At 36.8% G+C, this 72,089-nt stretch overlaps 1 long non-coding RNA gene across 2 annotated transcripts; it reads right to left on the bottom strand.

Moving 5' to 3' along the window:
* Positions 1-33,842: 33,842 nt before the first annotated feature.
* Positions 33,843-68,444, bottom strand: LOC308198159. 2 transcript variants are annotated; one of them, XR_013953667.1, is made up of 4 exons: positions 67,605-68,444; positions 61,166-61,225; positions 60,375-60,415; positions 33,843-34,595 (listed from the first exon to the last, which is right to left on the bottom strand). It is a non-coding gene; the product is annotated as an uncharacterized lncRNA (long non-coding RNA). The 2 variants fall into 2 exon arrangements; XR_013953668.1 differs by having other exon boundaries at positions 33,843-34,514.
* Positions 68,445-72,089: the final 3,645 nt, after the last annotated feature.

The raw sequence follows: 72,089 nt of genomic DNA, 5'->3' as shown, positions 1-72,089 counted from the left end.
ATAACATGCAGCACTCCAAGCTATAAAGAGCAGGTCCCATCTCTGCTCAGGTTTCCCTTTACCACAAAGTCAAAATCTTGTCAGGAAAGTAGCTGGAGTGCCAGGCATTCTTGTTACCCTTTCCTCCCTCATGGACTTTTGGGGGAAAACAGCCAGCTGAGCAAGCCAGAGCAAGCCACCAACTGTCCTAATTGTTCCCAGCAGGACTACCAATTCAGTCTTATCTGAGTGTTTTCCCTCATTTCGCTCTCTGCTTGCAGCAAGCAGTCCTAAGAGTGCAGAACATTATTTATTAGGAGCTGTTCCTTCACTCAGCTATAGTCACAGTCAAGTCCTTCCTTCCTTTATCTAACGTGCTGAAATTTGAGAGCCAGCAGAAAAAAATCACTCCATAAAATAACCAGACTTGCTCTTTTCTTTTTCCCATGCAAGGCCTCGGGCAGCCTTCTGGGTGCCTGACGAAGAGGCACATCAGCTCTAGGACAACAAAGGCGCAGCCCAGCAGGCACACAAAGCCCTGGAGGCTAAAGAGTGAGGAGCGGGAAGCAGAGGAGGACTGTTCCTGCTCCAGAAGGGCTCCTTCACATTGCTTGGTTAAAAAGTAACATGGCAGAGCTCACAGGCCACGTTAAAACACACATTCGACTTCCTCAAAAACAAGCTTATATATATATATATATATATATATTTTTCTAGTTAGAGAGCTTCATAGCATATGAACTCATCCAACAAAAATACTTGCAAACTCACAGACAATTACTAGGAAAATTTTTTCAATTTGTATGTATTTTTGAAGGCAGAGAACTGTACAGAAAATTGATACTTCAGGGAAAAGAATTTATGATTACAACTGACACTGTGTTCGTATTCCAGCTCCATTCATAGCCTGTATCTTGTTCCTTCTCTGTGTGTGGGAAAATGTCCCACCACTAACATGTGTGCAAGGCTGACAAATATATGAAATCAGTACAGAAATCAAATTTACCTCCAATAGAGGAGAATCTTCTGTCAGGAGAGAGAAAATATCGCTGTTAAGTAAAGATTTTTTTTTGTTGTTTTTTCCCTGAAAGCTGGACTGTAGCAGAGACTGTTGAGAGGATGGTGGAAGTAGCACCCAGGGTTAATTACCAGTGTCACCCTAGAGAAGACAGATCATTAGCAGCACACAGAATGGATAACTACTTCCTTAGGTAACAGCTGCAGTGCTAATACTCTAAAAAAGATTTGGCAAATGAGCCTCTATCAAATATTTATGCGAAATGCTCAGCTATGTGTATGACAGGTGTAACTAACCTGTCCAGTTTTTAATCCCTTGCATATTTGTATTTATGTTTTTTGTGTAGTCTTGATACACTCACCCATGAATTACACCTGTGCCAAAAAGCTAGGAGCTGGACTCGTTCGTTCGCATTCTAATAACTAATTATTATTTGGCTGTTAAGAAATGGTGATATTCTAGGAGACGTATTTGCTTGGTTTTATTCTTGAGGCTTTTCTTAAAAAAATATATACACATACACACACGTGCATATAGGACACATTAACACCATTTTTCTTCTGAAGCATTGGTGAAAGGAAATGCAAGCAAGCAACTGAATTGCATAAAGGGCTGCTTTCTTGGAAGGTTTCCCAAGTGATTAGTTGAAGAATTTGAGTTGTCAGAGAAACCTCAGCTGCAGAGCCTGCTCATGAATATGGACAGGCTACCAAACCCACCATGTTTCCGTCCCCAGATGAAATGTGCAGCATTTCTGCCACTGTCCTTCTGAAATCACTTACAAACTGAGAAACAACTCAAGGCTAAAACACCAAGTAAATCTCATCCCCAGTGCCTTTGGGGCAACACATCACTCTGACTCCCTTCCGAACGAGTTCAGCTCCTGTGGAAGCACCTCCCTGCCCCAGCAGCGCTCAGGCAGAGTGGGGTGAGGCACTGGAGCTCACTGTTGACAAAACTCATGGAAGTCTGTAAAAGTAACGCACTGTGCAGATATAAACGCTGAACAGCACCCGTTCTCAGAGTGGATACATAAACCTCCTTTAACACCCACTTTTGGGAAATGATTAAGAGACAAATATACCACAAAATATGAAGCCTAACAGCTTTTATATTGGTTTTAACTGAGAGAAATAAAAGTTGTAGCCAATTTTAGTTATAAAAACTGGCATCCCAGGCTTTTTTTTCCCTTTATATTTAAGCATCAAGTCTTCACCAGAATCTCTCTCCCCTCTGCTCTGTGTGCCTCCCTCTCCCTTCCCAGAATGGAATTGTTTGTATTAAAGAGATATTTCTGTCTTTCCATACATTTCTTCCTGTTTTCTTGGCAAAATGTAATAGTTTATAAAACAATTATTATTTCTTTTTTCCTGCTTATTCATTTCCTTGTAGGAAGGATTGCTTAACAATGCATACAAGCAAAGTGAGTAAGAAGTTCTGTGGTCAAACTCCATTCATAGTAAGACAACTCAGGCAGAAGACTGTTGATATAATAGACATGTACGTATTATGGATATGATTCTATGATATGGATATACACACATGCAAACAGAAAATCTCAACTGCAGCCTCCATTCCAAACAGAATACCCAAAGAAAGTGCAATTTAAATGTGCTAATGTTTCATTACTGCTAATGATAATGAAACAAGGCTGATTTACATTGCACTCTGACAGATGACATTTTTGTTCAGCTTTTCCTCTGGAAAAATTGCTAACCTGGGTGTGTTCCTCACTTGGGAAGAGACTGTGGAAAGAGGTGAAGTGTGTACAATTATGCTTTCTTCCTATTGTTTGTGATGCTCAAGCTGAACTGTACCTCTGTTAACTAAGGAGCTTAGCAAGGTCACAGTCTTTAAGGGATTATGCTCTACTAAATACTGAATAGTAGGTGTAAAATATTTCTCACCTGTACTAATGCCTCAGAAAACAATCCTTGAAGAATTTCAAAAATGATTTTGAATAAGTTTTGGGTGGGGGGCTTCCGCCCCCCCCACCTCGTTTCCCTTTGAGATTTTCTTAGTGCAAGAAAAAGAGGACTGTATTTAATGTATTTATTTATTACTATTGTTCTGAAAGAGAGATTATCAAAAAACTGAAGAGATTAGAGAATATTTGCAACTAGTTAAGCTTACCTTTTGAGAAAAAAATACCATTAATTTGCATGCTTCAAAAGATTAAATAGGAAAACACTTCAGAGGTTTACTTCAGATACTTTTTTTTTTTTTTTTTTTTTTTTAAGAAAATACGGGGAAAAGGAGAATGACAAAAGCAATCAGAAGAGAAGAAGAGAAACCTCATTCTTGTCCTCTGATCAAAGGGAAAACAAGACAGAATATATTTTTTTAATTGGTTGCATTATCTGGAGAAAATAATGGTATCAAATCTGGCATACTAAGGTACTCAAGATGCTATAGTCAAAAATCACTAACATTACTGAATTAAATGCATGATGACCATTTAATTAAGTTTGCATTTTCAGTCTTTAACATGTTTGTATTTCTTTTAAACCTAAACTCCTTGGATTTACAGTAACTGGTCTAGAGATCATTACATGGCCTGTTAATTGTATTTCATCCTAAACTGTTACCAATACAAACTTTCTATCAGTCAAATTCTGCTTGGGAACAAACACAAATTACTTCCAAAATTCTCTCCAGTACCAGAAATACAACTGTTTATTGATTCATGTATATTGTCAGGAATCAGATATGATCTCAGCAGAATTTTGCCAGTAGTTCTGCTCTTCCTTTGGGACACAAATGAAAATACTTTGACACTTTAATTATCAGTAGTGCTCTCAGAACAGAAATTACATTTTAACACTGAACTGCCCAGTTTTTCTCCTCCCTTCTTGATCTTAGATAAAGCCTTCCAACTTACTCATCTGTAGTGAATAGGTAAAGAAATTAGAGGCCTAACTAGATTATTTAAGTCATAATTTAAATCTCTGAAATTTCCAGTTTATCAAGGTCTGAAGGTCCGTAAGGAAATAATGAATAAATCTACCTTAATCAGAAAGAAGTCCACTCTTTCTCAGCTTGACATTTTCTACTTTGTGCCATGTAATTTTTGTAAAGAATAATTATACTTTCTATTATCTGAAAACTGATAATATTTAAAACGTAGACATAGGCACTGAAATCTGCAGCCCGTATCAAAAATTCCATAGACATGAAGCCTTGCAGCTGCTCAAACTCTCCACGCATTCCACATCGCTTTTAGAAATACAAGGTTTTAATTAAAATCAACTTATTCTTGCTGGTTTGGATTGTTCTGCAACAATCTCACTTATTAATCTTTGACCCTATACACCCAAAATGTCACTTGCTAAATTAGCTGTCTGCAGTACTGTTCTAATCAGATTATTTTAATACATATGCTTTCCATTGGCTCCTTTGCAGTCTCAAATAGATGCTTCACAGCCACTCTGATTTTTTTTTGAACAAAGTAATTCTGAACTATTCATTACATTTGCTGATTGTGTCAAATTATGAATGATAAAATTATTTGCTATGTCAGAGTAAATGTAATATTTTATGTACCTTGCTAATAGGTTCATATGCATGCAAAACTCTTTGGTAGTCTAGAAGTAGCATGTTAAATTCACTTAAAATACCATTTTTTCCCCACAATATATCTTAGTTTTATATATACTGTTTCAACACACTAAGATACAAGTAAAAATTCAAATATAATAGCTGAACCCATCATCATTACCTTTCACATATCCACAGTTTATGGATGAGAATTGTCAATTATCTCCTACCTTAAAATATTAAATGAAGATACATGTTCTTCACTTAAATATGTTGTTTTGTTTTGTTTTTTTTTTTTCCTTTTTTTCTTTTTCTCCAGTACATCAGTATACACTGGCTCTATTTAAAAACCAAGTATTTACAGACCAAGGAAGAAACTACATCTATTTCATACCCTAAAGTACCAGAATAAAGAGTAATCCTGCTATTAGGAAACTGGTAAGAAACAGACACTGGACTAGGATGGTCATTGTACACAGCAAATTAAGATGCTTATTTTGAGCAGACTCATTTTAAAGACAGACCTTATTTGAATACAAGAAATAGGTACCTCAAGATATGCAACTCATCAGTGGACCTACCCTGGGACAAAGAAGATTTTGATAGATCTGAGCTGTATTACCTCCAGGCAGAGAATGACAACTTCCTTTCATCGGGGAAACAGGGAGCTGAAAATGGAGAGGAGCAGTGTTCTTCACTACCACCTTTTGCACACATTACCACCAATGGAAATGTTATTTAGTCACTGGGGAAAAAGGTTTCTACTGAGCACAAAAATTCTAACGAAGTTGACTTTTCATAAATTGTTCATTTGCTAAGTCTGTCAGTTGTTACTAAAATCCACTTTCCCTGAGACTGTAAGGTCCTATAAAAGAAACAGCTTCCCAGTCTAGTAAGTGAATGCATTGTGGAAAAAAAGATATAATTTGGTAATTAGAGTTCATCAAAAATTTTATCCTCCCCCCTTATTTCTTTTCAGAATTAGTGTTTTTTTTCTCAAGTTTCATAAAAATAGGTAATGAAATTATATTTTTTTAAAGAGGAAAATTAATGTCTTGTATTAACATTTTTTTTTCTGCAAACAATACCAAAAATTAATAGTAGGTATGAGAATACATTACTTATTTCATTTTCTTCCAGTGGGGAGGACAGGATACTATAGGATGAACATTTGAAAATCTAGTTAATATCCAAATCCAAAACTCTAATCCATTTTCCTTATGCACTCTAATTAAACTGTCCCTCATGAACTCTTCTGTAAGAAAGGAGGAGTTATTTTGCTTCCAAAGCACTGATTTTAAGAAAAGAATGTATTGATTGTATTTGTGCTTCTCAGGTGAAAACAACCATTGAATTGTACTGATAGCTGTTTGTAAACTGATTTTGTTTAAAAAATAAAAATAAAATAAACCAAAAACCAGGCTAGCGCTGCAAGTATTTTAACCACAGACTGTAAGAGCAGAGAGGAAAAGTAAGCTTTATGGTGAACAAAGCAGTCTGTCACACTCTTGTGCCCTGAGGGTGAATATAATGCTAGATGTTTTATCAAAGAAAATAAAAACAGCTTGTACCTTTCTTACATTAATTGGTTCATGACTGAACTTTAATAAACCCACAAACTTTCCTCAAAAGTTTCCTTCCCATTTTTTAAGCTTTATCTTTTTATTTAAAATTTCCTTGTTTAATGGAATTTCTCAAGTTCAGTGCAGTGACAGGGTTTTACTGCCATTGAGTGCTTTATTCTTTCAAAGCATTTCAAGCCAGCATATGCATTCTTGCTCAAAATATTTTCTTCTAATTTTCATCATATTTCTCTATAATCTTTTCAACTGGCTTATCTATATATGTTTTTATATATGTTTTATACATGTTTTTCTACCTTTACAGCTGACTTATCCAGAGTTGTATTATTTAAATGTTATCCTCTAAGACAATAGTAACTATTTTGAAAACAGGAAAGGAAAGTTCCTTATTCATTTTCCCTTTTAGAAAGGGAAAATGAATAAGGAAACAACGGCAAAGCAAGCATTTAAAGTAATCCACATCCTTAAATTGCTTGTTTCTTTCCGCCAACTAGTATATTTAGACAGCCAAAGATATCTAGTATGTAAACTCCTGTAAGCTAGGTTATGTGAATATGCTAGTTTCTGTGTATTTAACTTCAGATTCACCTGTTCTGAGGGTTATTTTTTTTCCCATCTGTCTCAGTGTAGTGCAACGTCTAGAATTAAACAGGTGGGAAACAAAAGTGTTGGCAGTCAAAACAGAGCATGTAATGGAAATCAGCTTCTACCTTAACTCCAGAAAAGCAATCAGCTTATTCAGCCTGGTCATGATTAGTGAAATGACTGATGAAGGGAAGGGGCTTTGCAAAAACTTGCATCCCTCTGAAAGATGAAGCTGTAGCATCCATTGACAATAAAATAAGTATGATGAAAGTTCTATTTCAATCTCTGCAGATATATTGCACTAATGCTGCTTTTTCAGTTCTGTAGCTTTTAAATTCAATCATATCACTGTTGATGAAACCAGCCAGCACAAAGTCTTTAAATTAAACCATTAAAAATAGCTATTCAGTGTAAGACCAGGTTAAGACTGGATCTCCTGTTTAGAATAAAACTGTATTCTAAACTACTCAAGTTACATGTCTACCATTACGACATTTATCATTCTAACAATTTCAGGAGAATCTTGGGGAGTGAGGGAAGAGTATGGAAGTCTGGAAACTACTCCCATCAGCTCTGACTTAAAAGATTCAGCATCCTACTCTTTCTTGTCAGATGAAAGTTATCCAGTCTTCCATGCAACTTCACTGCTATACAGTTTATGAGGCACTTTACAGTTGTGCAAATTAACCTTTTATTTCCATAACTGTGGTGTGTTTAGCAGAATGAGGCATCATTAGATTTATGAGGCCATGATATAATTACTCTGAAGATTTTAACCGTTACTATTGTTTTAAATAGACAAAGAAAACAAGTTTGCTTGGAGGCCCAGGGTTTTGACTTTGATCACTTAAAAATTTTTTTATGTTGAAGTCTACTAAACGACCATCCATCAAAAGTAGATGTGCTGGTCAATTTTAAATCCAAAGTCATGAATTCTCAAGTCTCTCTGAAGTGAAAGCTAGCTTGGGATGCACAGATACTGTAAAATTAGGTCAAGCACCTTTATACAACCTTGAATTATTTTATGACAGAGATAATGAAACAAAGTTACCTTCTAAAAAAAAATCCAAAAAGTCTAAGGTTAGTTGTCTTGTTTGTTCAATAAGCCTTGAAAATTAGATAAGATTGGCACCATTTGATTATGAATTACTGGGAAATGTTCCTACCCACCTGAGTGCTGATTTTTGAGCTCAGAGTATGAAGCTGTTATTTTCCTATGTTTTTATGGTGGGAGAAAAAATATGCACTTTTCCTTCTTGATCTGTGTAATTATTATTTTTAAGCATCATGCTTGTACTTTGGAGAAAAAAACTCATTTTCTGAAGGTAATATTTAATGTCAGTAATCAGCAACAACTGCTTTATCAAAGACTAACAATTCGACCTATGCTGAAATAAACAAAACAGCTCTAATAAAAAAAAAAAGAAAACTTAAAATAGCTTTTCCTCTAATTTTAAACCAATGCAAGCCTTACATTGGTATGAGTTTGTAATCATTACATCAGTGAACATATTCACTTTATCTGCACTCTACAATTATGCACCATACAGCTAAGGCAAATACATAAGTCAAGTAAACTGACAAAAAACTAATCACAAAAATAAAACAAGTTCTTTTCAAATACCACAGCATCTGTAAAAAAAAAAAATCCTACACATATAATCTTTCTCTTTTAAAAATACATGCAATGATAACACCCCGTTCTAAATCTATTGTAGCCAACATAGGAGCCATTAGTGTATCACAGTTACACTGCGATACAGTTGTTGACCACTTCCAGCGTTATAGAAGCAAGTTTATAAAAAACTCATACTTGAGTCCAAAATAAAGTAATTTTGAAATAATGGTCAGAAGAGCTCTGACCATATATTCAGATGTGCTTATACTCCTTGACTTTGTATTTGTTTCCTCAACTTTATTTGATTTCCCTATTATTAAAATTAAGTCACTAAAAATTGCTATTTTAATCCCCCAACTCAGTAATGGCTGGAGGATCTGGCATGCTGACCATTTGAAGAACCACTTTATGAGGCAATATATTTGCGAATTTCTACAGTTTTGGCTTCTGGTTATAACTGCTAGATGGGGAATTTTATATGCAGAAAAACATTTCTGTGCTAGTTCTTTCTCTTTCTAATGAAGTTCATGTCATCTTGTAAGATAATTTAGAGCAAAGAGTTTACTGGTATTCATGGGATTCTTTTTTTCCACCACTAGAATCACTTGCAAACTTCATTAGGGTGATAGTTGTGCATATCAACTGCAGATTATTTTCATAATCTCACTATAATTTTGCATTGACTATTTAATTCCTTCAATTCCTCAGTACTAAAGGAAAAAAAAAAGATTTGGTACTTCCATCAATCTGTCCATCTCCAAGTAGTTAGCGCTCAAATACTGACAGTGCAGGAACTGATTTACTGACTTCAGCTAAACTAGAGACTATTAAACCCCCAAGGATTAAACCTTTGGATTCAACAAGAGCTTTAGAATAAAACAAAAACTCTGGTTCAAAAGCTAGCTCACAGATTCCAAGTATAACAGAGTATACTGAAAACCACTGAAGAAAATAATAAAAAAAAGAATAGCAATTCAACACTGAAGCTTTATTTGCTGGTACCACTGCACATGTTAGAAGCACAGACTGATTTAGGTTAGTAGAGATGTCCAGGGGCTTTCTGTAGTAAGATCCAACTACAGCAGGTTGCTGAGAATTACCTAGTTTCTCCATCTTTGAGAATGGAGATTCCACAACTTCTCTTAGCGGCCTGCTCCAGGGCTGTCTACCCCCTGAGGCTGAGAAGAATTTTCAGCATATTCAGTTGGTATTTCCCATTTTCCAACTTTTTGCCTGTTGCCTGTGAACCTCTATGAAGAGCATAGCTCCATGTTCTCTACATCCCTCCTATTAGGTGAAGGAAATCAGCAATGACATCTCCCCGTTAAGGCTTCTTTCTGCCTCTCCTTGACCATCACACGCAGTGTCCTTATCATGCTGTCTCCCAGCTTCTCCTTTTATGCTACTGGCACGACTTCCTTTATTCTGGCATCTAACTAAAGGCTTTAGTTTCCCTAGAGTAATATTGAAAGCCTTCATAACAAGTCTCTCTCTCTCTCCCAGAAGTATTAGGCTTCAGGATTAATTAATTGTATGAGGTACTTCATGCATAAGGAAACGGGTAGCTGAAGAAGCCCACGCAGAATTTTTGATGTTGTCATTTTTAACAGTAAAAGCCTCCTCAATGCTAATATTGGACAATATTTCCACACACACAATCCACAATATTCCTAACTGTCCTATTCTTTTTTCAGGCTGAAGCAGCAGAGAATCCATGGTCACATATCAATGCAAAAATTTTGCAGAACTAATTCATTGGTCAAGGAAGAATATGACAGTATGTTTTAATTATTCAAGAAATAATTATCAAATAAAATTAAATTAAAGGATCATTAATACGCAAAGCCATGAATATGTGAAAGTATATCCCTGAGACACCAACCTCAAAAGTGAGATGCAAGTCAACACTTGACTTGGAGTGATTTACAGAAATACATATGCACACAGAGATATGACAATACTAAGAATCTGGGAAAGTGAAGAATATTTTTGACAAACAACTAGGTTCACAACTGCTGATGCATCTATAACTGATGGAAAACAAATTCACCAGCATTAAAATCAGCGGAGCTATGCTGATATACTCCCTTAAAATGTCAGATTCCCACTGTTGTCCCCTCCAGCTCCTCAAGATGCTTCTCTTTTGCCATCATGCTGGAAATTATTCAGTTCTCTAAGTTACTTTCAGCCTAATTTCTTTCTTACCCTTTGTTCTAGCTGAACGTAACAAGAATCATTTCAGGAGTTGTTAAACAACTGAACCCATAGTTTCCAATATTTATTAACAGAAACAGAGCGGAGTCTTATTTTGTCTGATCAATAACAGTTTGAAACAATTAGGACTCAATGAACCACAGCACCACATACCTTGCTCACTACTCTACCATTGCCTGGCAAATCTTTAAGATCATGCTTAATGCATTTTAAATGTATACTTAACATAGATGTTCAGCTAGCCTTGAGGTCGCTGGTGCTATATAGTACAAAAAAATGTAATGCCTCACAGCAAAGCATTCAGGTATATGTAGAAGTCTAACACATCATTCAAACTAAAAGGTATGCTTCACCTCAACTACTTTGCTGAACAGTGGCCTTCAAAAAAGGAAGCTTGTTGGATGAAAGCATATAATATGGTACTTATTACCACTATCTCCTACATCAGAGGAATTCATCCCACAGATCAAAATCATTTTGCTAAACACCACTGTTCAACTTAGAAATACTATGAAGGGAAAGCAGTAGGAACACTATTCTGCATTAAGCAAAAAAAATATCTTTTTTCCCTGAAGCACCTTGTTGGCTGTGAAACTTAGCTGCATGACAAATTCAACTTCAGAACAGAAAGTGTGTTGCTTCTTGTAATGATAGTCAATTGCCAGCTAAACTTCAGAAATCAGCAGTATTTTGTTCCCTGAAATAATCTATCAGTAACTGTTATTTAAAAATGCAATATATTATCAGCTTCTGTTGCTGAGTTCCCCCCCCACCCAAAGTTAACTCCAACTCCAAGCTGTTTTGAAGCTATGGGAATGGGAGCAGAAGTGAAGAGCTGTTACCAGAATATTTTGCTAAGTTACATATCTGCTACTTACTAGAGTATCTTGCAACTTTATTGTGCAACCACAGCTTTAATGAGATGTGACCAATGTTTGAGAGCATTTGGTTATGAGTAAGTATTAGTAGTTTGAAAACAGAACAATTCTTACATCTTATTTTATTCTCTCAGCAATTCTTGATAGTAAAAATTAAGTAAAGGTGAATCATCTTAGCATTGCTGACTAACTTAAAATATAAGACATGAAGCAAAAATTGTGAAATTCAATACAAAAAGGACAAAACAGAAAATGACTAGAATTGAACACAACAGGAATATGGCAAGTTGGAATCCTGAGTTCTCAAACTCAGTGGCTCAGCAGTATAAGGAATGAATTGTACAGCTGAGCTGAGCATACAACACATTTGATACACATTAATGGTCTAGAAGAGTTTTTTTTTCTTTCTTGCTATAGAGCTATGATTCTGCAGACTTCTGCAGGAAGAGGTTTGTATGCATGGAAGAAATATCACTTAAATATTTGTCTCTCACAGAAGTACTTAGGGATCTAATTATAAAAAGTAATGGAAGGAAGGAACAAAGGTACAGTTTTGGGTCTGCTCGTTTTATGACTTCCCCGTGAAAACTAGTTAAAATCTGAGCATTATGTACCACTATACTTCAATAGCAGAATGAAAAGGTGAGAAAAGCAGTATGTTGGTCACTCTGAAGACACACAGGGTAGAAGTCTCATAATGCACAGAATCTGAGAGAGAAAGAGAGAAAATCTATCCAGGAAAAAGCTGCAAAGTACGTGAACTTGAGCTGTAAAGTATGCAAACTGGGTCCTGGTTTTGATTTCAGACACTTAACACACTTGAAAACAAAAGGTGGGATAGGCTGGTAGCAGAGTTTATATTGTATCTGAGTTTCAGAAATTATATAATAGACACACACTGTATAATTATATAATATACATACACACATTGATACAGGAAGCACTTACATTTATATATGATGGAAATTTTTACTTCAATTTTACAAGCTAATGTGTTTCCCAAGCATAAGAACAGAGATTACTCTCTAATACTCATTTTACTGCCTCTTTCCACTGATGTCCCCACCTTCAGCAGTAGAACAAGTCACTTGGTGCTTAGCAGGACCTTGTGTTTTCAACATTATAAATTTAATATAGCAGTATGCATCTAGAACTGGAGTAGCTGTATACAGTGTTACTAAAAAAGGTTTGGGGAAAATAAACAAACAAACAAACATTGAGCTAAGTTGAATGGGAGCTTATAAAAATGCATCATAATGCTTAATAAGTCTAAACACAGAATTGCAGCTACTGTCCAACTGTATAACATTTAAATTGTTTTTTTGTTATGGTCCAAATTCACAAACTGAAATAACAATCAAAGTTTATCAGTTAAATAAAAATAATAAAAATCAAGCCATTAGAAACATGATTTTTAAACATTCTTTATCCAGCTCCTTCACAACTTCTTGACAGACTGTTCGGACATCAGCTTCTGTTCTTTCATGTCTAGGTCAAATACTTCCTCCTTTCCTTTCCCTTTCCTTTCCCTTTCCTTCTCAAAGTCCCAAGTTTGTTTCAAAGATGGTTTTATTGTTTGAAAATTAATATACTGATTATGAAAAAGACAGCTGACAACATTGGAAACCAAATCCTCAAGTCATAGGATGGAGAGATGGGGCAATGGTTGTACTACTGTCTGTGCCAATGATCTGTCCAGGCCTGTTCAGGGTATATCATGCTTTCTATCTATTAGCTGAGCTGTTCTGGGATTCTGCAAGAGCAGCCTATTAACTTCAAAAATAAGTCAAAAGAGCAATCCTACAGAAACTAGTGAAAATACTTGTGCATATAAAATAAATCACAATTAAATCCTTCATTTTTATCTTCTAGAATTTTTAGTAAGACAAAGTACAGACAATTTTTTTTCTTACATCAGCATTTCTCACAAATTGGGATACCAATTCCATTTCCACAGAATATTAAACACTGACCCATTAGCATCTCTTTTCTCTAGTGTTTATGTATCTAAAATGCTACTCAGGAACATTCTTAGGAGCAACAGATTCTAGGCTGGAGTTCTCTGTTACTCAGCTATTGTTTCCCATTGTAGCACTACTCCTAGGGTATATCAACCCTTGCAAATTATTTTTACGCAGGTGAGCTGTCATATCATCCTTCCATTTAGTCACTGGTTCTCTATCATTATCCAGTGAGGAGCTGGGAGAGTCAATCAACAATTCCTGAAACAAAGGGATTAATATGTGGTCTCCCTACTCTTTCACTCCAGGATTTTTTCCCTCAAAAAAGCTATCAAGCTTGGAGAACTAACAATAAGTATCTACTAGCACTCACCACATTGTTTGAGTCAAGACTGCCGCCTCTATCTGTGTCCTTGAGTAATACAACCAGATAGAAAGCCATTACACATCCTGTCTACAAGAGGAAAAGGTTTTACAGAAGTTTACATACAATTTCAGAGCAGCGAATGGCGTAAGTACAAACATTTGCAGCTAGCTTCTCATTTTATAAGCATAAACTCAATACTACCAAACACCTGCTTCATGATGTTTTGGGGGCTTTTCACTGAGTACACTCCCTATAATTTTTGCCTTCTACAGGCTCTCTCCTATGGTTTCTCTCATGTCCATTTCTCATACATCTTCCATAAGAAGTCACAGACATCACTTTTGAAGACACATTACATTCTTTCAATTTACAGTTACAAACAAAAATAAGGCTTGAACCAGGCTGCCCTTACGACAAGCCACAACAGCCTTCTTACCTTTATTATTTGTGACTATCGTATTGTAGCTATGCACACTGAACTGTGTTGTCTCCAGAAGACTGGCATAAAAATAAATGATTGCTCCTTCTTAGCAAAGCTACTTAAAGTATCCAGGGGCTTGCAACAAGCACTAGGATTTCTCTTCTTCTGCATCTACTTCTATTACTGCTAGTAGTCTAGTTTATGATAATACATGGTGTTAAAGAATAAAACCAAGTGGACAAAAGGCAATCCATTGATGGCTTCAGTAATAACAAATCTGCTATGAATCAAGTTTGAATTAAGGAACTTGATAACTGGCACTGCAGATACAAGTACTCAGGCTGCATCCAGACAGCTACTTATTTTCCAGGATGCATTGAGTAAAAAATAATAATAATAAAAAAATATACATACATATATTACAGCTACAGAGCTGTTTGAAACCTATTGTTTCCTAAAGCAAAGTACTGCATTGTAAGGAAAATGGGTTTATAAAGGAATTAGGAACCTTCCGAGACAATTAATGGGTGAGTAACCTGGCTATATTTGACAGTAAAAGACTGCTTTCACAGATGGAAATAACATACTGAAGGATGTAGTCTTAATGGAGCTGAACTGAAAGCAAACAATCACTTAAAATTAAAATTGAACAGAATACTCAGGGCATCAAAGAACAAAGTATTCACTGGACCTTGATGGGCAGATGTTAATTAGACTAGTGACCAGTGAGTGCTATCACACATGGAAACATAACACACTGTAAGATATTAGAAATGGAGTAAGATGTAGCAAAGCCACACATACTGCTGTGGCTCAGAAACTGTAGACATCATGCAAAAATAGCGTTTCATACTTGAAATGGAAAGAAGCTTTTACCACAATACCCAACCAGTGAATAAAAATTATTACAAGAAGTTGTACAATTCTGAAACCTTTCACAATAAAAGGAGCATCTTAATCTTGAAGTCAGGTGATCTAGTGTGCAGTAGAAAAATCAAGTCAGGCTGTGGATATTTTTTTTAATGGCACTGCCAAAATCAGAATTACTCCTATCAACACAGTTGTGCATGATGATGATCAAAGCACAGACTGTGATGCATAAAAACAAGACAGCTATATCTACAATCTGAAGGACTCCTTCAAGATGCTCCTCACGTGCAAGAAATCTACAAGTCTGCCCTAACCAGAACAAGCACAGCTACCAAGTGAAATGACCGTAGCTGTGATCACAGCAGCTATATTCGCTAAAGCCAGGGGAAAAACAAAGTCAAAAGGAGTGGGGTGGGGGTATAATGGTATTATAACAACGCAATGTATTATAACACCGTTATTGAGCAACAGCCTTACTAATGCCAATTCCAAAGGTTTTTTGTTTGTTTTGTTTTCATTCGCAATTAATAGAGTAATACTTCGATGATGCACTACAGGGGATGAATGTATTCTGCAGGACACTGCTCTTTGATCACTTTTTAGGGGTGTGCTGATCTGTGGCACTGATAGCAAGATAGGACTTTGAAAAGCCTTTTTAATAATTATAATGACAATGAAAAGCAGCTTCATTTCCTTTATCCCACATGAATCTCCATTACTGTGAACAACCTAAGCCATGACAATACTAGTGTTGAGTAGCCAAGCAAAAGCATTGAGTCATATCCTAACAAACCTATTAAGAAAGGAAAATTAATAAGATCACATCTCAGTACCATGATACTCATTCTTTTCATGCAGCTATGCAATATATACGTATCAGCTTCTGCACTCCTACATTAATAAAGAATCTGCAGGCTTAACCTGGATACCCTCATCTCTGTTCACATCTGCAGCAATGTTCTTCTTTCCTGCTGTTTTCTCTTAAAGGACGCCAAGAAAGCAACATTTAAGTCTTTTGTCTTCTCTTTTGCAAATCCTGCACTGTTATCAATTCCTGAGCAGAGAGAATTTCCTGCCAGGCACCATGCCCAAAGCCTTGGCAGTCAGAAAGGTTTTAACTCATTCCAGGACAGATTTGAGCATTTTGCATTGAATGGGAAGGAGATCGGTCACAAAACCAAACAACTGGAAGAGTTTAGCAGAACTTAATGAAATAAATCTCGAACTGTCATTTTGAATAGCTTCTCCTATCAGTTCTCTCTCTAAACACAAACACCCCACTTTTTCTTCATGTTGCTCTCACAGCACCATGGTCAGCATTTGACCGTCCCACTAGGGAAAATATCTCCAGGTCTCATTGCAAGGCAAGTCATCTCCTCATGCACAAACTCAAGCAGCCCAAGCAAGGCTCAGATGCCTCATCACACCAACATTTTTACAAGCTCAACTCAGCACTAATAGACCTGGGTCACCTTTTGTGCTGTTACAGTGCACAGCATTATAATTGTTAACTCACTATAGGACTAAGCCACCACTTAATGCTCCCCCCGTTCAAATGAAAACCCCAAGCTGTGCAGTGGTGTACCACCTTTGATAATTTAACCATAATTTATACCAAATCTGAATTAGCGTATACTGTGAAATATGCATTTGGCTAAGGCTTTAATGGTTTTCTGAAAAAAATAAAAAAAACATACAATGTGGATTCAGATTAAAATGGTGTAAATAGAAGTTAATGAATATTATTACTTGAGTTATTAGAACTTTCTGCTTGAAAAATTTTAATCTAATATTCCCATTTTTAGCATTGCCAACAGCACTGGGGCATGCAGTTCAATAGTTCAAAGTTACCAGCTTTATAATTGCTTTCTACAGACCTTAAAAAGGCATTTATGTTTCAGGATATAACCAAATGGAATGAATTACCCATAGTCACTTCAAATGCAAAAAAAAAAAAGTTATTACTGTGCACCAAGGCTACCCATATACCTTTTCCTTTGAGGAACATGAGGAAGAACTAAAATGCATGGTAAACAAGTCAGAGAAAAATCTCTGATGAAAAAATCAGGAAGTCTTGGGCATATCCAGTTCAACCAATACTTTTAAATAAAAAAAAAAATGATTTTTTTAATTGGTGCCATAGTTTTTTCTTTTAAATACAACATTATAAATACCAGATTGCATTTTACATACTGTTTTCTATGCTCTATGTACTCTGAGTATAACAAGTAAAATTCTGTCACCTATTACCCTTATATCACCTAAAGAAGCACACCTGAGGAGAAAGTTTTTCGCATGCTATCTTCTGGTTAGATGGTATTAAAACATAGTGACAATTTTAACTTTGTCAGTTAACACTGAATGCACAGAGCACACCATTGGAAGGAGGAATTGTTTTATTCTCATACTCTACGTTGTCTTCTTAATGGCACCATCAGATTTACTATTTGAGTGGCAGTCACAGGAATACCTGAGTGACTATCTATAGCAAGGATGCATTATTTGCTGAGCAACTACCATGACAACTTATTTTCCATTACTAGGAAGTATCGATTAAAATAGTGAGTCTAAATATTAATCTTGATAGGGAAAAAATAAGGTAGCCAGCCCAAGAATTATTGTTCTAAAAATCACATTTCTATTGACAGTGTTTTATGAAAAAACTCTATATTTTTTTTAACTTTCAAGCAAGCCTGGTCCTCAGTGGACAGAATTGTCTTCTTCCTGTTATCATTAAGGACTCAGTCCATAATGAAAATTCCTTTTCAATATTTAGAAAAAAAATGATAAAGTTTTAAACACAGATTTGTGTTGTGTTCAGCAAAGGGATGGAACATTGGTCAGCTTGGGGTCCATATTCCTCAGCCTGAGCACATTCACATGAAGCACCGGTCTCAGTTCTGCATATACAGAAGCAAGCAACCATTCTCTATAAGTCACAGCAGATAAGAAATCAATCACACAGAACATGTCCAAATAGTGAATATGAATATGAGCAACTGTGACAAAGTAAGTTGCAAGTTGAAAATTTGTATTTTGTTTTATAGTCTCAAACCCAAACCTGTTACTTTAATCAAACATACTTTTCCAGTCTGAATTGTGCATCATATCACATTTTCATAGATTAAAGAACAAGAGAAATAGTTATAACTCAAATATGCAGGAGCAGATTGATGCAAATTACTCTTGCTTAACCAGTCCAAGTGATTTCTAAGGCCTTGCTCCAAACAAAGCAATTTGGCCTCAAAATCTATAAGGTTCTCTGGGATTTATGGAATTCTTGGTGGATGGGAAAAGGCAAAAATGAAAGACCATCCTTGACCTAATACCTCTATGAACTCTATAGTTCTTCACTCTCAGCTACATCAACACTGAAAGTACCATTTATAAACGGAAAACCCCATGATTTTCACTGAGGCTATTACTGAGATAATTGCTTCATAATTCTGTGTTCAAATGCCATGATCAATAGCTCTGTGAGCTTTTAGGAGGTGAAGGAATAGTTTCAAAGAGATGGTGTGCCTTTCTTTCCTGTATTTGCCATGAATCACAGAATCATCTAGGTTGGAAGAGACCTCCAAGATCATCTAGTCCAATCTCAGACCTAACACTAACAAGTCCTCCACTAAACCTTGTCACTAAGCTCTAAATCACAGAATCACAGAATTGTAGGGGTTGGAAGGGACCTCGAAAGATCATCGGGTCCAACTGCCCTGCCAAAGCAGGTTCCTTAGAGCAGGCTGCCCAGGTAGGCGTCCAGACAGGCCTTGAATATCTCCAGAGAAAGAGACTCCACAACCTCCCTGGGCAGCCTGTTCCAGTGCTCCGTCACCCTCACCGTGAAGAAGTTCTTTCACATGTTGGTGCGGAACTTCCTGTGCTCCATAAATCTAAACGGCTTTTAAAGATCTCTAGGGATGGTGACTCAACCACTTCCCTGGGCAGCCTATTCCAATGTCTAACAACCCTTTCAGTAAAGAAGTTCTTCCTAACATCCAACCTAAACCTCCCCTGGCGCAACTTTAGCCCATTCCCCCTCATCCTGTCACCAGGCACGTGGGAGAACAGACCAACCCCCACCTTGCTACAGCCTCTTTTAAGGTACCTATAGAGAGCGATAAGTAAAAATAAGTGGAATTGAAGGACTTCCGAAATTTATAAAAGCTATCAAGGAAAAACAGGGACCACAGACAGACGTCCCCATGGAGTACCATGATTGAATGTATATGCAAGGAAAAAGCAGGATTCAGTGTGCAATCCTAGTATAGTTTGCTTTTCAGTTTTAGTGTGTGTCTGTACAATACAGCAGAACTGTCAAAACCTGCTTAAACTAAATGTTTAACTTGAAAATATTCCTCAAAAAACAGTGTAACCTGCATTGACTTCAATGGAGATTAACCCCCCCCCCCCCCAAAAAAAAAAAGTAATTTTGAAAATATCTTTGAGCAGAAGCTCAGATTTTTCAGAATTCCCTATAAATTTTGGAAGAAAACCAATATTCAAACTCCTTTTACTGGTTTGTAAGGCTTAACAGTACAGACTGGATCAGTACTTCAATATTCCTAGCTATCCCAAGAAACTGCTTGAAGGATTTTTATTTTTATTGTGAAATATCCAATTATTACTTCTTTCTTTTTACAGCACCGTGCATTATGAGAAGAGAACGTGTCCACATTTCTGTCAAGAGGCTTGGGACCGGGCTATTGTCTCAACGGTCTGTGAAAACCTTTTTCTGTTTGGATACACTTCTGACATCAGCAGGTGATAGATCGCCTGAACACACTGAAATCCAAACCTCTGATACAAGCAAGGAATTTAATTATGAGCTCAATATTCACTGAGTGCTCATTTTGAATGTCAAAGCCTTCCAGGGAGAGATTTTTCATTTCACTTACACCAGTGCAAAACTGAAGTATGTACAGTGATTTTTTCCAGTTGTTTCTAAATTGCACTGATGTAACTGGCAGAAAGTTCAGCTCCATATTTCTGAGAAAGTGCACTTGAGAACAGTATGGCCATTGCACACAGCCTCATCATATAAATAGCAACAACTTTTTTCAGGAGCATTGAATGAATATCTGTCACGCTCAAAGACTGACTTTTAATCAAACATACATTTAAAAATAATTCAGTAGTATGTGGAAAAGATAAGAAAATCCATTTATAAAAGACTGTTACCTTTTATACCTTTAACAAAAATCTCCTTTTATCTCTTCTTCAACATAAAGACACCACAGAGTAAGTCTAGATAATTTCCAGATACTTTAAATAACTATTATTTGTGTCAAGGTTTTTGCGCAAACAATGAGAATGAAAAGAAATTTATTATTTGTCCCTGCCTATGGCAGGGGTGTTGGAACTAGATGATCCCTTCCAACCCAGGCCATTCTATGATTCTATGATTTATTATGCTGAAACATTCCTCCAACAGAGAATTACAGGAAGAAAATGATGACAAAAGATGCATTGGGAACTGACAGATTGAACTATATAACCTGGAGGAAGGCTGTGGGCCACCCAGACTCTGCAGTTGGTCCGGTTTTGGAGGTTTTGTACAGACAAATGCTCATAAGTATGGAAGATTCAAGTACAAAGCAGACAAAGGCAGCCATTGAACTCCAGAACCTCCAAGGGACCAGGCACTGCTGCAAACACCAGCACAGGCTCCTCTGTCATTACAGCTGGATTAACATTAGGGGGAAAAATTCCCCTTATATCACATAGTACTGTATAAAAGCCTGAGGCTAAGCTTCCCGAGGGAGACAGCCCTGAAGTGAATAGACTAAAAAAGAGCCTAATCCCAACTAAGCTGCCTGTACCTCATGTATGGGCACAACAACAGCAGCTCTTTAAAGAACGCTGCTGAAGGTTTACTGTAGTTAATAAAGGGGTGAGGGGGCAAATATTGAGAATCCTGTACTTCTTAGATATTACCAAAACAATATGGAAAAAAAAGGGGGAGGAAGATCTAAGCAAAAGTTCAAAAGCAGGACAATAGAGAAATAACCCGGAAAAGGGAACTAGGAGAGAAAACTAAGTCTTTCTGGAGTCAAATGCCTCATCTAACAACAAAGTACTTCAGACAGACTTAAAAAAAAAAAAAAAAAAGAAAGCTGAGACAACAGGCAAAAAGTGACAAAGACCTTCAGTGGAGATGAATGTGCGGTTGTGCACTTAAGTATCATAACCTAATGCTGGACCTGACGAGGACCTGTCTTCCAGCTGAAGACAGCTCTGAGTCACCACTCACAGTTTGGCAAAATCATCCACTCGCTGAAGAGCGGCAGCTGGAAAAGTCACAAAACAAGGGCTGGACATTGCTGGAAGGCCAGCGAGAGCCTTGGAGAGCAGCAGTGTTTTGCTAGGATGTATTGCCTGGCTGCAGTGGACAGTGCTGGAGAAGGTATAGAGAAGGGCCGGCAAAACATGCCGCAGGGGAGGGAGCAGCTGCCTTACAGGGGGACTGAAAGGCTGAGGCTCCTCAGTCTGTGGGGAGAAGGCTGATGGGGAGCTCTTCAAGGTTTCTGAACTCACAAAAAAGACAGTGGAGGCAGAACTTTGTTCAGCAGATCCCACAATACTTAGAGTAGAAGACACTTATTTAAGAAAACAGGAGATTAGTTGGAGCAGGTAAAGAAGGCCTGTATTTACACAGCTGGTGGTGTCCTCACAGAATCTGAGAGACAATTTAAGAGGTAAACTCTTACCAGATTACAAAATAAATTTAAATTATTCAGTGATCACAGATCCATTAAGACATACTGAAACCCTCAATAGTGTCCTCTATCATCCCAAATATCTCTGGATGTGGAAGTTATGAGGATACATGAAACTAAAACAAGTCAGGTGATGATGCTCTCCCCAAACAGCATTTTATTACCATACAAGATGGGAGAGATGACCAACACTGACCCAACAGAGCATTTATTACATTTTCATGGCCTCAATAAGTGTTTTTTTTCCAATATGAAAAACTTACGATTTTGCATTTATCACATTGAAAAGGCTATCCACCCCTTTTTTCTTGCAAAAAGACATGAATACCACCTGATTTATCTTCTTTACACTATTCACCTTATTTCTTATAAATTTCCATGTAACATATTAAACATCTTATGAGAGATGGTTCCCATTCTTATCCTCCGGATTACCTCTAATTCTTCGATATTTGTACTTTTATATACATATATAGCAATTAGTACTGGCTATTGTTCCAGATGTTGTTACATAAGACACATTAGTAAATTAATTGTCACTATATTGTGATTTCTAGACTTGTAAATCAGAATTGTGCCCTGAGCAGTGCTTTACACTGAGCTGTCTAACAAGATGCCCGGGTAGGCTTCCTAACTATACATCATCTAAGCCATATGATGCAAGAGTTCTCCCCTCCACTGCTTGACCTCACATTTATGAATGCTGAGCAACACTTCCCACACATATCTCAAATAACTCACAGTCTTGTCTGGCAAAGAATAATCAAACATTCTTCTTCTAGACTTAATCCTAAATTCAGCTCTCATTTTTTCAAGATTGTGAAATCACATTCATATGGAAATCTAAGGTACTCCATTTGCACCTGTTCTTTTTTTTTTTTCTTCATCTTTTCCTACACAAAACTACAGTGGGTCTCTCATTCTTGTTTGTTTTTCATTCCTAAACAACACTTGAGTCACCTCTCCTTTTTGATCACTCAATCACTATCAGTTCTGGTTAAATCACCTGTGAACTCATCACCTCCCATACAATTTGCAGATAATTGTATTTCTCAGCCTTTCAGCTGAGCAGTCTGGTTGGCTGTCCACATGTTAAATTAGGCTATCACTGTGTGTGAAGCCAAATATAATCTTTCTTCCTTTGGTGAAAGATGACCTATATGCTTAGCACAAGTATGGAGTGGCATGCCAAGGAAAATATCTGGAATTTGGTCATCTTAGCTGAAATTAATTTTAATATTTAATTCAATCACAAATTGGCAAGAAATCAGATTTTTTTTTTGAGAGAAAAAATTATAGTCACAGAAGATTTACATAAGGATGGCCTACTCCCATTTCATTAAGAAATATATGTTTTTGAAACTACACCAAAAGTTGCCTCAGAAAGCTATTTTCAGTTACAGAAGTTTTAGTTATTTCATTTCTCACATAATACTAACTAAAAACTTAGAATGCTGTAACCCATTGCAATTATTTTCTTGCCCATTTAACATTAAGTCTGTCCAGGGATGGAGTATAATATGACTTTAGTGACACTGCTGGACATGTGAAATCTTTATAAAGAGGCACGATATGGAAAGTCTCAAACTGACTTTGGAGATGTTTTACAAATTAATTCAAATTCGTTGACAAAAAGTTCATTGTCAGATTTGCTGCTTCATGCCGGGTGCTACCCAAGCACAAAATATTTCAGTGCCAGTAATCACACTGGGAGAAGATTCCTCTAGTAACAAGCTGGCAGCTAGAGTACTTTGAACTCATGGACTTTGAGCTATATTCAGTTTTGAAACTATATTAGGTTTTGCTTCTCCCTAGTGAGAAAAATCAAGTTGCAACATATTAATGAGCATTTGGAAAGTCAGGTGATTCCATGGCTGCTGTTTCTGTCTCAGGTATATTGACAACTATCTTTTTTCTGTGTGTTTCAAGTAAAGAAAAATTCATATTTTTTTTTTTAAAAAAAGGAATGATAGTTATTACTGTGATACTACAATACAGCTTACAAATACTCTGTGGTTGTTGTGTAGTAATTCTTTAGAAGCAAAGAAAAACAGTCTCCCTACTGCATACTTGAAGTCCAACGAAATGAAAAATAAAATAATTGTTAGAAGAGACTGTAACAAATCAATCCTCTAATCTAAAAAAGAGATAAACAGCCCTCATATGAAGTTTAAAATAAATTCTAAAGTTCTTTTAACTTTAATGTCTACTGACAAAGCAAGTTGGATTGAATTATCCCATAAACTCTACTTGACAGTACTTTGTCTGAAGAAATCCACACCCTAAACAAAGAAACAACACGCTGCCTGAATTTCTGTGCAAGATGTACTAGGAGCCTCTGCTAAAAGGACATGGTCCCTATTGCTTGTCAAGAAATTTAATTTGTCATGCAGAACACAGCTTTTGATCTGTGCAACTTATCCCTTTTATTCTTTTCATAAACACTGAACTTTATTTTTAGTGCTTATTTATAGACTCATACAGATCCACTTCCAGGGATGAGCTTTAAGACAGGAGAAATACTTATAAAAAGAAAAGGAAACAAAACACTGAACATTTTTTCTGCAGGCACAGAACCTCACCTATGTGGAGGTGCCTCAGCATTTCTGTGGGCCTCCTAGAACAAAAGTAGTACTGAACTTTACGTAGCATCCAGTAAAGATGAGGAGGGTCTTATGTAATAGATTTTGTTTAGCACATCAAGCAGTATTAAAATATAGGAATTGCTATGCATTAACCACATGAATTCTAAGTTGCTAGTCAAAACCCAGGAATAAATCAGTCTACATCTGAAAGGAGGAAAGATGGATAAAGCAAGACTAATCTTAATATTCAAGCAATACTTAAAGGCTGCTTGTTGATGTTTAACTTTTGTCTATGAGAGATTCTTCGTCTCTGCACTATGCAGTGCAGATATGCTCCAGTGTAGGCCTTGTAGTCTTGCTACCCAAACCATTTAAAACAGGCAATAGCTTCCCTCCACTAGCACTAAATGCACATAGAAGTATAGGACCACCTATCTTGTCTATACATCCATGAGGAAGCTGCCAAGGATATCATTTGGACCTGGAAGCCAGCCAGAACACCTGGGACGTGCCTTACAGGTACAATCGGTATGTGGCCATGTACTGCAGTGCAGCAAATTTAAGTTGCCCAAGCAACTTCAATTGCATGGACTTACAACACTGGAAAGACACTGGCTGTGAACATCACAGCAATTTAACTTTTGTTCTGAAATTAAATACTTTCATTCAAAGAAAGTGAGAAATATAAACTAAAAAGGAGAAGAGACCTGCCAGAGTTCACTATAAAAAATGAAACTGTGCTGCAGGATTAGTTGCATGTCTTTAGGAGATGAAGGTTTTATTAATGTGTTAGCTATATATACACTTGTTATTTATCTATTTGATAATAAATAATACAGAAGTAGTACTAGACATCATTCAGGCTAAGAGAAGATGGCAAGGAGTACCATTTAGACTAGTCATTCTGAGAACAGCAGCTCAACCTACCCTCCGTGATAGATATTTTAATGGCCTGCAGAATATATCCAAGTACATAGAACGGAAGTCTCAGAGGAAATGAAAAACTCAGGGAAAAATGTGATCTAATTAGAGAGACTACAAACATTCCAAAAATGGGAGAGAATATTTGTCATTAACACCTGCAAAATGTTTCAATGAGATGTACATAAACCTTCAGACTTCTGGATTTTCAGTGTTAGAAAATGTTTTACAAAATATATTAACACAGCAGAAAAATCTTTGACTGAAGTAGCAGGGAGGGAAGGAGGGAATAAAATGATTAGGTTTGTTTTCCAAAGAAAAGTATTGCATTTTCTTATATTAATAGGTTCCATGTTGTAGGATTGGAATCGCTTCTTTCCATTATTAAATGGAAGTACAACACGATGGCTGGTTGTTAGAGGGCTTTGTTCACCCAGCGAAATACAGCATTATAATCCTGTGGAAATGAAGCACATGTGCCTTGTTTCCCTAGATCAGCAAGAAACTTGTGAGGAATAACAAGAATCTTGCCTTCATATCTGCACTCCTGGGCTATACACCTGATGTTTTGGGGACAGACTGTCAGGGAAAAAGGAAAGCCACAAAACTCCAGGCAGGTACGTTAAGAAGTGAAGAGAGTGATGGAATCTGAAGTGAAACTTTAAAAATTCCTGACACTTTACATTGGAAAGCAAGTAAATGGACATTTGAATGAAGTTTTAAAGCAGCGTCCCAAGCATTAAAACATGAATTAAAATGAAAGAATGCCATGTTTTACTGTTAGAAAGTTTGCCTAATATTTGAAATGTTTCTGTTCAAAGACCATGAACATCATTTCTCTGAAAAAATACAGCAAGAAATTGTTTTTACTTTACATCAGTGTTCCTGTACTCAGCCTCAACTTCCTCTGTTTTATCTCAGTGGTACTTTATATTTGTAATTGTAAAAGTATTGTAAGTTGTAAAAATTGTAAAATCTGAGTACATTCATAGCATCTTCACTTATTCAAATGAAATTTTGGCAGCTGTAGTTTGAGAAATGATCTCTTTTTTTTTTTTCAAATGAATAGTATTTTCTTTGCTTGAGACTTTCACTAATATTTAATGCGCTTTTTCCCCTAGAGGGCAGTATATTGGCTTAAAGAAAACACTGGGCTACAAGCATATTAGTAGTTCAAAACCTCTTCTTTCTTTGCTATTAATTGCTATAAGGTTGAACACCCAAGTTAATAAGAAGATGAGAACAAACATACCGCTCCATGTTATCAACATGAATAGGTTATAGATTTTATTAGTTGCTCTCGCACAAATCCACAGAGCACATTCTGAAAAAGATTAGTACTTTAGCTGCAAGGAAAATTTTGGCAGAGACCATTTTCTCAAGTACTTCATCCTGAAAACATGCAAAGTTTCGGTTCCGCCACCTCTGTTTAATTTTCCAGTGTCACAAACTAATTGAGGACACTGTTTTAGCTACACATCTCACTGGGAGAAATGGGACCTGTGTGGGGATTAGTACTGCATGCAGATGAGGTCAACTATTAGTACTGAAACAAATGTAAAATGTTCAACGAGATTAAGTAGGAGACACAGAGGCCGGAGCCACCTGCTTGAAGAAATCCATAGTCTTTTTAGGTGTCAAAGAGAAGGGTCAAAATCATGACACAGCTCTTCTGGCAACTATTTTACAATCTCTTTACCTATATATGATAGCATTTTTAGAGCAAATTGTTACACCCAGGGTGTAGTAGCTCCTACTGTTGGACTGCTAGGAACTCCTTCAGAAAAATTTACAATCAGCCCAACGTCAATTAAAAACTCACTCCATTGATAGCCTTTTAATCTTTCCATGCCAATAATTCAGGATATTTGATATTGGCTCATTCTCATGTTATGCATTCCTGTAAGTCCTTGTTTCCAAACACACTAGAGTAAGCAAAATATCTAGATATCTTATCACCAAACCCTTCTCTTTCTGTGTGAAAGTCACTAGCGTCCCTTTTTCCTGGCTATCTGATGTATTTACAAGTATGATTTCTTGAGCTACAAGCAGAGCTACACTTACTCCTAAATTACTATAAACTCCCCATCAGGCTAATGCAGAACAACTCAAACAACAGTTGAACTTCTGTTGTGTCTGAAAACAATGGTTCAAACCTAGAACAACTCAAATACCATATTAACACATGGAAGCACCCATGAGATTAGAGTTTAGACTCTCTCCAATTATCCCAATATGCAAGACAGAAAGGCATATCCATGGTGCATTTGTAATCAAAAAAGTCTCAGAAGAAAAAAGCTATGGAGAAGGAACCTGCTTCTCACAAATGGGTTCTTATCCAGTTTAGAAATGAAGACTATAAGCACTCTTGGTAAACTAAAGGCTTCTGTTTTCAGAGCTGTCAACCTGGTAAGATAAGACCATGAAATCAACTTTCATTTCACATTCAAAAGAAAAAAATCACAAAAAAGAAACATTTACATGAAGTTATTGTAAGTAAAATACAAATTCATCCCACCTCTAGCAAGGTGACCACTTGTCACATATTCCATCAAGATTTCCTACAAGCCTGAAAATAAACTTCAGCTGTACGTAAGACTGATAACTTAACGCATGCGCATCTGCTCCTGTGGTTATACCATTTAAAGCACACTTAATTCCAAGTGGTATTACAGGTATCTTATGCTACCAGTACTATCTAGGAGCTTCCTGTGCAGAAGTATTTTCAAGCTCTTGATACTTTCAATTGCATCATGAGGAATTACACTTAAAATATTGGTTCTAAGATTTTTGTAGCTTATGCAATAATGCAGAGGGTAACATGCCTTATTGTCTTACCTCATCCCCTGCAGCAATTTTATGAGCTTAAATACATTAGCTCACAGTATACAGCATGCTGTGGAACTAATGTTTTTAATTTATCTCCCAATAGTTGAAACTTTTCCCTTAATTCTTACAGACATCAAAGCAATTCAAAAAGTTAGCCAAAAGTGTCATATTGTCTGGGTGGGCTAGGGTTATAGGTTAGACTTCAACGTTTTACCCAGGCACATTAAGTAATTGCATGAAAATTAAAATTAATTTAAAAACCTGCAATGACGTAAAGCTTCCATTCTGCTTCCCTGTCTTTTTAATGGTCCAAGATTATGTTATCTTGTAGCCAGCTCAAGCACACCTCAGTACTCACAATAACGTCCTTTTTTGTATCATAGATTCAATTCCATACCCTTCTTCCTAATTTAGATTCTCATTAATATCATCCCTCCTACATATTAAAAAGACAACAGCAGTAATAACCCGGACTACTTAACTTATTCTCCCCCGGTTTTACATCAAATGGGTATGCCATGACAGAAGCCTCTGGAACACCTCCCACTTTAGTATTAGTATAATTCAAGACTGATACATTATTTTGAACAAACAGCCTTTGCTTCATTTTAAACCATTAGGTCAAAATATAGATGCTTGCAGGGGAAAAGATAAACTGACACTAGCCATTTTTGAAAAATCTTAATTGAAACAGGTCAGCCTTCACAGACTTTCATTTAATCAGATGGTTTTATAAACCAGTTGTAAGCTTCGGTTATAATTTTCCTTTCCCCAGAGTTTTGCAGAAATGTATGTATCTCTATATGTTTTCAATTTCATTCTTTGGGCTAAATATATAATTTCATATTTTTCTTCACTTGCTAATTTTACCTCAACATATCTTCACAGATGACAAGAAATTATCTCCTGTGGCACATTCCTTTGGGACCAATTGCATATCCACAAACATAGCTGTCATTGAAGTTACCTGCTTACTGACAAAATATTGTCTAGAAACAAAGTAAAAAGCTACACAGTTGTTCAAGCTCTCTAACTTGAGTTCCATGCTACTTTGAAAAAAATCTTCAAGACAGGTAAAGGGAATGCTGAGGACTGGCTAGGAGCCTGTAGAGCTAGTGACACATATAACAAAAAAGTACAGGTAGAAGGGTATAGAAAGGAAGGATAGGTATTAAAAACATGAATTATGTTTACACAGTCAAACAAAACTTATTCTATACTATTTCCCACATACAATTATATTTCCTTATCTCAGCATTATGATAGAAATATTTGGTAGAATATATCTTACTTTCACTTCACTTCTGCATTCATGCAGGCAATAACCAATATATGTCATGAACGCAAAAAGCGTTGGAAGCTGAAAATGTAGTGTAAGGACAGACATCTCCTTTCCCTGTTCATTTCTCATTGTCTACTGCAGACATAAGCATGTTAATTGGGCTATTGCTTTATATTTGCCAGCGTTTCTGATAAAACAAGAAGAAATATTTGGATCTTGGATCAGAATAAAACCACCTCAATACTGCTCTGCTCTGGATCAAGGCAGCTATTGAGATCAGGGATACGCAAAACCACATTTCGCTTGAGAGGTACGATATGTAATAAAGATTAAATGCCCTTTTCTGTTCCGAGACATTTCCTAATTACATGGTGAGCCAGCTAGCTGCCCCATCTTCCCTTACTTTTATCAAGGTGTGACCCATCAAGACGAGATATGAGAATATTCTTACAGACAGGCTAACCTGTATCTATATCAGGGCGTGTTTCTGCAGTCCCTGCTTTCTAAGTATCCAGAGGAGAGAACCTGATGCTAGCATGACCAGGCTTATTTTCACAGCAAAGTAAAGGAGTGGAGAAGCAGCACATTTTCATTCTGCTTTGAGACATGCTGGGAGAGACATACGTCATACTTCTGCAGTACAGATACAGCTGTTGCCTCTATTACTCTCCATTGACTAGTGTTTTGATGATTCTCTTTTTACCCATGGAACTTGGAAGGCTCATGAAATAGAAATGCATTTGTCCTGATATACTATATTAAAACGTTCTGTCCTGAAACATACCACTAAGCAATACAAATCTCTAAAACCCATAACCAAAGCTATCTAGCTTGCTTTCTTACTTTATCAAACATGAGATTGTCTTTTCATGTTATATCATCACAAGCTGGCAATTACTAAATGTTCATGTCTCCAGAACAGTAACTACATTGGCAATTTATTTCAAAGCTTATGATGTATAACAACAAAAAAATCTCAAAGTGATTGGGTCTTATAATCAAGAGTATTATAAGTCATTTAAATGCACGTGTAGATCCATCACAAGTGATGGTAGAAGCAGTAGATGAGGCATACTGTAGCTATAAAAAATAACTGAAAGGGCCCGGTATCATAAATTACTAGTTATGACAATGTATTTTCACCTGTGACAGTTTACACTAAAATTTAATTGTAGATATAACGAGGTGTATCATTTGAAAAGCAAGGGAGAAGTTGCAACTCATACAGGACTTCTAATCTGTTTGTATTTGATTTTATAGACATTTTTCCAGTACTCTTGTTAGAATTAGACCACTAAACTGGTTAAAAAACATTTCTTTTTATACAGATAGATTGTTACATATGTGATAACAGTAAAGCTTTTATTTTTTTCTCTACTCTTATTTATGCATTATCACATAGGAATCAAAAATTAAAAGATCAAAAATCAACACCTAACTCCCAAAATTATGCTATCCAGAACAGCTGCTTATAATAAATGCCAGTTAGTCACCTGGCACATGCAAATAGTGGCCCTTGACAGTGAGAAAAGAAAACTAGACAGTCTAAAAATGTTGGTTCAGTTTAAAAGAAAAAAATCATGCAACAGTTCATTAAAACATAGAATAGCCATGAAAATATTTCTGCTTGGGAACATGTAGTATTCCTTCTTCAACTCAGTATTCCATCAACTTGGATTTCATACAGCAAAAATCTTACACAGTTAAAAGCAACGCTTCTTTCTCAAAACAGATGGCCAAGGTAGGTCCAATTAATATTGAACAACCACCAGAAGACCTTTATTTCTCATGATTTTTTTTTTGGAAAGCATGGTAGCAAACAAGTCCTTAAAAAATGGACTCACCATTAATGAGTCTTACAAGCCAACCATCACACAGAGCTAACTGTGCATAGTCACCCAGCTTTACCTTGAAACACAAGCTCCATCATTACTTCCTTTGGACTTTAAGAGATTTGCTGCCTCTAAACAAGATCTGCACAAATAAACGATATTAATGATGCATAAGAAAAGCCTTAATCTTCATAGTGCAGACAAACTGCAGGTATAGCAGTTAGTCAACTGATATATAGCAGATACAGTCAACAGGTATAGCAAATAACAAGAACATTTTGTCATTAGAGACAGCAGATAGGACCAAGCAGATTCAGGGCACATACATGAATAAGGGATTAGAGTCAGCGGAGCTGCCTGAGCACTTCCCTCAGCATCTGTGAGCACTGAGGAATGGCAGCAAAAGCTGATGGACCTGATGCTTTGCACGAAGCCTCACAGTTAATGCTGTGTATTCACACAAAACAGTGGAGCTATACAGCCTAAGGCAGTGTGATTATTTAAATCTCACTTGACAACAAGGCTACAACCTAAAATATCACAGCCACTTTCCACTTCATCCTAACGACCATATCATTCCTCCCCGCCTGGAATAGATCTACCCACTTGGATATTTACATTGCTTTTTTCCTTCCCCAAGTTTATCTAGCATTTACTAAAACCTCATGAAGGAAACATACAATTACATGGAGCATAAATGTCTGAATAGATAAAGAAATAAATTCCCCCCTTCATTGGGGCATATAGCAGGTATTAACACTTTTTTCCCTATCTAATCCAACAGAGACTCTGGTTATCACACTTCATAAATTTTACTCTAGAAGTGAGTTAGCTCCTTTGCTCTCTGCAAAATTTATTTAAAATTACCTACTCATGCAGAGTTTCATCTCAAATGCTAACAAGATACGATGTTGCTCTTTACCCTCTAAACTTTTATGGAACTGAATCTGGGACTTTCCTATGTGAATCCTCTACACCTTCACAAGCAGCAGATGCCTTGGCTCCTCCTGAAGTACGCGTGAGTTTTCGAGGATCACAGTGCATGGAATTCAGTCAGATGAGTAGCTAACCGTTTTTATGTGCGATATCACAACAATTTCATCTAGAAAATGGATAAATCTATCTGGCCCTTCCATCACCTTACAAGTAGTTCCTAAAAGTGTCATAAAAGATGCACTTCAGTATATATTATAGGGTAGTTCGTTGTTTCAGAAACAAACTGTGTTCTATGCATTGTATATGTAACACTAATTTTATCACATGAGTGTTGTGGAAATTCCAGAAATACAACCAATCTCACTGAACTCTACAGTACCTGTGACAGCAATCATCCACAAACTGCTGATATATCTGTAAAAAAAATAAATCTAAAAGCAGCTTTCATTTCACAATTCATGAAGGAGAATGAGGAAGATAAACACAATCTGCATAGCAAGCTGACACATCATTATGATGGCATTATAGAAACAAGGAGAAAGTCACTACAAAATTAAGTAGAGGAACAGCAAACAGCAGCCCAGAGAGACTGCACAGTCACTATGCATAGAGGTTTTCAAAATCCCAACAGGATAAAGCCCTGAGGATCCGAAGCTAAGTTTATAGTTGACCTACTTTGGACAGGAAGTTGGGCTAGAGATGTCCAAGGTCCTTTCCAGCCTGAATGATTTTGTGATTCTTGCCTATATTAGTTCTTCAACATGAAGATGATAAAGCCACTTCACTGTTTACCAGTTTCTTTGGTATTCAGTAACATTCAGCTCTATCAGATGAAGAATAAAATCATTCTAGTCAATCTCTAACTTTTTATTTTGAGAGTAAAAAAAAAACAACTGTCTTACTGTAAGGAAATAGGAAATTTCTAAAGTAAACTTCAAGTTACACAAACTCAATATTTCTTACTTTCCTTGTCTTTGGCACTGAAACATATGAAATAGTCAAATATAAGAAACCACAAATTCTGAGTATTCAGTTTCCATTTTGATATTAAACCTCTTTCAAAACAAATTAGAACACACATTGGCTAATTCTCAGAAAGTTTTTTCTATCTTCTTATCAAGTATAGTTTACTACAATGTTTGACTCTTGTTAAAATATGCCTTTCTCCCAAGCCAAGCAGTAACCTGGCCATTACCAAAAAAAAGGAAAATACGTCTACGGTATTCCTCCTGCTTTGTCAGAGACTTGAGCATCATTACCCAAGAAAGTAGATTTCTGTCCTTCTACTAACTTTGATGCTTGGAAAAGGAGTGTTGTTTTCTTAAGAGAAAAAATGGATGTTATACTGAACAACACCAGGAATGCTTCATCTTTTGCTAACAGGCATATTAATAAAGAGATAATCTTCTCACGTTTATACCAAGGTTGAGACAATCCATAGTACTGAAGCAAAATCCCTCATTCATCTTCCACTTATGCCCTGTTAGTCATATAATGTTATTATAAAAAAATATAGTAAACTAATTATTGTTCAGTTACTTTTCCTCCACACTATAAACTAAATTACTTTCTCATGGACACACTCGATTCTCAATGCAGTCGGACTGTTTGTTTATTCTCTTGCCCTCCAGGCTGTTCAATGTCATTGAAATTTGGAAACACCACAGTCATAAAGATGCCTTCACACATACCTGAGGGGAAGGGGGGCAGGTGGGTTTCCTGAGGCCCCCCTGTTTCCCCAGAGAAAAAGAGGGGAACAGTGGGAGGGAGAGGAAGCAGTAGGGGGGAAAACACAGCATTAATGAATTTTCTCCTTGATTGTCAGATCCAATTTTGAATTTTATTTGAAAAGTATTCTACAAAATTTGGAAAAGCCTATTAGATGCATTACCGTATAGCCTGACATTAAATTGATACAATGCATCAGTAACAACAAATACAAAGTGAATTACATCTATTCCTTCATTTACATATGTTATCATTATATAGACAGATTATATAGGATCAGGTAATATTAAGTAGCAGTTGACAATCAAAATACAGTAGTACAATACAAAAACTGGGAAAGAAATGCATAATTGAAGATGCATTTATTAGAAATTTCTGGAATGATGCATTTTAAGAGCAAGAGATGGCAGAAACAAAAGCTGATGGAAAACTTGCTAGAAGTTCGTTCATCCTTTTAATGCAGAATTACCTTGTATATGAGGTGTTACTTTGAAGTGTTTTCCCTTGTCTGATCTTCTACTATTAAATTTTGGTCCTGTCTCACCAGGGTTAGTGACTTGAACTTCAGTAAATTGAGCACAGTTTGCCTCAGTTTCCAGTAGAATATATTCTTCACCACCTGGTCTTTATAATCTCACACTTAGAGAAATCACCCTATAGTGGACAGTAACAGTGATGCTAGTCTTCAGCCTCCCTATTTCATCACAAGTAAATTCCTTCAAGGTAAGGAGTGGCCTGCAGAAGATGACAACTAGCTTTCACAAAGAAACCCACAGAAAAACTATGGGCATGCTCGATGCACTGCTGAGCTACTGTAACTGAAGTATTATGCATCCATATTTGAAGAATATGAAGCAGAAAACACTAGTTTATGAGAACAGAGAGCAGACTTTCAGGGAAAGATTTTATTTTAAAAACAATTCTCTGTAGGATAATGAGAAAATAGAAACAACGTAAGCTTTCGAAATAGTCAACAGGGTAAAACCACACTAGCATTTTGTTTTGGAGTACTGAATGCTGAATATTGAGTTCTGAATATTAGAATAAATATTGAATGTATTTCAAAATATTGGTGTGTTGGAGGTGTATATACTCATCATGTTCAATGTTATTTATGAAAGCAAATCCAAATGTGTTCTGAAAGGGTTATATTTGAAACTGAACCCAAAGACATATTCGGTTTTATTACACATTATTATTCTTCTATTTGACAGATAAGAACAAAAGGCATTAATATATGAAACAAAATGTACTACTCATTTTTCATAGCACAATACTGAATATTGCCATCCATTTTTGAGGACAATAGAAAACTTTTATACTTGGAAGGTAAAAACCAGATTATGGAATCCATTCCAATCTTGTAAGGTCATTAAAAACATATGGTTTGAAATGGAAGCTAAATATAAATGAAAAAATCCTTCAGTACTATATCTAATGCTTTACATCTACTCTGCTGATTTATGGGTAAAAACGTAAGTACAACTATATATGTTTGCATGCACAGTTTGTATTTGAATGAAACACACTGTAGACACTTTCAGCAGAGAAACAGACATTTTACAGACAGTAACGAATTAATCTCAGATAAGTTTCATTTGCTTCAATAAAAACTGACAGTACTGGAAAATGAATAATAATATTTAGGAGAGAAAACAGTCAAAATGGATTTATGGTGGATTCATGGATTCCAAAGGTAGTAGGAGACAAAGGAGACAGGAGTCCATGGCCCACGAGTCCATGGCCTGAGTTCTTGGTGGATTTTAGCACACTTTTCTTATTTGAGACACACAAACTCAACTTCCAGAAAACAAAATCATACACTCAACCCTTAAAATCATTACATAGTACTGAGTTATGATGTGCAAATCAGAATTGCCTTTTGAATCCTATACTAATACAACTTATTCCTACACATATATTCACAACAGGTCACTCAGAGAAGCCAACCAAGACTCTTTACAAAAAGAGGCACACAAAACATTAACATCTTTGGAATTTCCAAAGAGGTATGTATGTATTTTACTTTCAAAAAATAGACACAGATTCCTTTTGTTAGGAGGGAAAAAGTTAATAAAATTAACTGTAATTATATTAATAAAGTTAGAAGACCTAGATGTTTGGAAAACTTTCACAGGTAAGCCTTATCCCAGGAATTTGGATTTTTTTTTTCCACCTAGTAGCTTTCAGCATCCAGAAGAGAAGTACCCCAGATGAATGCATGAAATGTGTTCATGGCTGAAATTCCAATTTTATTTTTATTTTTTTAATAATTCTGATTAATGGGTCACATTTAAATGAAAAAAATATAATTTAATAAATTATGTTCGATCTTAAACTGAACTTTAGAAATGTGTAATATGATGAGAAAGTGCATTGTTGTAAAAGGAAAAGGAGCAAAGCCATAAATGTACAGTAATGTTTTCAGCAATTTATCTTCAATTTTCTACACCGCTCTTTCTAATTGTGCTGGAAGAAAGTCTGTAGCTTTCAAATAGTGTGCTATTTTTAACGGTTTATTAAAAATAAAGTTGATAAAATAGCTTTCCTTTAAACTGATTTACTTCAAGGAAGGAAGTTTGCGAATCATTTACAGTAAATCTAGTCTTTAGAATTCTAGCTAAACGTACTTTTTTCTCCATGACATTTCTCAGTGACAATTTTTTTCTACCACTAGGGTAATACTCTTCCACACTGCTGTACACATTTAGACTATTGATAGATAACCACGATCAGATAAAGCAACCTATAGAAAGGTAAAAAAAAATCTAAACAAAAGTAAATACTTTTTTTTTTTTGGGGGGGGTGGGGGTGGGGGCGGGGGGGGGAGGAAGGGGGGGAATGAGTAGTAGTTCATTTAGCTCCTGTTCCTGCACCTTAAGCCCTTGACTCTCTCTCACCCTTTGGAATATGATACTCCTTCAGTAGAGTTTTATGGTTTTATGTTTACCAGAGTATTTACAATGCACTGAAATATAAATAGAAAAGATTAAATCCTGGTATAATGGAAAATAAAGTGTGTCTCCCACAATTCTCACTGAGACAAATCTCATTCTTTATATATCTACCACATGAAAAACAGGATGGAATTTCACATCTTGTTAGTCTGAAATTATTTTTTTAATATCTAAAATTGTTTACAAAACAAACACCTAAATCAGCAGTATTCAAGGGAAAAATTCTCAAAAATTGCTAGAAAACTTTTTTTTCTTTACACTAATCTGTTGCTTAATTAAAATAAAACAGCAGAAAATTCTGTATGAAAGGAAAACAAACACTGAAGAGATAAGGAAGAAGTTTATTTGTAGAAGATTTCTCATAAGTGAAAAATTATTTCATTCATATTTTTCATTGGAAGAAAAATTTGGCCTAGTTTTGAGAAACAATGTTAATCTTCTTGTTTTACTGGGTTAAACTTATCCTTAAAAGATATAAGTGACAGTGTCATACACAGAACTGCTAGTTAGTGTAAGGATGTGATATATGAACATGGGAATGATGCTCCTTCCTAGTGTGTAAGAAAAGCAATAAGAAAAATACAAAATAAAACTAAGATGTCCCTAATCATCAGAAAAGATGAGCTGACCAATATTTTGTGATATATTTTTAGAAGCAGGTGCTTAATGGAGCATTATAGAACAATTTTAGCCAGAGGAAGTACTGACCCAAAGTTTCCCAAAAACTTAGGACAGTTTTCCATTGAAAAAGTTCCACCCTACAAATAACTAGATCAACCATTTGGTATACATATTTAGGGGTAAGATCAAAGAGTGCTACATGCTTAATAATTCTGCTACTTAGTTTTTTAAGTAATGCTATAGTGTGTTTAGGGGTTATTTTGTCCAATTTTGATTTCTGTACTAAGTTCATCAACAACTTATAACAACTACAGATTATAAGTTTGAGTCAGGCTTCTCTCTCTCTTATATTTTCAAATTCATTGCCTATTCTATAGAGCACACCAGAATTTCAAACTTTCAGGATTCACAGAAAAAAAATGTTTCCTTATTCCTTATCTGTGCAAGCGGAGACCTTAGTCTTATAATAGCCACATCTTATGAATCTTCTAGCCTCATTTTTGGAAAAAAAACATTTAAAGAAAGCAACCAAAGCCTATTATTTCTCAGAATGATAGTTAGATATTGGCCTATGCAGAAGTCACTTCAAAAATCAAGCTATTTACTTAATTGGGTAATGGGATCAATTGCTTTCTGTCTTTCAACTTCTTCAGAAATACTAAGTAAATACCAAGATAATACTCTGCTACTTCTGTGACACTACATGTCACTTCACATTAGATTTAATGCCGATTAAGAAAAGATTATTGCTCAGTTCAGAAGCATTAAAAGCTTTTCTTTTTACTACCAATGGATTACTGATCCCCTAATCTTTAAGAAAAAGTGAAGTTGAACTTTGATATGTGCTTTCTCTATCCTGATATTCACCTTTTGTTTTCATCCTAGGACTTCAGAATAAATGGCCTTTTGTGAATGCCTTGTTGGAACTACGGTCTCTCAAAGTCCCTTAGTGCAAGCCAGTGTCACAGTAAGTGTTCTACTATGTTTCGGTTCTGGTAATCAAAAATGCTATTCTATCAATTATGTGCAAAAGGCAAACTTAGCTTACTTAACAGCTTTTGTCCAACGGTAATATACTAGGAAAAAAGATAACTATTTTCTTTCAAAAAATCTAAGCCAAATCCTACACACTTCATCACAATGAGCACTTCAAGACATCTCTGAAGGTCTTTTTATACTTATATAAAACACCATCCAAATCACTCAATTGAAAATAGACAATTTTCTTATCAAAATAGCCCTGAAAAATCAGATTAGGTCTCATTTCCTTCAAGATATTATGCATAAAGATAGCTAAAAAAAAAAGTACTAAAATCTCCACATTGAACTTACTCCTATACAATTCATGTCAATGAGATTCCTACAACTTTGGCCAGGTGAATACAAAGCACTTCAAAGATTTCAGGTACAATGTCTACTGTATAGCAAATAAAACTGCCGAAAATACAAAGTGAAGTAACAATCTCTTCATACTCTGCTTTTATTTTAAAACATGTTATGAGATAACTTGAATCGCAACTCTTACCATAGAAGAAGACATCATCCTGACCCTATGAGATGAATAAGGATAGCCACTGCTGTTGTACAGTACTGCAGTACTTACTAGACTCACCAGGCTAGTTGCTAGGTCTTTACTTTCAGGTTCACCTGCAAGAATATTTTATTCACTACAACTTTTCAATATCAGGATTTTTGATACTAGCATATACCTTAAAGCAGCCCACACAATGCTCTTTTCAAAAAGTCTCAAGTCAGTTTATATCTAAAGTGTTTCACTTCCCACTCTAAAGTTACCACTTCTTTTCCCTACTTTCCATCAGCAGATTTAACTGCAATTAGTATATGTATACATATTTGAAGGATACTAAACTGTACAAACCCCTAGAGCAAAGAATTAATAAAGTTATGTTAAGTTTATAAGATTTCCTTTGCAATCAACCTTAAAAGCACAAGAGACATTCTACCGTGTTACAGGTGTGTCCAGCAGGTCACGTTCCCAGTCGAAGATTAGTTTTCACCAAGTTTCTTGCTTTATTTCCACTTTACATTAGTGCTATCCCCTCACTTCGTTAAAAGCATGTTTATACTAATGAGCGATGAGTACATTTACATTAGTCATAGCATGAGTTCCATAGTATTGCCATACTTCTTGTTCAAATAAAAAGTTACTTAAAAGAATCAGTGGAGCATGGGTCTTCAATGTCAAATTCTTTCCTTCCCTTCTGTTAAATATCTAACACCCTGCATTAAAAAAAAACCACTGAAAATCTATAGTATAGATAACATATGGTATGCATGGGAAAGTATTTTTCTATTACAATTATTTTTTATGAGCTGCACTCTTCCCCCCCCCCGCCCAAAAAAAGATATCAAGCCAAAATACACCAAACTTGCATGTTAATTATTAAGAAGTAACATAAATAAAGAGCTCCTTTTCCTTCTGCTGTTTTAGCTCTATACTCTAGCCAGCCTGGGGAAATAAGCATAAAGATTTTGTTTTGTTTCATTTTAATACCAACAGAATCAGAAATGCAATATAAAGCGGATTTTTTTTTTTTAATGTAAATTTTGCAAATTAGATAATCGCTTCTCTGTATTTGGGCTTGATTACTTATTCTCAAAATGCTATATTGGTGTTCCAGGTGGAAAAAGTTTGAAAAATACTGTGTGCTGACAACCATCTCTTTTGCAACTACAAAGATCCTATAGCAGCATCACACTACATGTAAACCACCAGCTTTCAAGGTGCTGCTTGGAGTTACAAGTCTGAACCCTTACATCCGTCTGTCCTATTCCTAAAGCTGATGTCAGCTAACATGCTCTCACCAACAGCCCTAAACACGTATGTTCTGTTGCCCAATGGCAAGGTACTCTCATAAATTCCCCAACCCCAACAGTCTGGCACAGTCCAAGTTCACAAGCCTTCAGAGCATGCTGCAGGGCTTATCTATTTATTCAGGCTTTCACCTGAGGGGTTGGGCTGCAGAAGCAAAGAGAAGGTTGGCAAGTTCTTTATTCGCCAACTAGGTCTATTTTATGTATTAATTTATGTACATGTGCCTAGAGATTCTGATGGGCACAATTTATACAATAAAAAACAACTTTAGTCATATCCTAAATAACAGGAAAAAAACTCTACAGAATTCCATTATAGACACGTTCCTGTAAAAAATAGCCAGGAACATAGGTACTACAAAACACAGGAGAGTTTGTCAGGCCCAAGAGGAAAAGGGAAAATACACTGGGCTTCTCAAGTTGAGATATACATGTAAAAATCTAAAGCCAATACAAGCATTTTATATAAGTACATGATCCTGTTTGGTACTTTTTTTTTTTTTTTTTTTTTTAAGTCCTATGAATTATGACAGAACACAAAGGAGAAATTCTCCTAGTATAACCGGGCATAAGTTTGCAAAGCGTTCAGAAGGGTTAGAGATACTGTAATTCACTAAACTTGAGAGGAAATAAGGAGCTTCTATGAAAGGAGTACCTTGAAAAAGAGCACAAAATAGTATGCTTTGTGGTGTTATACTGAAATGGTATAATCAATAGAAGAAATCAATTGGAAAGTGAAGGTGACTGCCGAATACTTTTCTAGCAAGTCTAAAGAGACCTTCCTGCAGGTGTTGGTTTGACCCATTCCCTGAGGCTTGATATTAGATTGCCAAGTCTAGGGCACAACTTAGAAATAGCATTGTTTTAAAGAAAAAAAGAAAATGCATTTAAGGTGAAAAACATCAGTTCCACAAATGTGTTTGAAAGAAATGCAGGAAATCTTATGGCACCCATTTTCTATGTTGGTAAAATGATTTAAACTAGTATGTTACTTGGCAACACCAAGTACCAGTAAAAAGACATTGCTTCAGTGACAAACTTCCCATAATTTGGGACTGTTCATGTCCCAGGCCAATATATTAAACAATATCAGAGCAGTATTCAGAGGAGCCAATAAAAGTCTTTAAGAAGACTTTAGAGATGCTAAGAGAAGCTTCAACATTATAAAATCTTGCTGTACATTTGCAGTTTCTCAGAAAGAGTTAAAGTGAATCGTTCTGACTTGGGTGGCTATATTGACCGTTTTAAGAATTGCTTTGCACTGATGGAAATACAAAGTGACAGAAATGCAACTGAGGATTGTATCAAACGCTATAAAATGATCAAGTACCAAGGGTTTATAAAAAAGCAAAAGGAACCTGAAGTTGTAAGACAAAAGCTCATACGATTTTTAGAAATATATTCAAAATAACAGAATAGCTTATCTGCCACTGACATTATTTCCAAAGGGAACGCATGGCATGGTTGCACTCCTATTGAGGAAAAGAGATGCAAGACTCAGACTTTCAAACATGCTCCAAGTATGAAGTCACACATATGCCTTGATGATAGGCATGTTCCAAATACCTTCGAGAAACATTCACAGCAAGTAAACAGAAAACAGCACATACTGAGAATGATACAAGTAGGGCAGAACTCAGGAATTTAACCAGCTTTATAAGGATGGCAAATAAATGTAGTCACAAACATTTATGTAAAATGAAGATGGGTAATATGCTCAGCAGGTCGCACTTGAAAGCTTTCTCTTTCAATATCTAAATTACAGGAACATTCCTGAGTATGATCTATCCTTTTAAAAGAGGATATTGACAATATCAACAGACCTTTAACTAACGAAAGTTTCCAAGCTTCACTAGTCTGCAGCTGGCTAACAAATTTGTGTTTTAGGCCATATGAAACTGCTTTTTATGTAACACAGAACCCATTCAGTAATGCCCTCCAGTTCCAGGTATCCTTTTCCTTGATACATGAAGCATGTTTCAAAAGAGACAGTGATCAGAACTGGGGGGTTGGGAGACTCCTAATCAAAGTCTGTGGGCCTTCTCCCATTTGTCACCCTTGAGCTCTGAGTGACTTACACAGACCATTCTGCAATCTGTAGAGAAACATGATAAAGTTCTTCTTTAAGTACAAACAAACTCAGGATGAAGAACACCAAGATGACTTTAGATTTCAAACTTATCTCCTAGCTCTGTTGCAGGATAAAGCAGCCCATAGCTCAGCTGCACAATCTGCTCTGTGCATGTTTCTCAGTGTAAGTAGGGGAACAGGTGGATTTAAGCTGTATTGCCAGTTCAGGTACAAGTTGTGATAAAATGCTACATAAGAGATCCTTACTGTGAACAATCATCCCGTCAGGTTTAGGGTCAACTGCCCTGTATGTAATGCAATAATTCCTAGGTGACAGATGAGGTTAATGATGTAAACTCAACTTTATGTTCAAAATAAACTCAAGCCTGCTACAGCAGTTGCAAAGTACATTAAATTTTCTTTGACAAATGCAAACATTTCATTCTAGTTTTAGCACTATATAGAGATTCAATAGTGTTCATTGACATTATTGGTTTAAACCCTTATTTAACTATAATGACAAACTGAAGTATATGATATCCCCTGGAGTATCATTTCCATCAATATATTTGCATTCAATATTTTTATGAGACTAATTGGAAAGTATGCCTACTTTTACATATAACTGAGTAAGTTCTGGAAATCAAAAGCCAGTTGCAGAAGTTATTTACTGTGAAGAATTCCCTATTTCACTTCAAACACTGTTCACCTTAAGCAGTAAAGTCACTAAGCCACTAAGACTTAAGTATGAGTGCCTAATATCATGAGTTTGAGATTTTTTTGGTTATCTATTTTCTTTACTCAGAACTTCTGACAATTGTCATCAATACTAAAATGTTAGAAAGTGATTATATTATCCAATCAATGTGGTTGGAATGGAAAGAAAGGAAAAAGCTGTTTTTCCAAGGTTTAGGAACATTAAGTCCTTAATCTGTCTACTTGTTTATCATGAGACCGCTCTGTCTTTGTTGGGGATGAGATACCACACATGACAGATGGTCTGCCAAAACCCTGTCACGTTTGCTTCAATTATTTGTGAAAGCCTGTAGAGAAGAAGGGAAGGACTATGATTATACAATGAAATCTAGAAGAAATACAAAGCCAGGTACTAAACAACAGCAAGAATGATATGCTGAAGCAAATTGGTATACATGCTGCAACCACTCCCAAATATTCCACTTCAACAGAAATGATGAAACTACAGAGCCAAATGAGCATGATGCCAACCCAGACAGTTTCATTGTTCATTATGCCTATTTTTTCCCCAACCCTCCAAAGAGGCATGCAGCTTGCTTTGCATAGTTTGTCCATAGAATTTTAAGTGAGATATTATGAGGACATACATTGAAGATACACCATCAAGTATAGTAATTATCTTTAAGTCTAATTGCAAAAGTACCTAAAGGGCAAATTTGTAATGTGAAAGGAGATCAAACTACTTGCTAGATGTAAGGCAATGCTCAACACAACAGAGTTGTGCTTTTGTTTCGCTTAAGCCTTTAAAAATGCTTTTTCTTGCTTACTCAAGGAGCTGCCATGCAGGAGAATGCATGCAGAACAGACATATGAAAGTTCTCTTTGGTTTCCACACATCTTATGCATCTGACACAAAATGGAAATGCAAAGAACTTGGTGCTACTTTAAGCAATTAAATATTAATGGTAAAAGAAAAAGTATGTAGTGGAGATATTTATAAATGAAAGGATGCTTTTTATTATTATTATTTTTGTTGAGTTAATAGGATTTTACCTTGTAGCTGCAGAAATTCAAGATATTTGAGGTAAGATGATTTGTTAGTTTATGAAATCTGTAATCCTGCTGCATATTGCAAAAGAACTTCACTTTTACCAGCTACCTCTCCCTTACAGGATTCAATTAATTATATTTATTACCTTTCTCAAGGTGCCAAAGCTTCTTATGAAGACATCAAAACCAAAAAAAAACCCTAAACTAATTATTTCTGACAGTATGTTCCAAAGATTCCTCTTTATGTATGAAAAAGGTCCAATCACCCATTTGTTGGGGTTTCACTTTCCTGCCACTGTCCCTTGACAAATGCTCCCCTTCAAAAATTCACCTGTTGCTTTCCTTGTAAGGACATACTGGCAAACTACATGTGATTTTCAATATATTAGATAAATTCAATACACACACATATAATTTTATTAGATAACTAGATATTTAATTTTTTAAAATATGATTCTCTGTAGGAATATTTGCTCTATCCAGAGCTTCCAGAAGGAAGCTGCTTTCCCCACCTTTCTAACGTTGATCATTAATTTTTAAGTGCATACACTAAAACCCCAGTTAACTTCATTCTAGATTTCAATGTCACAAAAGCTGCCTCTATATTTGTACTCGTATTTGATTGTCTATTCAAGAATCAGAAAACTGTTATATTCAAATCAAAATAATTGTTAGACATGAAGCCCAGACCCCTCTCCAGTCCATAAGTGACTAAAGCATATTTATTCAACACTGTGGGGTACTATATCCGTAACCCCACATTGGGTTTTACTAACAGTAATTATCTGAATTGGAACCATTTTGTCAGAACAATCTGCACCACACAACCTGCCTAGCTCTTCAGATTTATTTATACTTCACTATTAATTCACTTACCTTTTTGTTAACCACGTAAGTCCCTTCACCTGTACTTTATTTTCAGATCATTGCTAGATATTGAGTGATATTGGACATTGTACCAATTTGCACCAAAAAATCTCCACAATTATTCTTCCCTCAAATAAGATTTCTTGCAACAATCGTTTTGAACTGTAACAAGCATTCATTCTTTCTCAGGTGCACATAAGGGATAAAATAAAGGAGTAACTTCTTCCTCCACGATCAGAAATGTTATGCAGCAAGAGATGAAAATAGATCATTTTCACAATTAGAAATATTTGCCACATTTAAATTGTCAGAAAGTGAAGCCAGCTTATTTGACAGGGCATTTTCCATAAATCCACAGACATCATTAATCCATATTACTTCTCCTATTATTTCATTTCATCCTAATACCAACTGACAAGACTACAGCTGCCTTGGGCATCCAGCTACAACTTTGCTCCCTCCAGTCTGACTTCTGACTTACATATATATATATAATCAAGAAGTATCTTACATGCATATGAGAATCAGTACTCTTAAGATTCTGTGAATACTGTTCTGAGTAAAAAACAATTTGTAAGTAGTATTACTTAAACTATGCAAACTAATCAGAGAAAAGAAGTCCAAGTAGTATATCATTATATGTTAAATTAAAACTATTACCATAGATTTTCAGTCTTACAGGAATCAGATAGAAGAGCTAAATCAGTTTCATTGCTTCAGTACTTCTTGAGGCTATTAACCATTTTGATTCCCCAAAATTACTAGCAAAAAGAGATGCAAGATTGACTTCTGTGCTTCTACCCTCATATAGATCTAACAAACTGAGCTGTTCCTTTCATTTACAAAGGAGATAATAAATAAAACCAAGACAAAGGATGATTAGAAGTGCATCACATGCTATCAACACTGGCAAAAACTAAATTTTTGAGATAACTAAATTATATTCTTAAAGACTTTAGATTTTGTTTCATGAGGATTTGAGTCCTTCCTGAGTGAAGTAGGAGTTTTGATTTAAACCTTAACCCTCATGCTTAGAGATAACTATATTTTGCATTTGGGGGTGAAATGTGCCTGAAATCTGGAGTTCATTTTAACAATTCACACTCCAAGCTATACAGTAACAGATCTTTACACACAGTAACTGTGTGGTACTGTATTCCTGCACTGTATTGCATGGCTTATACAAATGCACCTTTCACCTCTTCTAGTGTAAAGGTTGCTTTAAAGTTGGATTACAGTGTGAAGTCTGGTCCCCGCTCCATGGGTCTACAAAAACATTACCCAAAATGAATAGTGGCTTTCAGGTTCAGAAGCAAAGTTTCACATCTGTAGGCTTATGATTGAGAGTTACCTTCCCTCTTCACTGCACACACCTCGGTTTGTTCTTTGACATGTTACACTTGTCAATATAACACTTCTCAACATTTGAAAGTAAAAAAAAAATTAAAAAAAATCAATAATGGTATAAGAGTACTCCAGGAACATACGCTAATTGTCACCACCTTAAGACACTTCAAAAAGGCAATAATCCATTCACTGTCCATTAACTCTATGGCCTCTTCAGATCAAACATTTGCCTAAAAACAACATCAAAACAATTTGAGGCTCACTGGTAATGCTTGATAAGAGTAATGACATTGACAGACGGTGATGGGGCTGCAGTAGGTGTAGAGTTCCCTACAGATGGTTCCAAAAAGCACCAGTACAAGGCAGTGTTAGAGTCACAGATTGTGAAGAAAATTACTTAAACCATCATGTGATATATGAATAACACAAATTCCTTCCTCTCACTGTTCAAGAGGTGTTATAGTTTCAGCTTTTACTAATATGCATTTTGAGTATAAAATCAGAGATCTTGGAGTCATCATGAAATGTTGCTTCCTGCTCATTTTTCTGGCAGTGAAATCTCTTTGGTCATTAACAAATAATTCCTTTTGAAGAGACAGGGACCATAGTTCAGCTGAGTAACTATCTAATTTCTTAATAAAAGAAAGCAAGTCTAAGTTACCTGTGAAAACGATGGAAGAAATGTCTCTGCAATTACCAATTGTCACAATTGTCACTCTCGCAAATTCAGTCACTCTTTCCAACGTCTTGTTCAAAACAAGTGTGCCATCACATGTGTCATTGCAGATGATAATGATATTCAATCCTATTTTTGAGTCTTCATTGTAGGAGGAAAACAAAATAGCATCTGCACTTCAGTTATTTTTTGCTTGTATATGTGAACAGTTAACAGTAAAGAGTGTTGATGTTCAAGTACATGTAAATCATGTCTGTGTAATATTCTAACAAAGAGAGAGCACTCCACATTTTCCACACCATTTCAGAGTAAAGACACTAAAAGTAAATATGAGAGCTATGTAACATCAGAATTTTAATAGCTGCCCTATTTCAGTTGCAGGAGTACACTTTTCTCATCTGTCTAGCCCTATGGAAGCTGTACAAACTTTAAACAGTATGAAATAATTTCAAATAAAATTTTAACTATAACAACAGCAGCAAGCCATTGTTTCACAATCCATCATTTTTATACAAAAATGTATTTTCTTCACAATGAGCAATTTATAGATTCAGAGAGTACATCTGGGACTTATGTTCGTAGTCTATTTCAGAAAAAAATAGTTCTAGTAAGACTAAGGCTAGATAAATATTGGAATAGGTTGACATTTTGTGTAGATTTTTAAAATCTAAAAATAATTTGGTAAGCATTGCACCAAATAGTGAATAGAAAAATCTGCAGCTGGGAAGCTGATGTTTTCAAGTAATATACGTTCCAACAGAAGAGAAAAAACACTTCAAAATAGGTGTTATTTATGCCTTTTACTTATACTTAGCTTTGAGAGCATAACCTGTTGTGATCACCAAATTTGTAGGTCACTTTTCTGGTGATTCACATCGCATCACCTGTGCACAGATAGCTTTGTGCTTGTAGCACAAAATTTGCCATAGTTAGTAGTAAAACCATATAGCAGTATCTACCATCTTCGCTTGTGACTTCAGAAAATAAATTCCACACACATACCCTCTCCCTCCCCCCCCTTCCCCCCTTCCCCCCACACTCTTGGTAGCCCTTGGGAATCCTGCTGGGAGCCAGGTGCATGTATACTGAGAAGCTCTGGTCCAGAAATATCTCACTCCCTTCTGGAGAGGGCAAGTAGCCCATTAAGGCTTCCCACTGCTCCTTCAAAGCCAGTTTTGGTATCTCCACTTTGCACCCTTAGCAATCAAGTGTGAGGTTTTTAGCTCGTGTGTTTTGTTGTTGTTGTTTGGTTGGTTTTTAAGAGCAACAGCAAATTTCACAGGTAGATCAAGGTCTGCCCACGCAGAGAATTCTAGATATTCATTCAGTACTTTTAAGTGCTAACATTCTTGATTTTTCTGTAAGTTGGCTACATATAAATATTAAGGGCATCCTTCATGACCGCTTAAATATAATGTAATTTCAATGCAGTTTGATACTAATTAACCAAGTCAAGAAGAAAACACACCTCTTTTGAAAAGTAGGTTTTTTTTCCTTTTTTTTTTTTGAATACAGGACTTTCTTCACCCATTCTGAAAACAGATCCTTACTTTTGGGGAAGAATTAACATGTGACAAAATACCCAAGCAAGCCTAAGCATTTACAGGAAATAATGGATCAAATTTTCTCTTCAGAATCTACAAAATCTTAAGGTCTAGTGCATAAAATACCTTCTAATAAGCATATAAATCCCAAAGCCAAAGGGGCAAAGAATTATTTTTCAGCTCTAGCCAGTCCTTTATTACAGTATGAAATTAGTCTGCCATAAGCTATGTCAACAACATACAAGTTATACTAATGAAAACAAATCTCTCAAATACAAGAGTAACACATTAATCTGGTCAGACAAACAAGACGTTTTCCCAGATAAATGGACTCAAGCTGCTAAGTGATTTGGCTACAGTAATATCTTCAAAACACTGCATATAACTGATTTCCTTCTTCTACAAAATCTTCCTGTATATTTTCAAAACTACAAGAATCAAGTACTTTGAAATTTGTATACTAGTAAAGGATATGTTCATCTACTTTACTCATACTCTGCAGAAATGTTGCCTATGGATAATCAAGCTTTTTGAGGGTGGGGAGAACAGAGGAATATAATGTGCCTATGCCTCCAACATTATTATTCCTCATTATACAACCTTACCTTTTTACTTGTAATAGTTTCCTAGTCTATTAAAATTGATTCTACACTACAAACATAGGATACCCACACAAAATATTATCTTTAGATTTGAACAATGAAATAAATAAAAATTAATGTTAAGAGATACTTCCTTATCCACTTTTTCTTGGGCTTCTCTCTTCCAAGAGATGAAAAGTTACTCTTCCAGAAATCACACCTCAAAATGAAGATCAGTAAAAAAAAAAAAAAAAAATACTTGTGCAAGAAACTTTGGAAGGTTCTCCATTACAGTGGCCTCCTTATGGGAAGCTTTGAGATCTTTTCTGAAAAAGCCTAACTTCTCCCGTTAAAATTCTTCATTTTTAAGACTTGAATAGCTTCATTAACCTAAATATGTTCAATATTTGAATGGATAATAAAATTCTCATCAACACATTGGTACCATGGAACAATGGTGTCTGTTCTGTATAATCTCCATTAGAACTGCACATACAAAGCACAAATATTCCAAATTACTTAAAAAAACAGATATTCTCATCCATCATGTGAAATCTCAAGAATTTAATTGATAGTCACCCTAAATAAAAAAAAGAGTGATATCCAAGGCAGTTATGGCAGTCCTAAAGCTAAAACATTTCAAGTTCTGAGCACCTCACTTGCAGGACTAGTAACAACTCACCTCATTTATTGCCTGTAGTGCAATTATGTGCAATCATATCTGCTATCCACTGTCTAAATTGCCTACAGGAACTAATAAACAGTAGTCTCACCTTGCTGCTGATCAACTGGTACTCAAGGTACATGAAGCATCACTGAGAAATAAGCATGAGGAAACAAATCTGTACTTGACAATAATATGTTCTGAGAAAAAAAACCCAATCCTTTGACTAAAAGACAACAACTTTAACTGTCATGTTTGAATGTTATATAACTTCTCACTGCAGAAGCGTTTGAAAAATGTGCCTTTGAATCACTGCAGAAGTGGCATTCAGCAGATCTGCTGATTATCCACAGTTTTTAATGAACCTGTAGCATATTTGCAAAAGAGAGGATATTAACCTTGGTGTTCTGGTTAAGTTCCACCTTAGGTAAATAAAGTTCACCTGCTGTGATTCAACTTCCCACATAGCTGGCAATAGATAAACCTATCTTCACTTCTCTCCAAATACACTTCATGCAGTGTCATAGTGGCAGAGATGACTGCATATCAGCTGTACAGTGTTAAATGTACAGTAATATTTGTTCCAAGGAGGAATCTGCTGATGGACCAGAAACTCATTACACTTATCACACAAACACTGTGTCAGAGCATATAGTTGCAGAGATACGTATAAACTGTGTTTAACAGCATGCAAGAGGTATAGGGGAAGATTAAGACTTTATACACATGTGCTTCTGGCTTTATTGTTATACTGGCAACACATAGTGCAGAAATATTTGTCAGTCACTGCTGAGCAACATAGGATGCATGATGCAGCTTAAATTAGAGGTGAAAGTCCAAAACAGCTTTCAAAGCTTCAGGATAAAAACACCCAATAGCCCATGAAGTGCCATTAAACACCCCTCTCCCAATTTGGATTCATGTAGCATGCTAACTTTGGCTTCAGTTCAGAAAGTTGCTTAAGGATGCAGCTAGCTTGAATCCTTTAAATGGCATGCTGATTTGAGACTACATGCACGCATATACTGGGGTACAGTGACAGAGCCACAGAAGTTACTTAGGATCTTAATTCTTATTTTTTCTCTGTAGTGCAAAACCATAGACTTGTGTGTACACAGCTGAATGATTTTTATTTTTATTTTTAAAGACCCAGCAGCTTTATTACTCCACCATCTTGTTGCCTGTGAACATTTTTTTTTTTGCATAGTCCTGTGGTACATTTTCCATAATTCTTCCCATGACCTCTCATCAACATGGTCTTTCATTATAGGTACAAATCCTTGTTCCTATGTTACAGACAACATAGCTTCCATGCACCACCATTCCATGAATAATGGAAAAAGGGGAAAAGGCTGAAGGTAAATTTACTATGGGATTAGTTTGCTCTTTCCTTAGTAATTAGCTGATAAACAAAAGAGGATGATTTTATCGATAATATTTTTTTTCCTTCCTTTTATTACACAATATCTTGTATTACTTGTATAAGTATTACTACTTATATGAATAAAATACTCAAGGAAAAGAACAAGTTCCACTTCCATTTGACTCTTCTTGGACCACTTTAACACCTCACAAAGACCTAAAGCTACCCAGGAAAAGCCTCCCTAAAACTGGGGAATTACTTAATGACAAGAATTATTTCATATATTGAATTTACCCTCTACATACAATACCCATACTAACGAGCCAACAGGCGTATTTTCCCTGGATATAATAGCCCAGGGATATTATCCTCTACCTGGAGGAGAGGCAGGGAGAAGAGGGGACAGCTCCTGAAGGACAAGAGACTGAAAGGAACTATTAATCCTTGACTACAAAGGCTGAGATTTTAAAAAAAAAAAAAAAAAACAAAAAAAAAAAACTTATCTCTCAGGGCCTGTTGATAAGATAGCTATGCTTGTAAGCCTTGCATTTTACTTAAGAACGTCATATGAGAAGATCTTTATTCTTAAAAAGCAACTATTTTGTAAATATTTGTTCAGGTCACTAAACTCACTGTTATCTACCCTTTCTGAATAACTGGTAGCTGATAAGCTTGGATGGACCAGGTGAAGAAAAACGGAAGCAATAAGAAATTTGTAATGCTAAGCCCAGAATAAGAAAGCCTGAGCTGCTGAATTCCTGGACAGATGGCAAGAGAAAGTTGGTGAATGGGTGTGAATTTTCAGAACCCCAACATTGGCAATACAAGGAAAGCATCCCAAGCTTGGGTGCATGCAGCATGCATCCCTCTAAGATTGGCCTGTCAGGAAAACCAGGACACATGGGCTAAAAATAAGAGAGAAATTGTGGCTCACTGGCACTCTACACATATCACAGTAAACAGAATGATTGCCAAGGTTTCTCCTCTCTCTGTTTTAGGCATATGCAGCTGGCACTGATGTGTTGTTCTCATGCACCAAAGGCAGCAGATGGAATGAATTACATATTTCAACAGCCCTTGACATCACATCAAACACCTTGGCTTTTAGTTTTAGAAGAGTAACTCTTGGGACTCTTTTCAGACTACACCATCCAAATAAGTCATACACAGTTATTTCCTTCTCTATAGGACAATATAGCCATGCCATATGTTGCAGACTTGCCAGTCTTGCATAGTAAAATTGTGCAACAGTAGCAAAAGAAAGCATTATAATTGATGGTTTTTAGCTAAGACATAACCACTGAACAGTGTGTTTATTATAGGTAGCCTTTGCAACAAAGGGCTTTACAGTTTCCGTCATATGACAGAAAAGATGGGGAGTTAAGCATTTTTCTAAGGAAAATAAAGAAATTTCAACTCTTCAATGTTCAAAACAGCTACATTGAGCTATGTTAAGTCATCTGCATTTAACAAACATTCTTAATTTCTTGTAATTTATTCCTTAAATTTCAAAGTTATGTCTCCCTCAGCAAGTCCACCTCTGTCACAAGTGGGGGCCCTTCCCCTGCGTGATGCTGATTGCAGTGACAGGTTGGGGGCAGTGTCTGGCACAGCTGAACATGCCCCACAGCACATCTTCATGGAAAAAAATCTCTATACACACAAAGCTTAGCTGAATGCCTGTTTCTGAATCAGATCACAGGGACTCTGAACTTATGTCTGCAACTGTAATGCTACATACAAGCTGGACAAGGAATAACACCCCACAAGCCTGCTCCAACACCTGACCTCCATCACTTGCTTGCTTTCCTCTCCCAGAGTGATTGTCAGACAGACCAGAGGAGTCACTGTTATTATTCACTCTACATATGCATCTGAACCATCTCTGTGTCCTTTCCCCACCAAACCCCTAAAATTACGTGCTTCTGCTAGACTGGGAGACCAGCTGGAGACTGCTTCAACATAACAGACTGGAAGCTTCAGCACAGAGCAGATGGTAAGAGCAAGCTCTGAGAAGGGGCAAGCAGGGAAACACCATGTCTGCTCAGGGCCAGGAAAACATCTCATCTAATTCCTCTGAAAACTTCCAAGTGATTAAGGTGATGAGTTTTCCTGTTCTTAGAAGCTTGCAGGCCTTCCATCTTTCTGGAGCAAGTTATCAACAGCCTCTGCTTTTATGTTACCAATCATTTCTTCCAGTCTCAGGATTTTGGCGGATCAAGCAAACGTACTTTGTTATGACCTTGATTCCCTCCGCTTTTGCTGAAATGTGATCAATGGTGGCTATTCTGCTGTTTTCAGATAACGAATAGCTTCTAAGTCTTCCAGGCTATATCAGACCCATATCCTCCTATAGCTTTTTAGCTGGAAATTCTGCATGTACAAGTGACTTTGATCACAGCCAGCTCAATACTTCTTTGAAATACATTACCTAGTAGCTACTAACACTCGTGTCAATCTCTTAACCATACTCTGTATTCTCTTTCCTCCTTTCAAATATTAATATCACCATTTTCCCAAAGGGAAGTTTACTTGCATTCAACCACTTACTATTTTAGTAATCCTAAAGCTGAGTTTAAATCTTTTTTAATTTTCATTTAGCAGGAAAACACTTGAGCTGCAATACAGATTTTTCTCCTGTGTGCACCTTTTTCCTCCAAAACTTTTTTTTTTAAGTTAATTTTTCTTGGGAGAAGATATCCTTCTACCTCATTTTCCTCAGTTTTAAAAAAGTTTCAATATCTACACCTTGGAAAATATATTCCTAAGAATTTTCTCTTGCTTCAGGGTCTGCCATGTTAATGGTTCAGAGTGAATTGATAATCTGTTACAGATCCCTATGTAATATTGGGTGTTTTCATGTTCTTACCTCCATCCAAAGTGTACTCTTTTCTCCACCTTTAAGATACATACTCGCTTTGCCTCTTCCCAATTTTTCCATGTATTGGAAGTTTAGCTTTCTGCCCAGTTTCTTTCTTTTTTTTTTTTTTTTTTAAAGCAGAGGGGACTGCTGTGAGAGACAGGATTGTTCTGACAAAGATGAACTACTTCAATTCATCTCTGTTGTCCACTATCCTAATCTTTCAATTGCTTTAAATCAGCCACTCTAAGTGAACAGACTAAAACAGCTTCCAGAAAAAGAATGAGAACATAAAGCCCAGCCCAGATATATCAAAAAGGTGGAAAGAAAATGGATTGCTAAGTAAAAGCAAAGTAAAACATCAACTCAGCTTACAAAAGCAGACAGAAATCAGCAAGATGTAGGCAAAATACATCACAATTGAAACTACATAAGATGGAATGAGATTGGAGTTCTCAGTCTGTATATTCAGAGTCGCTTTAGGAAAGTGTGCCAGGCAAAGTACTTACTTGTTGTCATCAACACTGCTTCAAAATAAACTGATGTTAGCCTTCATGCTCGGTACCACGCTTATCTAATGTATTTGCTAATTCTATGTAGTTCATAACATGATGCAGTTAAGACATAATTGAAATAGAAAAAAATCAACTGTCAGTCTTTAATTTAAATAGTAGATATGACAGTGTATCCTGTTCCTTTTATAGGAGTCAAGCACAGATATACTTTTCTTTGCCATTGATCAACTAAATCACCAGCTGTTTATGCAGAATTGCTGGCAACCTTGGAAGTGCAATTTGTCTTCCTAAGCTCTATGAACTTGATTCACCCATTTGTTTAAGAGCACAGCAAGCTAACAATATGTATGTTTTTCTCATTAGTACATAAAAATGCTCAAGAAACAGTCCCTAACCATGCAAAACTTCTACTGGAGAAAATTCTACCTGCTGAAGAGTTAAAGGATGAACTCCACAAGTTCATCACAAGTAGCATCTATATGAAATGAACATCTTAAATTGCTAGAATAAACAAATCTTTCAGCTCACTGCCTAGCTCAATTTGTACTGCCTAAGGTCTAACACCTGAAGCTTATTATAGGCAAATTTTAAAAGTTGTACCAAGTCCATACAGGTGTGCACACATGCACTCTTTCCCCCACAGTTTTACTTTTTTTTTTTTTTGGCACCTTTTTGTTATCAGCACTTTATCCTCAAGAGCAGGGACAACCCTTTTAAGTTAATTGCAACTTCTCAGTGATGGTGAACAACAAGCATGCTACTTTTAGGTGTATAAAGCACTCAGATTCACATGTAGAAAATTATCACTAACAGGTTTACAACTAATACTGACAGGACCGGGAGAAGTGTAATATACTGGAGGTCAGACATCAACCCATGCAGACTAGTGTTCTTATGTGCACCCTGTATATTCTAACTTTTGGAGTTTGTGACAAGCATATATTAGCCATTTAGAAGTGTCTCACCCTTCTTCTTTTATAGCTTGAAGCTCTGATCCTGAAGGCACAGTCCATGAGGCCTATGCAATCATGTTCTTTTTCTAACCTGACATTACAAACACATAACTGCTCTTTTAAGAAGATCTTTCAGAATGTTATGGAATAGTCACTTCCCCTTTTTATGAGTCCTTGAGATCTACGCCACTGTCCAGAAAGCTTAAGTCAGACAAAAAAAATTCTTAAAAGATGCTTAAAAGCTATTACAGCTTACTATCATGGTCTTGCGCAGCTGAGTAAAACTACAGAAGTCTTTACGTACCACAGACATTTTGATATGCAACAATCCATGACATGGACATCACATTCACTACTTTCACATAAGAGTGTAGTTTCAGTTTTCTGTGCATTTCAAAAAGCAAGTTAATAAGGACCTACGAGGGGTAGGTCCTGCCTAACAAATTTGACTTCCTTTTATGAAAAGATCACCCATCTAGTCGATCAAGGGAAACCAGCTGATGTGATCTTTTTGGACTTCAGCAAAGCTTTTGACATGGTTTCCCATAGGATCCTACTGGACAAAATGTCCAGCATACAACTAAACAAAAACATCATACGATGGGTGAGCACCTGGCTGATGGGCAGGGCTCAAAGGGTTGTGGTAAATGGGGCCACATCTGGCTGGCGGATGGTCACGAGTGGGGTCCCTCAAAGCTCCATTTTAGGGCCAGTCCTCTTCAGTGTTTTCATAAATGATTTGGATGTAGGACTAGAAGGTGTTCTGAGCAAATTCGACGACGACACCAAACTTGGAGGAGTTGTGGACTTGACTGAGGGTAGAAAGGCCTTGCAGAGAGATCTGGACAGATTGGAGAGCTGGGTGATCACCAACCACATGAAGTTTAACAAGAGCAAGCACCGGGTCCTGCACCTGGGATGGGGCAACCCTGGCTATCCGTACAGACTGGACGACGAGACACTGGACAGCAGCCCCGCAGAGAGGGATCTGCGGGTTGTGGTTGGTAGCACACTGAATATGAGCCAGCAGTGTGCCCTGGCAGCCAGGAGGGCCAACCACATCCTGGGGTGCATCAAGCACGGCATCGCTAGTCGGTCGAGGGAAGTGATTGTCCCGCTCTACTCTGCACTGGTGCAGCCTCACCTCAAGTACTGTGTGCAGTTCTGGGCACCACAGTACAAAGAGGATGTAAAACTGTTGGAGAGTGTCCAGAGGAGGGCGATGAAGATGGTGAAGGGCCTAGAAGGGATTACGTATGAGGAGCGGCTGAGGTCACCGGGCCTGTTCAGCCTGGAGAAGAGGAGGCTGAGGGGAGACCTCATCACAGTCTACAGCTTCCTCGTGAGGGGGAGCAGAGAGGCAGGTGCTGACCTATTTTCTGTAATCACCAGTGATAGGACCTGCGGGAATGGTGTCAAGCTGAGGCAGGGGAGGTTTAGGCTGGACATCAGGAAAAGGTTCTTCACCAAGAGGGTGGTCACACACTGGAACAGGCTCCCCAGGGAAGTAGTTACTGCACCAAGCCTGTCTGAATTTAAAAAGCGATTGGACTGTGCACTTAATCACATGGTCTAAAATTTTGGGTAGACCTGTGTGGTGCCAAGAGTTGGACTCGATGATCCTTATGGGTCCCTTCCAACTCAGGATATTCTATGATAAGTCATCTTGGAAATATTGATCACAGTTTTCCACCAATTTTTGCTAACAGTCCATTCTCAAGTTACTTACATCAAAACTTATTAGTTCAGCATATATTGGCTATATGTTTGCTATCACATCCTATCTGGAAGCCAGGTTTCCCTCTATCTGAAACAAAAGCAAACTTATTTTAACACCTCACACTTTCATACAAGATACTCATTAACAAAATTTGCCCAGGCACAATCAGATCACATCTGGTAACTTGTCTAGACTTAGTTGAACAGTCATGACCATGCACTAAGATTAAAATCCTCATATTTTAAGGATATGTCACAAGTGTTCCCACTGTAACAGATCTCCAGTGCAGTATTTTACAACAGAGTGGATCACAACCTCGGAAGAAACATGTATGCAGCAGAGAGAATGCATATGCACAGAGTCGAGCACATGGTACCTGTCTTTTTCAAGCTGATTATTCTGATGCATTCTGACAGAAGCTACATCTAAGCTGTATCATTTTCAAAGGCTCTCTGACCGCGTGAAAGTCAACAGATGTGGCAATGGAATAACAGTTGGAAAGACTGAAAAACCAGGCATAGAACAGCAACTGTTAAGTTCAATTTTTCTCTCCCTGCTATGACACACAAACACACAGTAGACACCAAGTAAAGCCTCCTCCTGTAAACCCAACTCTTTGGAGAAGGGATGAGAACAGCAGGGAAAAGGCAAAAAGGAAGGAGTAGCAGGAATACATCATTCTGTCTATAAAACGAAGTAGGAAGGAAGCATGTGCCAGAGCCAGCAACCTATCATGAACTGTGATAGAAAACAAACAGTGGGGAAATTGAGACATTTTAAAGACACTTGCAAAGATAATTTACAGTTACAATAGTGATCCAGAGCACTGAAAAATTATAGCTGTCAAATGACTAATTGGTGATGAACACCAAATGACTGAGTGAAGCTGTTTGACAATAACTGTCAGCATGATCACAAACAAAATACCAGCTACGTACCCAACAGTCCCACCCAGCATATTAATAAGAAAGCTGGGACAATCCTTCAAACTACGCTGCATAACTGAGGCCCAAGCCAGTGAGGTCAAGTGACAAGTGATTTCATTTCTAATTAAAGCTCTTGTAATCGTGCATTAGCAGGTACCTTTTAGTTGCAGCACTCACAGGTATAAACCAAACCAGTTTCTTACAAATAAAAACAATCTATTCTAACCATACAAAGGACTTTCATCTGAATCTGCACAAACTGTTTCCTCCCAAGATTACAAATGAAAATAATTTGTGCCTAAGAGTCCTTTTTAGAAATCTGTTATGATTTTAATCAAATTCACTCACTCCCAAATACTACAACATGAAACTAATCACTTGCTTTGTAAGTTTGCAGAGACGCTACAGAAGTTCCAACAGCTATTGGAAAAATGTTGCAGCCTCTGACTTTTTAATAAAGTTGCTGCAGCCGAGGTTTACTATAAATTGATGATTTAGCTGGATTTGATGTTAATATGCAGCTTGATATATTATTCATGAGACTCAGTCACAGACCTAATTAGAAACATGACATGAAAAGCTTTTGAGTCCACAATCTGGATTCTCCCTGACATGAAAGATTTGACATGTGAATAAATTTTCACTTACTGAGAGAAGAGAGATAAATGACCTTTTACATCTAAATGTAAAAGTGTCATGTTGGAGATGCATCACTTGCCTTCCTGAGATTTTGGGAAAAACGGGAGCAGTATCCATTTTGATATAAGAGAAGCCCTTCAGAAACTTGAAGTATTTACAACACCACCCATCTCTACGTGCTTGCAAAATGTCTGTTCCATTCTCCTGTCCAGTCACAGACAGGAAATAAAAACATATAATCCTCTGCCAGACAAACTTTTCAGGAGCTTCATTAAAATGGCCTAGAAACAGGCCTCCTTCACACAGCTAAGCAAAGCTATGTTGTAACTACACAGCCCTAAGTACCTGCATATACCAGTTTGTGTAATGTCAGCTTTCCAGGCTTAATTGATGATTAATCTTAGAGAATTGTTACTTAACTCTTTTGGTCAGAAATACCATGTTAGCGAAATTAGTAAGAATAGATTCAGCAGAAGGGAGCTGCTGTTCAATTAATGATACTGACTAGCAGTGGTCAATAAGTATACCTAGGAAAGTGTTAATAACACTTCATATTAGGGGACTATTTTGTGCAGTGAATTGGTTCAGTAATAATTTTTTTCTTGGGGCATATGACAAAACCCAACTTGCTATAACACCAAGTGAAGTTGGTATGGTAGCATAACCCTTAATTATTTGCCTTCCTAAGGACTACCTTTTTTTTTTTTTTTTAAAATCAGGACTGACTTTAAGAGCCCATTTTCCCACACTTGCCTATTTCAGTGCATATCAATGAGTTTAGGATGCCAAATATTGTTTTGAGAAATATTATTGCTGTTAAGAAGTGATTTATTTTTTGCAAATTTGGGTTAATTATTTCTTACCTTGGTACATAGAAGTTTGATAATTTAATTTCTACTATAATTCTTTAAATCCTCTATTCATATGCTAGGTATTATCTTATGCAGAATGAGACCAAGTCTCAGATATAGAAAAAAAATGAAGGTATCACTGGATACATTTGAAATAAATATGGTCTGCCAGGCGTAGAGAGAGTATGATGAGAATATGATGAGAAACACTTTCTTCAGTTTACAAAACAAACCACCACGATATACTAATTAGCTGACAACATGGAAGAAAGTACTTTAAAAAGAGAAATTAAATTTAGACAGAAATTAGCGTCTGAAACTTGCAATCTCTCTCTCTCTATATATATATATTCCTAGCCAACATTGATCTGAACCTGGTAAAGCCAAAGGATAACCCAACATAATCAAGGCTTCTGAGTCCATGAAAACAATCTGAAGTGGCATATAAGCAACTGAAAGCTTTTTCTAGACTTGACAACATTGAGAAATACAACAGCACAGAGCAAGAAAAGTCATTATTAATAAACACAGCCAACAGATTGTAGTCAGATGTCTTTGTATGAGGGCAATACTGAAGGAGATTAGAAGGAAGAGGTCAGAATGTACTAGTTTCCAAAATTAATAATTAATTAACATTTCATTTGAGATCTATTATGAAAAAGTCAGAAGAGGAATAGAGTAATTCTTAACATCAATGATCTCAGTGTCCTGATTTGTACAGGATCAGCTCCTAAGCCATCTGTAAGATTTACATTCACAACCAAACTCGCTTCACTTACCTCAAGTTGTTTATGGTTTTCCAGCTTGCAGGAAACAAACACTGTGACAAGGATAAAGGACTATTTACTTCTGAGTTATTTTAAAATAGTATTATGTTTTAGACTTATTGCCAAATAGCTTCTGTTGGTGGTACCATTCATTGCACTCCAAACGCACCAAACAGCAAAAAGCGCCAACTGAGTAGAAGCTACAAGCAAGCAGTCACTGTCTCAAAATATAACTGTGCCACCTGGCCTTTTGAAATTTGTAGCTGTTTCTAACAAAGCACTAACTAATGCTTTTCATAATCTGCCATTGTTCAGCAATACGTTCATTTTCATCTCTAGTGAAAACTTTTTCAATCAATGTAATTCACATTCCAGAAGAAAACATGGAAAAGATTAGAGGTAGCTGATTTTTTGATTTATAAATCAGATTAAAGCTTCAACCACTGTTGTAGAGATTACTAGTATGTTCATGGTCCAGATAAATAGTTAAACAAATTGAAACCCCATATTTATAAAGATAAATAGCTTAACTAAAGAAAGATCATGAAAACAAAAAGAACACAAAGCAAATCAAAGAGCACAGTCTTGACAACATAAGCCTTATGAGCCCAATTTCAAAGTCTGTCATTTAGCTATAACATATTCACCAAATGTAACTCCCCCAAAGGACATAACTCTTCATAAGTCTTACTAAAGATAAAATGAGCAACTCACACCCTTGACATTGTCATTGACAGAAAATATACCTCAATGTGCCAGTGTTCAGATGTGTATTTATTCTAGAGAGGGAGCTCTTCTCTTACCGTACATGAAAGAGCAGATCCTTTATATTCTCAGCTGAGCTGACACTCCATTGGTTAAAGCTAGGGAGGGAAAAAAAATAAAAACATTTTAGGAAAGGGATTTTCACACGTTTTCTTAGCCTGATATGTTTATACAGGACTTACAAGAAATAATCACAAGACAAAGGTTTAATTACGACGGAGGTTGCCTATATTATGGCTATTTCAAATTAAATCTAAAAAACTAACTGCTGATGCCAATGTACCATAAGTCATTACACTAGAAGAATATGGCAAAGATGAGGCAGAGTCTGGTGCTTTTCTATTTCTTTCTCCCAGTAGCCCGTTATTCTCTTAACAGAGAATTAGGAAGTGAAAGAGAGCTAAGAAGGTCAGACATGTAGTACGATGAGCCTGCCCTATCAGAAAAAGTTTTCTACCTCTGCTCCTATACATGTTTTTGGGTTTCCTTTTTTTCCCCACCTCTACTTCTTCTACACTTCTATGCTTGAGTGGTACAAGACAGTCAAACCTCAGGATACAATATTGACATCAAGGCTTTTATCAGAAGCACAGTTTGTACCTGCAGTAATCAAATACATATTCCTGCTGATGGAGCGTGATGCTGTAGCACAGTGCTTGGAGATTGTATATTTTTAAAATTACTAACAACTAGGCATTTTCAAGGAAAAGGATTCCTACAGTAGTCCTATCAAATACAAGAACAATATTTTTTACTGTATTTCATAAACAGTATGATAATAAGATAACAGCATAGTCAGTAGGAATGCAACCATTTCACATTTTCATAGTGACTCTAAGTAGTGGATAAGCCTAAAACCATAATATGTCATTACTATTTTTAGAAGTGGCAGGACTGATAACTCAAAGTTATACAGTAAATAAAGCATGTAAACACTGGTTAAAACAAAAAGTAAGTTTTGCCTGTAGCATTGTGATGACAAATGCAAGTAAGAATATTTCAGACCTACTGACTAATGAATGAATGTGATTAATCCATTAGTAGTTTCTACACTTTCAAATCCCATCCAGTGCAGTAATTAATAGATGCTTAATAAGATGCCACATGTAGTCTCACTCAAATTCACCCCAGCACCCACTACTAATTTCTCATTCCCCATGTAGTGATCTCTTTCAAAAAACAGCAATATACTCAAGTCAATAGGACTACCCATTCTGTAAAAGGAAAGAATCTAGACTAAAGATGTAAAGTACCTGTTTAATAAACCAAGCAAAGTCTGTATTCAGGAATCTCTCCCAGTCAGCTCTAATGGAGACATTAAGTTAAACAGTGAAAGGAATAACTGCTATCAAATAACATTGATCTATTGTAAAGAAAATGTAATCTATTTACAGAACAAGCATAACAGCAACTAAGCTCAGTGTTTGATTCAAAAACAAATAGTATCAGTGTTTTAACTGAAGTATTCTATCTTCCTTTGAGACGGTAACAATAATATTGTTAGAAGATTTATATTTTTGGCTTTCTAGTTCTGCTTTTCAGATAGCTACTATGGTCACCTGTAACAATCCAGCTAGTTATTAAGGAAGCAATCAACGTTCAGAGAGGTACAAAAGTCATTCCTCTCTCCTTCCTCTGCTAAGGAAACACGAAACATTCCAGATAAGAATTTAGGGATGCAAGTAATTTAACAGTTCAAGTCAGTGTTTTGTGAAGAAGTTTTAGTTTGGAAATTATGAACTGAACAAGCTACTGAGAAAATTCAGACTTTTAGATGCAGATTTAACATCACGCCCCTAAGATGATGCATTCTGCTACAAAGTAAGCCATTTAAATAAATGGGTTCCAGTCTCCCCTTTTCCAGATTTCTATTGTTTAATCTTGTAATTTAACAGCAATCTGATTTACCAGTTTAGTGAAAAAAAGCTTCTACAGCAAATTATTCTAATCTCTTGTTAACAGTTTGCTTATATTTAAACACACCATTTCCCTGATTACCAGATGTAACCAAGATTCCCAGAAGTGCTTATATCTAGGAATTTTTACTAGAATTATCAGTCAACATCAACACAGTATCTGCTGCAGAATGCATACTAGGCATTTCAATATGATAACATCACCCCAGACTGCATTTGCCTTTAATTTATTCAAATCAATTTAATCCCAAAGCTTTTATACCGCAGAAGTAGAATACGCTCCCTTGCACATACTTAAATGATAATGTTATATTTGACTTCAGAGTACTATATTAAACACTTGTATATCATGATATATCAGGCTTTCATCTGTGATCATTTTCCTTTCATGTTAATACTTCTTTCAACACACAGCAGCATTCACGTATGGCTCAGGCTCTCATAAAGCTGAGCTTGGCAGGAACTAAGGGTAATACAGCGAGGTCGCAGCCATCTGTCAGCACAACTAGCCATACATTCAAACAACAAAACAAAAGCAATTAGAAGTCATTGGCCTAGTTACTGCTAAGACCAGAAGAAAATAACTAGCAAATACGACACCCAGGAAACAAGTTTGTTGGACACAGGGCTAGTTCCTCATTCTCCTGTAATGTGCCTTTGAGAAGCAATATTGGGTTTCAAGAGCTGTCTTTCAGTGACTGGAGTTTGCCAGAGACCATGTCAAACACTCACCATAGTCTACTTGAGTTATCAGTTCATAACCTCAAGTTTCTAAGTTGCGATAGCTCATGAGACATTTCCTATGATCAGTCATTCAGATATATCCACGAAGACGATCCAGAGATTTACTGAGGACATGGAATGGTTCAGAAAGAAAACTAAAGAACTAGGCAGAAACACCTAGTTTGGACCACCATTTGTGCTTTTATTGCATTCTAATTAACCATCTCATGGCCACTGCAAGATACAGTTAGTAGTCCATTCAGGTTTTTCAACCTTATCACTGAAAGCATGAAATTCTTCCTTTTTTTTTCATCCCAGGTGAATCATATATGCTTAATATTTGAAAACACTTTCTTGGTTGATCAGAATAAAGGTATATTTAAGCATAGTCACAAGCATTTTATAAATACATAAAATTCCCATCAATTACTAGATTAATTCCCAAGTTCATTTTTTGTCTTCTGCTCTTGCAGAATATAAATTAAGGCAACAATAACTGTTATTACTTGTAACACAGAGTGACCCTATCTCACTACAGTGCAATAATAAAGCAAATACTACCTAAGGGATGAAGAGTGCATCCCCCAGTATCTTCCACAATGATGAAAACTAAACATTTCAAGGACTTGAGCAATTAATTTTTTTAATAGGAAAGAAAAGAAAAAGAAAAAGCTTGGAAGAAGTCACGAATTCTAGCTCAAATACAGAGCTCATTAAGGGATTCTAGATAAAGCTAAAGACACACACGCACTGTCACCTTATCAGCCTATGAGCAGTATCCCTCCTGAACAGAGATTTAGATCAGCTGGCTTAATGACAGGGAGGGTGAATACCGTGACCAATTTTAACTGTATTTTCTATAAAGAAGAACACTGTCTTTGTTCTAGACAGCACCATCCAAACATATGCTCTTTTATATATACTTATCGTACCATTTAGGTATCTTGACTACAGAATTAACAGAGCTAAGGTCTATTTAGTATCACTTGACAGTGAATCTTCAGATCAGAGATAGAAATCCAAGTACTTAAGCAATTAACTGGAAGAGAATAGGAAGATGATTTTTATTTTACAGGAAGGATTAAGTGGGAAGTAATAGAAGTTAGCTTTCTATAGAGGCAGCTCCCAACTAACAAACTCTGAAGATAGCACCGCAAGCTAAAAACAAATATGAAATCTGGTTGTGTTGCATGCCACCAATAGCATGTGAAACTGCTATAGCAAAATATCATGGAGACTGTTTCTTCTCTTGTTTCTCTGAGTTCCAGAGAAAACCTTGCTTAAAGCCTGGCTTGCCCCATAGGTAGTTACAGTAATGCGAACAACACTGACCAACAGAAATGACTGCAATCATGCTACTACAATCTTCTACTGCAGAGAAGGGCAATCATGCAGATGAGTTTCCTGTCAAATTGCTATCTAATTTTAGTAATGTCCATCCAGCCTGGATATCATTACTTTGTATTTTTGTTTTTAAGTCATCACAGAACTGATAGCTGCAAGTAGAAAAGAAAGAAACAATGAGAATGGTCCTTGGGTAATAAGGAAAAGAAAACTCCTGGGCTGTGAGGAACTAGAAATAGCAGATACTACCTCTATCAGCTGTATTTTTTTTTCTTCTCCAGCAGTGCCCATTCCAGGCATCCTGTTACTGTGATTTAGGATTTTGCAGGCTCAAATACAGGGGGCAGCAAATTTAAGAGGCCTACAAGAAATAAACCTTACCAGACCTTTCCCACCCTCCCCAACATAAAGTTTAAAGTATAAAATGAGAAGGACTACAAAATTTTTGTAAGCCTAATTTTAGAACAATACAGTATTAGCTGTAGATTCAAAAATGCAAGGGAGAATGTTTCTGTCAAAACAGATGCTCCGTATCTGTCTCTTTAAAGGGGAGAGACATGGAGAAGCAGCAGGGAATGCTCCTGAAAGTGTCTTTTAACACCAAGTAAAGAGACAAGTTAGCCATTTGAAAAGCAAAGAACAATTTCTTTTACAGATCATAAGATGTATTAAGCAGGGCTACATCCTTGGGTTTCTGTTCTTGACCAGCAGCAACGTACTTACTTGTGGTCATGAGGACAGTAATTGCTCTTGGATGTTTTTGAGACAGTTTCTAAACAGAATAGGGGGAGACTGTATTAAATACACTTGATCACATCTTTTATGAAACCTGCACATGTAACTATAAAACAAGACTATGTAGTTGCTGTCCTAAATGCAACATTTTCCAACAGAAGAGGCATGCAAACCCTCCATCAGAGATACACTCTCAAAGGAACACATTTCTTCCTGAGATACCATACACTTTTTAAATTCTAGCTTTTGCAAGCTTTAACATTACAATCAGACTATCCAGGCTTTTTGTTATATAACTAGGTTTGTAATCAAAGAAAAAAAAATCAAAAGGAATGAATCTCAGTTGGGACAAGTCCTGTTTTCTGTAGCATTAGAACCTCAAATGCAACTCGGGAAGGTAAAAGCTTGTGGTTGAAAGGTGTCCTGAAGATGCACACCAGCAGCTAAGGGCTAGATGTTTCAGCTGTTAGGACACCTGCAGGTGGTGACAGTTACTTGGCAACAGTGCAGAGCACAAGGGAGGTCAGAGGCAAGAGCTCTTGGTGTTTCCACCAGCACCTAGGCCAGTTAAATACCCACCCACCCACACCCGGCTGGAAGACTCATGCTCCCTCCCTACCCATTCTCTCACCATAGTACCTCCAAGTTTCACATCCCCAAGCCCTCAGCCAGGCAACCAGAGGACTTCCCACCTCCACAGGCATTAACAACCTGCACCAAGTGAGATGCTGATGTTAATTAACAGGTGGGCATCTCCCTATCCAAGGCAGGTACGGGCTCCTGACAGCCTGGAGAATGTTTCAGTTCAGAAGTGCAGAAGAACAACAGGAAGAGAAATATTACAGCTTTTCCAAATAATTTTAAACTAGTAAAAGAGATATTAAGTTACAGAAAGACTATGAGCATGGAAGTCAGGAAGAAAAATTGGAAGATGACAACAGGAAGCATGGCAAAGAAGTGTGGCAAGGATGAAGGATTCAAAGACAGATAAGAGGGGATTATAATCTTCGTAAGCTGATGAGGGAAAATGACAAGGACTTGCACATTCGAGTTCACCATCCTGACTTGCATGCCTTCATCCCACTTCTCATAAATCCAATATGATTCACTTCCTGGAACAGCTTCCAGGTCTCCATCCCCAGACCCACCTCCTCTCCAGCACTCCCCACCTGAAGAGAGAGCTGCAGACATATCAGGGACTCCCTTCGTAGCCAGCAGCATTCAAGGCAGCCAGAGAGCATCAAGAAAGTGGCAGCATGCAGAGTCCAGGAAAAAACGTTTTTAGGAAATAGGAAGAAGGAAATATTGATTAAAGGTCACATCTATTCTGAGTTTTATGCTTTCAGCTGCATGTTCCTTTCCTACTAAAAGAAGCACCTGAGAAAAGCTTGCCAAAAAAAAAAAAAAAAAGAAAAGAATGGGGTGGGGGTGGGTGGAAGCCATCATAACAAAAATATATTCCTATATAAGAAGAGAAGCTGATTCAGTTGTCACCAGACTACAGAGAGTGGTTTCATTACCGAAGAACAAGATATAACTTCTCCCCCTACACTTAGGCATTGTAATAATAAAAGGACCCTGTAAAACCACTGCAGTAAATTAGGAAGTTAGAAAAAATGCACAGGGCACAGGTTAATGGCATTTATACATATTTTTGGGAAGAAGAACAATTACAAATTGCATCTCAGCACATGCCCAATACTTAGTATAACCTTAAACACTAATAAATTCAAACACAACAGATCACTGATGCTCCTACCTACTACTTTCCATGCACAGCAAAGGGCAGCAGCAAGTACAGCTCTGTTTTCCTGTGGCTGTTAACACTGCACTGCAGTTAGTCCAGCCACACCAGCACTAGAGTGGCTCCAGGTTATACAGCCAGTGCCTGAGACAGGCATGGAAGTGCATTGCCTCCCAGGTAAGGACAGCTCAGTACTCTCCTGCAACTTCTCTACCTTCACAGGGAAGAAAACAAGTAGTACCAATATCCATGCCTCTTAAAACCTTCACTTAACAGATTAGAAGAGCTGACAGCTACAGACTCCTCAAAAAGCCTGTTAATAAGATGCACCCCACACTCCCACGACCGGCCAGCCCCAGCTGCCCCTCATCTCCTTTTGTCACCTCCAGCTAGCACCCCACACCTAATCAGGTTCTGCTCTGTCCCAGGGCACAGCACATGCTTGAAGAAACAATTTCTAGAATTAGAGTTTTCTTCTTAAATTCCTTTAGTCTATGAGTTGTGATAGTAGTTTTTTGTTGTTTTGGTTTGCTTTTTTGTTTGTTTGTTTGGTTTTGCTGAGAAGTAAAAGAGGAGAAATTTACCTGTCTTAATCCTCTTCTGCAAGCCAGCCTACTTCTCTATCTCTGAGATAACCGTGAGCATAGCAAAAACCTTCTTAAAATCTAGTCCTGCTTGTCCAGGATCAGTAGCCAGATTCCCTCTCAACCCACTGAATGAAGCTGTGACCTTGAGACTGTACGTTTGCCACACAGGAACACTTGCACAAGGTATAAATGCTTCCTTTGCACCAGCTCTGCTTCTGCACTGTGGTGCCCATACATTCAAAATAATGACATTTCTTACCACGAGATACAGAGCTGCACTTAAGCACCTAACAAATATGAATGTGCACTAGAGTATATAACTGAAATTCTGCCTCTAGACAGCTTCCTCCCCAAAAGATTTTTATCTATAAAAATGATATGTGGTTCCTACACACCTGGGGAAGATTTTTTTTTTTTTTAAAAAAAGGGAAACCAAATTCCATATGAAGATGCTTGATGAGCTAGATGAATGTTATTATCTATCATCTTGCAATTTATCTTTTGAATTTTATTGGCAGTGGTGGTGTCTACAAGACAGCAGAGACACAATCAGACACAAGCATGGTACATACACCCAGATTTCTTCACTTTCTATATAAGGTTTTGCGATTTCCATTGTGAAAGTAATAAACTGACACTTTTGTGTAGCTATGTGAATAAATGCTCATTTTTTTGTTAGTTAAAGCGTAATATTACTGCCCAGAGAGCAACAACATACTGGCCAGAAATGTGCTCATCTATTTGTAATACTGACAAGTAAGGCTGCAATCCTTTGTTGTGCAGGTGACTGAGCCCTGGCACAGGCTGCTCAGAGGTCATACAGTCTCCTCCTTGGAGATCTTCCGAAGCTGCCTGAACATGGTCCTGGGCACCCCTGTTCTGGGTGGCCTTGGTACAGCAGGGGTTGGGCCAGCTCTCTCCAGAGGTCCCCTCTAGCCTCAGGCATTTTAAAAAGTGATTCTGTAAAAGGAGAGCAGAATGGGCAGCAGCATTGTTTACTCATACTTCTGTTACGTGGAAATCTTGTGTTTTTGTTTTGTTTTGTTTTTATGTGTTAAACGCTTGTAATGTTGAAGTTTTCTTCTCAGAAAATAAAGGGAGAAATAATAGGGCAAATTCAGTCACCTGAAGTCATGTATGACAGTTTGTAGAGGTAAATCAAAGACACAAGAAAAGCTTTTCTGTGTGAAGACTGTCAGAGAAAATTAAGAGAGATATTGACAAGAGTATCAACACAGTAGAAATGAAAAGTATCTGCACCGTAATGGAGGCTATACAAAATCCGGCTCTGTATCAAGAGAATACAATTCATATTTCTGTGGCTAGATACCATGTATTGAGATCTTATTAAAATATATAATTCAGCATTCCTAACTGCATTCTGAGCCAGACTCAAAAGGAGGTGGGGACACCAGAAAAAGAAGGATTTTTCAAAAATATCATTAGTATATTAGTGAAGGTATTAAACCCTACATTTAGTAAAAATTTGGCTGCGGTACACTTTCAGAAGCACTATTGTGGCCCTGGAAGAAGTCCTCTCCCAGTCTCTAGTTAGCAGACCAGGCAATATGATGCAGAGCAGGGCCTGTCCCCAGCAGAGGTGCCTGCTGGCCACGCTCCCAGGCCAGGTGGTAGCATGGCCCTGGCTGGGAGGCTGCCTTTGCTGCTCCCCAGCACCAAGCAGTTGGGGACACCAGTCAGAAACAGTTGGCTGATTTTGTTTGGTAATAGTGGTGGAAAGGGCCACATTTCTATTTCCAAAGTGCAAAAGCAAAAGAAACAAGGTTTGTGACAGTAGTGACTTCAAAGCATGCTGCAATTTCATCTGCCATGCTGAAGGAAAAAATGGGATCGAAGAAACAGAAGGAGCAGGGAAACACAGAGCTACAGAGCAGTCTAGAGAATAAAACAAGGCTTGAATAGCCTGAAAACATATAGTCTCACAGCTTGTTAAGCACATATCCAGAAAAGAAATGCTTGGAATCAGTTTGTGTTGTTGTTTGCTTATTTTTAATTTTCTGGCCTCATGATAACTAAATGATGCAATCCATCTTTTTTTTTTTCCTCTTATCTAAGACAATCTAGATTGTCACCTTTTTTTTTTTTTCTGTGTGTGCGTGTGCTCTACTGTGATAAACTACTTATCATACAACAAAAATCCTTATGCGCTCTGCTTGCATTGACAAAACCTGTGGCAGCTGAGTTGTGATCATTGTGTGCCCCTAAAAGCCTCCAGCCAGTTTGACATGGATTGGCAATATCTGACTTCGAAGGACCGGTGGTAACGAGGGGTGGAGGAATCAATTCTTCGTTGCTCAGTAAGAAGGAAAATAGAAGTACTGAGCTGGGTCTAGACTACTTCTGCCACTATGGATTTACTGCGCATTGTGATACAATTATCTATAGGCAGGAATTGTGCTTGCTGATGAAAAACAGCAGCAGAGGGCTGAGTAAACCACCTCTAGTGCTGAAGGACAATGGATTAACCATTGCAAGGATTTCACTCCACGATAGGGTAAATAAACAAATTGCAGGTAAAATAAATCTACACACATCTGTGTTGAGAGAATCTGACTGACTTGGTGTATGCATGTTGTGTGCACAAGAATCTCTAACCAAACACTGAATTCTAATTGACTTTCACAAGTCAATTCATAGTGGATTTCACAAAGGCAGTTGTCAATGCTCTATGGTTGAACAGCTTACTGAATTAGGAGGAAGTCACTCGCTATTCTGAGCAGCCTGCATTCTACAAGTTCTGGTGAAACAGCTAAAAATCCCATGAAATATGACTTAGCAGGAAAAGGGTTTATAAAAATTCCATTGTAAATAGGAGTACATTGTTCTGATCTTCCTGTCATTGTTCTATGAAATTAGGATGACTTTTATAAATAATGAGTAAGTGATTTTTTGTTTATTGAACATAAATGATTTTTTTTCTTTACAAATGGCCTCATGGATTAAACACTGTTTATATATTTTAGAAAGCTGTGGTAGAGCTGTAAAGAATTCTGCTTAAATCACCATAAGTGATGGATAAATTGCCTCTAAAATGTTTAAATCACATCTAGCTCTTAAGACAGGAATTCTGTGAGAAGAGGCTAACTACAAATTTTCAGATTTGGAATAATCTGGAGGTGTGAATAATACATGAACATTTTAATGCTTATCTACTGCTGAGGACCCAGCTCACCTACTAGTGTTTAGGGTTATTTGGCAGGACATCCAGCTCAGTGGCTTGCTTCATTCAGTAGTTGTTTCCAAGCACGTTAAAGAACACCAGCTGTGATGGTCATTTTTTAATCCCCCTGTCTCCACAGTTAAATTATTTAAACAAATAATATAGGTTTGAGACAAGATGAAGAAAATATGTTTAAAGAAGTTCTCAAAATGGCTAGGTGACACATAAATGGCCAGTGATATAGTGGAGGTCAAACTGGGTGATACAAATGTTAGCTTTTTGCTATGCAAGCATGGGTCTGTCACTCAGAAAATTCGTTATCAGGGAAGAAAGAAATTCCATAAAGGAAAGAAGAACTTATAACAGTGCAAACTGGCACAGTTCATTTTGCAAGTCAGTGTAGCCTTGAATCATTTTTCTCTATTTCATATTGGATGCTGTCATTTGTGCTGTCTTTCCACTAACTCATCCACAAACGGTGTAGATCCTGCACAGTTTACATCAACTAATCCCTCAGGCTTGGGAATACTGCAGAGAACGATACACATCACAGATCCCTTTATCCTTTCATGATATACATCTTTGATATGCATTATTATGACACACAATAAACCTCACTTTAGTGTAGTCACGCAGATAGAGCACATGTCATCAGTCACTGAAAAGTGGGCCTGCGGGTATTTAAGGCTGAGTAGGTGGGTGTTTTATTTATGACATGAATATGACAACTCT

The sequence above is a fragment of the Anser brachyrhynchus genome (assembly GCF_964034855.1).
Source record: "Anser brachyrhynchus genome assembly, chromosome: 7".
Classification (NCBI taxonomy): Eukaryota; Metazoa; Chordata; class Aves; order Anseriformes; family Anatidae; genus Anser; species Anser brachyrhynchus.
The sequence above is the reverse complement of the archived record's forward strand: the minus strand, read 5'-3'. Positions and strand labels throughout refer to the sequence as shown.